Raw genomic sequence first — 60,948 nt, forward strand, 5'->3', positions numbered from 1 at the left:
CTCCATGTGGGGTTCTAACTCACAGTTTCAGAAGTGCTGCTCTGGAACACATTCTTCCATTCCTTCCTCCTTTCTCATGGGTTTACATTTGTCTTGCATGATTCCAAAGTCCTTTCCTTTGTGTGTAAAAGTCTTTCTCCCAGCGGCTTGTAAGACTTTTTGTTTTTAAATTGAATTGGTAAATGTAACTAATACCAGTCTTGGGGGTTGCAGGCTTGGGTTTGTTTTTGTTTTTTTAATCATTATTAAATTTTAATTTATTGAAGAAAACATAGCACAATAAAAGGATGACTGCACATGAAACTGCAGATCTACTATGCACAACTTGTTATTCCTTTTCAATATACAACAAAATTATCATGTACATTTCTTTTTTCTTCCCAAATCCCAAGCCCCTGCCCTAGAGGTGGCTGCCATTAGACATGAAGTATATAAGTATATGTAAAATTATTGTATATATGTAATTTTCATCTAATTTCTAGTTCTTTGCCATCACAAAGAAAACTGCTACTATCACTTTAGAAAACAGAAGTTCTTTTCCTTTTCCCCTAGTTATCTTTTCTCTTTAACCTGGGAATTTTGAAACTTAGCTGTAACATTCCTGTAAGTTTTCTTCCTCGGATCTTTTTTGGGTGCTGATCAGTGGATTCTTTCTATCTCTACTTTACCTCCTTGTTCTAGAACTGCAGGGCAATTTTCCTTAATAACTTCTAGTAATACTTTATTGAGATTCTTTTTTTGACCACAACTTTCAGGTAGCCTGAAAATTCGTTTATTGTCTCTCAATTTGTTCTCCAGATCAATTGTTTTTCTAATGATATGTTTCAGATTCTCTTCTGTTTTGTCTAGTTTTATTACATCTTAGTGTGTTATCACGTCATTAGGGTCATGTCATTCAATCCTACTTGCCAAATTTTACTTTTCAAAGAGTTATTTTCTTCTTTAAGATTTCGTATGCCTTTATCTAATTGGATATATTTCTTTTCATAATTTTGTTGAATTGCTTTTTTTTTCTAATTTTTCCTCATTCTCTTTTTTATTTTATTTTTTTTATTTTTTTTTATTTTTTTTTTGCTTTTTGGCAGGGCAATTGGGGGTTAAGTGACTTGCCCAAGGTCACACAACTAGTACATGTGTCAAGTGTCTGAGGCCGGATTTGAACTCAGGTCCTCCTGACTCCAGGGCCGCTGCTCTACTCACTGCGCCACCTAGCTGCCCCATTCTCTTTTTTATTTTGAAGTCCTTTTTATAATTTTCTTGAATTGTTTTTGTTTTTTCTAACTTTTCCTTATTCTCTTTTATTTGATTTTTGAAATCCTTTTATTTTCTGACTTATGATTTTGTATCTCTCTTCACAATTAACTTTCTTTTTTTCATAATTTTCTTGATTTTCTTTTTTTTCTAATTTTTCCTTGTTCTCTCTTATTTGATTTTTTATCATTTTTTAAGTTCTTCCAAGATTTCTTTATGAGCTTGTGCCCAACTGACATTACTCTTTAGGTTAGGAGTGGCTTCTTTTAACCTCAGTATCCTCTTCTGAATATGACCCAGATCTTTTTGTGAGAAACAAAAGAAGGAATTCTATTTCCACAGGATTAAAACTACTCCCAGCTTTGAGTGATAACAGAATGTGAGTCAGAGGTAACTGGTTCTAATCAGAGCTGTAACCTAGCAGAACCAGGCTTCTGATCAGGTATAAGGTCAGAAGCTTGATGCATATTTAACAAGCTGTTTGAGGGGAGACATATCAAGTAAGAGAATATGAAATGGGCAATTCAGGAAATTGCATCTAGCCAATGAAGAGCAAGGGGGAAATTCGAATTGGGAACAGCATAAAAAGACTTGCATTTATCTGAGCAAACATACTCCATTAGTGAGCTACTCATTTGTTATGAATGTAAAATAAAACGAAAACTTTCCTGGCTTCACAATGAGTGTTGTTCTTTCTGAAGTGAGCGCATTTCTCACAATTATACCCAAGGAGTTACCAATGGTCTAGTTCTTTTTCCTTTGCTTACTCATTTTTATGTTTAATTTGTCTTATTTTGTTTTAGCAGTTTGATATTATTATAATCAAGTTTTAATCCAAATTTGGTGGCTAATGTTGCCCTGGGCCTCAGGTCCTCCTTACTCTTGTTTTCTGAATTCTCTCTGGCAGCTCAGCCTCTAGGATTCCTCTCTTCCTCCACTAAGCCCAAGTCACACTGTCCTGAAAATGTTCTTGCTCCCTGTGGTACCACACTCACCAGACATGCTCACTCACACTCACCCACAGCCACAGCCCAGGATCCTGTGTAGGCAGCACTGCCAGGCATGACTTCTAGATACATTAGGGAGTCTGTCTGTCTTCCCTCAGTCAGCATCTGCTCTTCCTTAGATGAAAGTTTGTGAGGTAGAATTTCTGGAGGTGAAAGTTCTTGAGGCTGTGAGTGAGGTGAAAGTGGAGGGGAAATTTCCGGAGGTCCAGTCTGCTGCTCTCTGGGAATACTGTTTGTTGATTCAGTAGAGTTGGCCTGGGGGTGTCTACACTTCCCTCAGACCAAACCTCAGCCCCTGGAGTCTTCTATGAGGTCCTCTCAAGCTGTCCTCTAACTGCTTTGCCCCATTATTTTTGCTTCTCTATATTCATTTTGTGGTGATTTTCTCTCTGTTTATGGAGGAAATCTAATTAGTTTAAAAAGTTGGACTATTGCTGTAACCTAAGAAATTATAAACTTCCAAGTTTTATCTTTATTTAAAAGGAAGTTCAATTGAAATTGTTTTTGTTATAAGTCAGGAATTTGTGCAGAGGCCCTTTGGGGTTCTCTTGTGATCTCTGTCAGTTCAGGATACATTGTGAACTGTTAAACTGTGGCTTTGTAGACAATGATCGTTTCTTTACAATCCTAAGTTTTGGGCCTTAAAAATTAAAAGGAACTAGACAGAGAACTAGAAAAGAACAGTTCATGCTTTCCTCAAGTAGCTTCCAAAAGTCTAGGGAAGACGCAAAAAGAGGGAGGAGGAAGGGGCCAATTCTTTCATCCTTGTTGAATGCAAATCCAGGTGATCTTTCCCTTGAGTTATCATGCTAATTCTGAGAAGGCTGCAGGAAGGAGACTGATAGCAATTTGGCCCTCACATACCTTATCTATAATCCCTTAGCTTTTACAAATTCGTTTGGGAGGGGAAGAAATACATAGTTTTTATGTGTTTCTTCTTTTCTGCTAAGTCTTCACCTACCATCTCTCATCTGTCCCATTTAAGAGGAATTCTTATGAACAAGTTTTTTTTAAAGGTCCTGGTAAACTCTGTTATTATAATAAAAGCTAATTTAATTGGGTACCCATTACAACATCTTTTTGACTAAAGAATTTTGTGATATCTAGAAATTCAGTAAAAACAAAAAATTTAGTTGTTATAATACTTTGAAAATATAGGAGTGTGATTTTCAAACCAGTATCATCTAAAGATGTATTTATGTAATACAAGGAAAATTAGGAACCCCTGAGAAACCCCTAGCTACTGACAAGCATCCCCAGAAAGAATGGACTCAGATATCTTTGGCATTTAGCAAACCCCCTGGGACTCCATGGCTCCTCCAAGGAATGTCAATAGATAGGACCATCCCACTGAGAGATAACTTGACAGATCCTTCCTGGGAGATATCCCTGGGACTCCCTGACTCCACCAAGGAATGTAAATGAGATTATCCCACTAGTACGATAACCTGACTGAATCTTTTGATCACCCAGGACCTTTGTTCCTGTTTCTTCCCCCACTCTGTACCCCCATATCCTATATAAGCCAAGCCATCACCCCAACACATTTGCCATTGATTTGTGGTGCCATACCCCAATGGCTGCCGGCTAATAAATTCTCCACTTAAAACTTATACTCTGGTGTGTCTCGCTCACTTCTGGTACAACATTTATGTATGTTAATCTGGAGGTTTATGGATTAATTGGTGATGGCACTTTGGGAATATGAATGAATCCAAATGTTTAAAGGTTATTTTGCTTTAAGAAGGGAAAATACTTTAAAATGCTCTGTAAAATCTTTTTGAATGATTTTCAGAAGGCCTGCTGAATTTCCACCTGTAAGCTAATTGGTTGCAGTTCAAACTACTGTGAGGTTTCCAAGTTCTGGGTGAGAACCTTATACTTGGGGAGTTAATGCTTATCTATAGAAGCCTTGGGAGCGTGGTTAAAGCATGTGTTTTATGTACCCAAAGAAAGGCCTATTCAATGTCTTATTCCACATTTTTGAGTAAGGAGGCAGTCTGCATTCCTTATTCATTGCCCCCCCACCCCCTTAGTTTAAATAAGAAGAAAGAGTAATAGTTCTGCCCACCTGTCAGAAGGGAAGGAAGGAGGAGGGGCAACAATTACTGGGATTTGAGTTTTTACTGAAAGAAAGAATGGTAGGGGTCAGAAGGCTCCAAACCTGGCTTTTTAAAGTCAGCAAAAGTGATGGGTTTTTAGAATAAGATTAGGTTTTGAGAATGTGGGTCTTAAGGATACAGTTTTTATTAGTGAAACTTGCCATCTGATGGGAAAGAACCCTCCCTCAGGGGGAGATGATGTGGCAGATCTCTTTAATCAAAAATAAGCCAGTAGTGACAAAAGGGAAGTTATCTGCCAGAATCTGTTACCATTTATGGGGGAAAAATGAAAAAAAAATAGACAAATGCAAATATGTGAAAAATCTTTTTGTTTTTAATCAAATGACTGGTTATATTGGTACTCTTGCATAGCCGAATGAAAGATAATATGGTTTCTAAAGTATTAATGGGAATAATTTGAGGAAAAGAGAAGTTTTATGAGATAATATTGGTTTACAAATGTAAGGTTAAACCATTATCCCATAGACTAAGGCTGGGATTTTAAAGTTATATTGTATCTATGTGAGAAAGAGTTCTTAGATGTTTTAAAGTGATAAGAGCAATTAGGTATTCATACAAATAGTGTAATTAATCACTGGAACTAAATCAGAGACATCTTCAGTTTAGGGAAAAGAATTTCAATGTAAGTCTCTTTAGGAGAGAAATTGTAGAATACTTCTGTATTGATGGGAAAAGTTAAATGTGTATTTATATTCATTCCATCCTCTAAAACATAAAGATAAAGTCATATGGTTCAATTCTTTCAGATCAGGCATAATTAGAGAAGAATAGGAAAATAGAAGAGAAACTGATGCAAATGTGTCAGAGCAATAACTTATGATCTTAATAGGAAGACTTTATGAATAAGGGAGGAAAAGCATACAAGCTATTTAGAGCTAGTTTTAAGGATGTTTCTGAAGCAATGTGAGATTATATTCATTCAATCTTGCCATTCAAAGACAATGGGACTGTTAACTGACAGTTTTTCTGAGCCTAACTCCAGTTGTGAGTACCCAAGATGCCAGCAGCCCTGTGGGAGGGCAGGCATGAGCTGCAGGTATGATTTCTTGGCTAAGTTGAGAGGGCAACTGTTCAGCATGTGCTGAGGTGGGACCCTTTTGACTTGATTCTTTTAACCGAAGCCTGGCAGACAAGGCCTGGCTCAATGCAGCTTGCAGTTTGACATAACTTCTGCCTGGAGTTGATATGAATCTGGGGAAAATATGGTCCCCTTACTCTGAGTCCCTGCTCTCTTGGTGGCAAATTTCTATAATCAGAAGGTTTTGTAAGTACAGTAAAAAAAATCTATTAGAATATTGATTATGGAACATATTAGATTACTATAGGACTGGGAGACATTTTTGCATAGGTCCGTATATGAGTTAGATTTTCTTTCAGTAATGGTATAGAGACAATTAGGTCAAGGGCTTGTGAGAATACTATTTTGCTATTTGGTTAATATCAGGCTTGTCTAAAGCTTTGTTACAATTAGTAATCTTAAAAGAAGAATGGCTTGTGGATTATTCTGTAAATGCCATCAAAGAAACATGGCATGACAAAAAGTTTATGATATTGTATGTACTGTGATAAAAATTGGTTATTTAATGTGTTTATGTATGTACTGGAGTCTGTTAACTCCTTAAGTGAGGTATCATCCTCCTGGTGAGGAAATTAATGACTGAATGTAAAATGTAAGAAACTGGGTTCTGATATGAATTTCTTAAACAGAACAATTGGTCAAGGTTCCAATTTTGAATTTGTAAAATGATTAGGGTTATAAGGATTAGAAATGGTAACTTAAAATTGTGCTAAGGTGACTTTTGTAGGAGAATGGACAGAAAGCTGGTTCCTATAAGAAGACAAGAGGAAGGTGCTGGGATGCTGTGCTGAGAGCAAATGCCAAGGACCAGAAGCAGAAGACTCGATGCTCCCTGCTGGACAGCTATACAGGAAAAGACTTTTTGAATCTTAAAGGGACAACTGCATCATCGTTTTCCTTTGGGTCTCTGTATCTGTATTTACAAAGGGGACTGCCCCGTTTGATTTGTCAATGCATCGGAGATTTTGAGGAATAGAAACCTTAGAAAAGGGTAATGGGGATGCAACTTATATAAGCAATGACGTGTGAAGTCTTCAGATTAGTATAAAGAAGAGGGGGGACTATATGGGGTGGATAATTGTGAAGACTTCACAGGGTATGTCTAATGGAGAGGTTTTGGGATTTGGCCTTGTAATTTTGGGAAGGCATGTCCTTCCCTCTCTCTCTCTCAGATGTTAGAAGATAATGAACTTCCTGTGAGCTATTTGTTCTCTGCTCTGGGAAGGGTCTCTCCTTCCCCTATCCCATTTCTCCTCCTAGACTTTCAGACGCCACCCTGGCAGTTGAGTTCTGATAGGGAAAAACCTGAACGAACCAGATCAATCTTGGTCCTCTGTGTAGTTTTCGCGCCTAGAGTGTAAGCCCGCCTCTCAGCCAATGGTGAGAAGGGATAGAGGTGGGTGGGAATCTTTTTCATTAAGAGTATAAATTAAGGCAGGTTCCCTTTTACCTCGCCTCCTCCCTTATGGAGGTGTGCCCAAGTCTTGCAAGGTTTGTATAATAAATTTACTTTGTTTCTCTTAAAGATGTCTCTCCTATTATTTAAAAATTCTGTCCCATACACTAGCTTCTGCTCTAGGTAACTTCACACTTCTTTGTTCCAATTGCAAAACTGTATTTTAATCTCTGTTTGATCTGTTTCCTGATTTGTAAAGAGAAAATAATAATGATGGTTGTTATGGGATCAAAATGATAATGATTGTAAAATGCTTAGCATAAAGTCTGGTATGTGTTAGATACAACATTATTATTATCTCTCTCTGATTTAATGTAATTGTTAACTTATGAAGTGGTTTTTAAATACCAAAAGTAATAAGCTGAATAATTTCTATATGTGGTAATCTGGAAATGCAATAGATGTCATCTGAAAATTATTGTTTCTGTATTTCTAAACTTGCATTGTGTTCCCAAAAATTCTCTTAGATTGTGAAATTTGAGAAGACCATTGTGTGGTAAGAAATGATATTATAGCAATTTTAATCTGATTTTGATATATGTGAATTGGGTTTTCAAATGGATGTGATAAAATTTGGAACTGTTATATGTGGTTATAACAAGTAAATAATTAATAATACTGATATCTAACCATGAGAACAGACTTACTGTGTGAAAAAGTTTTCTATTATGAGAATATATCTGGTGATTTAAAGTTATAGTTTCAAATGATGAGATGAAAGATTCTCTGTGCATGGATATTTAGAAATGTGTTCACCTAAATTGATAAATGGGGTGTTTCAAGTTTTAAAATGCATAATTATTTTTAGGGCACTGTTACATTTCTAAATTCTGTAATTTGACAAACAGATGTATCAGCAATATTGAAAAATGTGGTAATCTTTTACAATGCTAAGAGTATTGGGCCTTAGAAATTAAAATGTTACCACTAGTGATTAAAATAATTCCTCTTATAATAAGCAAAAGTTAGAGCTTATCAATGTGTGTAAGATTTGATTCCTGAGGTGTCCCTTTCCTCAACCTGTGAGGTTGGTCATTAACCTCTTTGCTTTGTTTAAGCTGGAATAGATTCCAGTACAGACAGTTATGTCAGTAAAAATCACTAATTTATGAGCTATTTTGTCTTATGGTTGAAATGTAAAGAAAGACTGAATAATGGGTTTGAAAGATTTGGAAAGGTAAATAAAGGTTTGATTGGAAATACAAAAGGCAGATAAGAAGGTTTAGGGACAAATAGGAGTTAGCTAAGCCTCTCCTGTCCCAAGAATCCTAGTTTCAAATGGTTTAAGTTGAGAGTGTGAGAAAGTATTCTAGAAGGCCAAAAAGTTATGTAGCTTGATTTGATAATTATTAGCTCAATGAAATTTGGGACAGTCCTATCTGAAGGATATTTATTTGCTATTTAAGATTTTATGGGACTACAATTTAATATTGTTTTAAGCTCTGATTACAGGGATAGGTCACATGAAGCCAGTAGTGGAATGGCAGGCATTACAGACTGAGTATTTTTAAAAGTGGATGTCTATGCCTGGGAAAAAGTCTTGAAGATGACCTTGTACACAACCTAGGTAGGATCTTCCTGACTCTATTTTCCAATTCTGCTATTTCCTTTCTGAAAAGGAAATCCCCACCTGATTACTCCTAAGCCCTGCTTTCAGCACCTGGTGACTATATGATTGGCTATCAGATATGACTCATGCATGGAATCAAACAGAGCTAAGGAAGTTCTTTCCTTCTGTTAAGATATATGACATTGTCCCTCTTTTCTTCATAGCAAATTTATATTATCAAGAAGTTTTGTAAGCACAATGCTAAATCTATTAGGTAATAGATGAATATTGGAATATCTCTGAGTTATTGTAATGGGATGCAGGAATGAATACCTTACAATTTTAACCTATGTTCATGACCAAATAAAGATCAGAAGGATATAGAGATAACATCCTCCAAAAGGAGGAAATGATTAGACAAAGTAATAAGACAAAGATGTAATGTGATAAATGTCTAATTAAATATAAATAGCAAATTTTGAGAAAAAGCAATAGGATCAGATTGATTCCTCTAAGAATTATATACAGATGTGTATGATTGGCTCCAAAAATTTATCAGTCATGGAAATTCAAGCTAATAAGTGAGTTTTGGTAATAAGATCTTAAATTCGGATTTTTGCACAAGGAAATTGTATCTCCTTTATTAAGGTATCTGTCTGATGATTTTAAAAGGAAGATGAGTTCAATTTATGGTTGGACCTTCACACTTCAAAGGACTCTTATACCAGGTACAGAATTTAGGTAAGGTTAGAAACAGTAGATGATATATGAACTGAAATACTCTGAAGTTAAAAAAACAAAAAAGGAGAGCCAAATTTAAGTGATTGTACTAAGTTATATTAAGTCAGAATTGTTTGAGAATTTCTAGATCTGAACCAGAGAAGCAGAATTCTCTTTTACTATCTAGGGACCAGATAACTACAATCAGACATCTGAAAAAGAAAAACATGCTGCTTTAAATGGACATTGGGAATATGTAACTGTGATTTAAAGCTACTTTGTATAAAAATTGTGCAATTAATTGCTGGAATTAAATCGGAAACATTGTAAGTTTTGTTAAGAATGGTTTGTGGATTATTTTGTAAATGCCATCAAAGAGACATGGCATGACTAAAAGTTTATGATGGTATATGTACTGGGATACAAGGAATTTAATGTTAGTCGACGTTGTTAATAATGATTGCATTACTCTGTATGGTTCATGTTTAAGTTTTCTTGGCTATCTAATGTGTTAATGTAAAACATGTGACATGCAATTTTCCCCCTCTATTGTGAACCAAGTGGTTTGGTCTGTACTTAATGTAATTGTGTAGTTTTGTGAATTATGAGAAAAACTTTATTGCAATTGTTCAAACTCAGCCCTGTGTGGCTGGGATACTGAACCATTTATTGCACTGTTTGAACTTAGCCCTGCATGGCTGGGACCTATGTTGTGCTATTTTTCTCTCAATTATCAAATCATATGTGTTCTGGGAGTTCCTGTCAGATCTGACTACTTCTACAGCTGCCAACTTGTGGATATGGACTCCTTCATCCTCCTATCACATCTGAGGATTGCCCCTGCTCCCAAGTGGACATCTGAGCCCATAGGAGACCTTGCCCTCCGGTTTCAAAGAGCCTGAAGGGGACAGCATCAGACACAGGCAACCTTCCCAAGAGCCCGGACAAGAACTAAACGAAGAACTGCTCTTTCGCTTTCTGAGTCCCTTGCATTCCCAAGACTGTTTATTTGTACCTTTGGTGTCTTTAGCTTATTGCCCCTTGCAACTTGCTCCCTCTGCTTGTTTACAATTAGTTTACAATTACTGTCCATCTCTGGGGATGTCCAACCACAGAAAGGAAAAAAAAAACCTGAATCCACCTAGATAAGGATTTTTAGAACTTTACCCCTGAGGAAGATAGAGATTTTTCCATACCTTAATTGGTCTTCAGGTGAAGCTTTCAGCTTACCTTTGACCAAAAGGAGGAAATGTGGAAAATATTATACTATTTTATATCATTTTTAATTTCAACTAGACCCAGAGCCTGAATTAATGAGTAACTGGATGAAGATCCAGGACCTGGGCTTCTTTGTTCTCTCGAAAAGTTTTCTCAGGAAATACCCTTACCACTGTCAACAAGGCCAGATACCTGTTGGCCATTAAGGGATGAGACCCTAAACCCCAGAGAGACTACCTTGCTTAATATTAATTGACCTTTGTCAACATTCTTTCCATTAAGGAAAATCCTCTTCTTGTATCATGGTTAAACATACATGGGGGCCATAAACGTGAGGTAATACAGGTTTGCTAGGTCTGCTAAGATAACGTATATAAGTTTTCTCATTCCTTTGTTCAGACAGCCAGAGCCTATGCTCTGACTCCTTGTACGTACAAGTAAGCTAGCCCAGCTATGCTTTAAGGGAAAATGATAAACAACATGGATTTTTCTATCACCTAGCTCTGTTGTTTCCTTCAACCAAATTTTCAGGTTTGACAGGTGTGAGTTAGGGAACCAGTTAGAGAACAGTTATCCATCAATAAAAGGGCTGCCTCCCCCACATTGAGACTACTATGCTGTGAAGAAGAGTGACTCCAGAGAACCTAGAGAAAAGGGAGATTTAGAAATTCTTGGGAACCTCAAAAAGTGGAAACACAATAAACTCCTCAGTTGTTCAGAAGTCAAACAGTAGCCTAAAGGAAGTGAAAAGTGCAATGTGGATTCCAAAGAACCCCTAAATCATGTGTTTTAAAGAAGAAATCACAATGACAAAAAATGAAATGGTGATTTTATACCCAGGACAGAGAATTGTTCCCAAATATTAGAATGTCTGATAAAGTGGGTCCTATACTTACGATAGAAATAAAGTGAGTCCTATACTCATAATAGAAATAAAAGTAAATGAAATGGAAGACCACCAGATTTCAAGCTCATTGGTCACACACATGCTGTAGATGTAGCAGGTGGGAAATAGAGATGACACTTCCAAGTATCAGGGTATTTGTGGGGATTAGATAATATAATATTAGAGGAAACATAATATTATAATAGAGGAAAACTTACCACTGCAAGGCAACTGCAAGCAACCAGAAGGAGCAGGCTGCAAGGTAGATCAAGGTGGGGTGGGTGAGGAGCATAATAGAAGCCAGTCTTGGGTGTGTAAGGGGCTCAGGTAGGGAGGGAGCTTTGCTTCCTGAAGGCCTGGTCCAGACTCTTGGGAAAGCTGTCTACATCTGATGTCTTTTTCAGGCCCCTTTCAAACTGGAGGGCAAGGTCTCCTATGGGCTCAGATGTCCACTTGGGAGCAGGGTTATCTTTAGTTGTCACAGATGGATCCAGGAGTCCACATCAAAAGTTGGCAGCTATGGGAATAGTCAGACAGACCTGACAGGGGCTCCCAGAAGACATATGAGTTGATAATGGAGAGGAAACAGCACAACATAGGTCCTTGGCTAAAGGCACATGGGAATGGTTCAGTTTCCCAGACACACAGAACTAGGTTCAAACTGTACAACAAAGTTTTTCCCACAATTCACAAAATTGCATAATGACATTAAGACAGATACAGATTAAACTACTCAAATGGCTCATAATAGACTAGTTTCAAGAAGGGAGATTTACATGTCACCAAGAAAACCAAGAAAACTTAAACGTGAACCATACAAATCAATGCAATCATTCTTACCAATGTTGACTAACATCAAGTCTCCTTGTATCCCAATAACCCATTCCTAATGTCTATTCAAGCAGCACGTTTTGAGTCCCAGATGTCTCATGTAGTTATCTGGTCCCTAGATATCTTTTCTTGGATAATATGTTTTATTGTCAGGATGGTTCTAAAAGGGAGTTTTGTTTCTCTGGTTCAGATCTAGAAGTTCCCAGAAATTAGCACAATCCCCTAAATTTGGTTCTCCATTTTTAAAATTTTAGAGAATTTTAGTTTAGTTCAGTTAAGCTAAGTTAGGTTCAGATTCGGATTCAAGCTGGCAATAAAGCGCACTCCCGAGAGAACATGGTTTTTGTTGAAAGACAGGGGAAATACTCTAACAAACACAGTTAACACAACAAAGACAAAGACACAAACAACATAGATTCATCACCTCTTGGGAGAACTCCAGCACTTGATCCTCTCAAAGCTGGGGGGGGGGGGAGGTTCTGGTTTACACAGCCCAGCTCGACCAAGGCCCAAGACGGAAACTGATCCCAGGAAGCTTCCTCTCCATAAGTGAGATCCCACTCATTTGTGGGACTTTTATAGCTTCCTGAACAAGGAGGGCCTACTGCTAACTGTCCCAGATGTTCCCTCCAGAAGGGGTAGCTATTCCCCTCGGGAAGGGAAGATCTTGTCAATCATTTTGTTTTTGAGAACTGGCTAGGTCCTCAAAAAGCAGTTTCAGAATTTCCTGTCATTTGTTCAAGGCCTGTCTCCTAGTGGGAGTGTATTCAACTCTTTTGTTTTGGGCCAGAGAGGAATGTCTGAGAGGTCCATTCTTAAGGTTTATCAGTTGGAGAGGAATGTCTGATTCTTTATTTCAAGCTGGAAAGTCTAAAGATCTTGCAGGAGCTGGAGGATGGGGAGAAGGAAGAAAAGCCTGGCTTACACTATAATATGGAAGATCTTCTATAATGATTTATCATTCAACATATTATTTACCATTTCTTTCTTTACCTAAATCCTGTACCTGGTATGAAAATCCTTTAAAATATGAGAGCCCAACCATAAAATGAACTCTTCTATCTTTCAAAATTATCAGACAGATATTTTAATAAAGGAGAAATAATTTCACTTACTTCTAGCACTATCCTATACAATTTTTGTGTAAAAATCCAAATCTGAGATCTTATTACCAAAACATTCTTAAAGCTTGAATTTCTGTGATAGATAAATTTGGGGAGCCAATCGTGTACATCTATGTATAATTCTTAGATGAATTAGTTTGATCCTATTGCTTTTCTCAAAATATGCTATTCTTTTTAGTTAGACATCTATCACATTACATCTTTGTCTTATTACTTGGTCTAATCATTTCCTCCTGGGGAGGTTGTTATCCCTATATTATGTGTATTTGGCAACGAATATTGGTTAAAATTGTAAATTGCATCCTATCGTATTAACTCAGAGATGTTCCAGGTGCCATCTATTATTTAATAGATTTGGTATTTGTATTTACAGAACTTCTTGATTATAGAAATTTGCTACAAACAAAAAAAGGGACAATGTCATATGTCATAACAGAAGGAAACAACTTCCTTAGCTCTGTTTGATTCCAGGCATGAGTCATATCTGACAGCCAATCTCGTAGTCACTAGATGCTGAAAGCTGGGCTCAGGATTAGTCAAGTGGGGAATTTTCCATTTCAGAAAGGAAATAACACAATCGGGAAATAGTCAGGAAGATCGTACCTAGGCTGCGTCCAAAGTTGTCCTCAAAACTCTTCCCAGGCATAGACATCCACCTTTACAATTCTCAGCCTGCAGTCCATGCTATTCTACTTTTGGCTTCATGACAACTCAGACAACTATCCCTGTAATCAAAGCTGAAAACAATAGTAAATTTCAGTCCCATAAAGTCTTGAATAGCAAGTGCCAATAATCAGGGCTTCAGGTGAGTCGGGCTCTCAAGGATCACACATCCTAGATAATAAGAATTTAATCCCACACTGGCAACAGTAAGATTGATCACAGAAAAATACTACTGCTTCCAGAATCCCTTTAAACAATGGGAACATCTTAAGGTGAGTCTTAAGCAGTTTGCATAAATTTCTGCACATTTTCTAATTCCAGATTAAAAATAATGTTAGATTTCCCATTAAGATAACACAAAAGAGCTCATGAATTACTGCTCTTCACTAACATAATTGTCTGTACTGGAATTCCATTCCTTAAACAAAACAAGAGGCTCCTAACTTGTACCTCAGAGGTTCATGGATTTATGGCCTTGTTTCACAGGCTTGGTCATCCTTCTCTAATGTACTCAGTCTGGAAGAATGAGGCACCTCAGGGTTTGAATCTTTCTTGCTTAGGCCATGGAATGACTACAAACCAGATCAAAACAGCAAGACCTCTTCTGCTTTACAACTCATTACATTAATTTAGCCATAAATTATCTTGCAAATGAAATTTAGAAGACCTTCTAAAAGTCACACGAGATATTTTCTCAAAACATTTATTCTAAAATATTTCCCCTTTTAAAAAAAAGTTTAAAATGTATTATTTTAAGAGGAAACTAAACCTTTCATGGAGGAAAATTAATTGGAAACTTTTGAAGTGATAGCTCTCTTTTCCACCTTAAAGCACAAATAAACCTTTAAAGGTGAAACTAGGTTGGTGTAAAATGTCCTTAAATAACATGAATAAATTCCCAAGGTATTATGACAAACTAAATTTCTAGTTATTACTGAATTCCTGGACATCACAAAGTTCCTTAGTCAAAAAGGTGTTTGTAATGGACAGGAAATTAGTTTTTATAAGCCAAGAGGAACATGCCCAGTTAAGTTAGCCTTATCAGGATAACACAGTTTACCAGGCCTTTGAAAATTTACTCAGCACGTTTTCTTTCCTTTCTCTTCAAATATGTCACTAGAAAATAATTACATTCTGGAATCTCACATAGATAGTGAATGTGGTAGTCCATAAATCTCCAAATTAACATAAATATAAATATATATCCTTGGATGAAGCAGGCTTGCAAATCACACCCCTATATATTTTTCAACAACATAGCTGATAAAATTGTTTTACCAAATCACACAATTTAGAAATGTAACAATACCCCAAACATTATTATCTATTTTAGAATTTGAAACAACCCATTATCAATTTAGGTGAATGCATTTCTAACTCACCTTGCACAGAGAATCATTCATCTCGTCATTAATATGTTGAAACTATACCTTTAAACCACATCATACATTTTCATAAAAACCAAGATTTCAAATGAAATATCTACAGCATTATTATCAGTTAATAACCAAATATACCTCATTAAATATTAACATTTTCAAATGATCTAATTTTATCACATCCTTTTTAAAGACCAATTCATATACAACAAAATCCAGATTAAAAGTTGCTTTAACACCATTTCTACCACACAATGGTCTCTCAAATTTCACAATCTAAGAGAATTTTAGAAATACAATACATTTTAGAAAAACAATAGTAACACAAACAATAAACTTTAGATGACATTGATTGCATTTTCAGATTATCACATGTAGAAATTATTGGTTTTATTACTTTTATTACTTTCGGTATTTAAAAACGACTTCAAAGTTATCAGGAATGGAACAATTAAATTAAATTCGAGAGACAATAATAATGTTGTGTCTAACATATGCCTCTCATCGTGTTAAGCACTTTACAATCATTATGTCATTTTGATCCCATAACAACAACCATCCCATAACAACAGGGCAAACAGAGATAAAATAGCTTGCCAAGAGTTGATACATTTTGCAATTGGAACAGAGAAGTATGGAGTTTACTAAAGGCAAAGACTGGCTTTCCAGAGGTTATAATTGTCGAAGGCAGGGCTTAGGAAATGCTTGCCACAGGCTGGATCCATCCATCTCTCCCTTCCCCCACAGGCATGAGAAAACTCTACTCTTCTTCAGAGAGTGAGAAGAGATATCCACTTGGAGCAGGTGTCTCCAGATGATCCAGGAGTCCACATCCACAAGTTGGCAGCTGTAGGAGTAGTCAGAAAGACCTGATAGGGGCTCTTAGAAGACATGATAATTGAAAGATAACAGCATGACATAGGTCTTCGATTGAAGGCATGTAGAGATGGTTCATTTTCCCAGCCATGCATGGCTAGGTTTAAATAATACAATAAAGTTTTTCTCACAATTCACAAAATTGTATAATTACATTGTCAGGTACAGATGAAACTACTCAGATGGCTCACAATAGACTAGTTTGGAGAAGTGAGATCTACATGTCACCAAGATAATCAAGAAAATTTAAATATGAACCATACAAATCAATGCAATCGTTATTACTAATATTAAGTTCCTTGTGTCCCAGTAACCCATTTCCAATGTCCATTTAAGAATCCCAGATCTCTCATGTAGTTATCTGGTCCCCAGATATCCATTCTTTGACAATAGGTCTTATTCTTAGGACAGTTCTGCAAGGAAATTCTGCTTCTCTGGTTCAGATCTAGATGTTCCCACATAATTCTTACTTAATATAAATTAGTACATTCACTTAAATTTGGTTTTCCATTTTCGAAGCTTCAGAGAATTTCAGTTTATATATCATCTGCTGCTTCTGTCCTTACCTAAATCCTGTACCTGGTATAAGAATCTTTTAAAATGTGAGGGTCCAACCATAAAATGAGCTCTTCTGCCTGGTAAGACTATCACAGATACTTTAATAAAGGAAGAATAATTTCACTTCTGCATGCCATTATCCTAAATAATTTTTGTGTAAAAATCCAAATCTGATATCTTATTGCCAAAACTTGCTTAAAGCTTGAATTTCCATGATATATAAATTTTGGGAGCCAATCATATACATCTGTATATAATTTCTAGAGGAATCAGTCTAATCCTCTTGCTTTTCCCAAAAATTTCTATCCTATTTAGTTAGATATCTATCACATTACATCTTTGTCTTATTACTTGGTCTAATCATTTCCTCCTTAGGAGGATGTTATCCCTATATTATTGTTCTTTGGCCAGGAATATAGGTTAAAAGTATAAACTATTTGTTCTTGCATTCTATCATAGTAACTCAGAGATGTTCCAGTTTCCATCTATTATTTAATAGATTTAGTATTGTGAGTGTAATACTGAAATAGTGAAGCCCCCTCAGCATGGTGCTGAATGGAAATTGAAAGAGTGAAGTCCCCCCACACCCCACTCAGCATGGGAAAAGATCTTGTCTCTCTAACCATTCACCCCACCCCCCCCCCCCCCCCCGCACCCACCCAGACCCCTTCTATACTTTTAGAAACTGCTCTGCTGAGAAAGTAGAGATAAGAAATTACATCAGTAGACAGACAGCTGCAAGGTCCTGTTTTATCTAGCTTTTACTCCCTTTTCCCTGGTCTCATGCCTATCTGTTCTTTGTTCTCTGTTGCTGGGAAACAATTCCGCGTTTAGAATGTGAGCTCCAAGTCCAGCCAATGGGAAGAGAAGCCAGTAGGGAGTGGGGGAACTCTGCATTAGGGTCTATATAACTTGCTTTAAGCTGTATGCAACATACACACATGTGCTGGCATCATCTTGGGTTACACTGAGGTGTGTCCTTTCTCATGAGAAAGTAATAAACACCTTTTCGCCTTTTCTCAAGAGCTGGTTCTGTATATTTTTAATGTGAGTAGTGATCTCTGACCCACACAGTTTCGGTGCATTGGCCAGGAAGCTTCTTTTTGGGAGGGGTCTTTGCATACCAAATCCCAAGGCAGGCACTTGCTGGTGATTGCTGGTGGCTTGGGGCTTTGGTTAGTGAAAACCTCCCTCCTGATTAGATAAAGACCAGAAGAGAAACTATCTCCAGAGGCAAAAAGGAAACTGGAACCAAGCTCTTGATAGTGTTAGGGAAGTTCACCCAGAGGAACAACCAAATTGATCTGGTCATGTAAGTCGTGTGCATGATCCCAGGTAAGTGAGATCCACGAGTCCTCTAGAGGGCAAGACCAGTGAGCAATTCCTGGGCAACCTGGGGTTGGGGTAAGATCAGTGAGCCTTCCTTTTTTTTGTTAGAAAAGGAAAAGCAAGAACTTTTGAACCTCAGCCTGGGGTTGGGGCGAGATCAGTGAGCTTTTAGAAAGCAAAAACTGGTGAGCCTCAGCCTGCTCCCCTTGGCAAGATCGGTGAGCCCCCAGTTTTAGAAAGGGGGGCATGAGAACTTGTGAGCCATGGAAGAAACAACTCAGTCTAAGATGAGTGGGGCAAGATCAGTTAGCTTTCCCTTTTTTTTTTTTTAAGAAAGGGAGAGCAAGAACTCGTGAGCCTCAGCCTGATGGGTGGCAATAACCCTCTAGGGGGTAGACTAGCTAATCGGGAGTTACCAAAGTAGAAAGGGAAAGACAAGAGAAAATTAAAATGCCAGCAATGTCTAATTTGTATAGTGGATTTCTAAGAATCCTTTCTGAGCTCTGTGTCATTTTCTGTCCATTTCTGTTGTGTGTCTGTGTGGAGCGAGTGCGTAATCTGACGCCCTGTAAGGTCCACTATCCCTTTCTTTCTCTCCCTGACTCCAGTCTCTTCAGAGGAATGGGTGGGCAGGAGAGAGAAGGAGAGAGAAAAGCATTTTATTGCTTAAATTATATGATGAAAAAGGCAAATTGAAGAGGGAAATAAGGTATATGCAGTTTTAAAGGGGCTTTAATCAAAGTCCACCAGAAGGGATAAGTGTAAGGAAGGTATAATCTGTTTTAGTAGAGGTTTTGAAAGTAAGGTTTGGAAACTCTTGAAGAGTTGTTGGAAAATATTCTCTTCCTCCCTCCAGCATTCTAACTTTGGCCAAATTGTTGAATGTAGAAGACAGAAAGATAAGGAGGAAAGGAGGGTGAATATTTTCCCCAAAGATCAAAAGGAGGCAAGCTAAATAAGCCTTTAACCATTCCCTGCCTTACCTAAAAGAGAAAAAAATTTGTGTAACAGGACCCAACTGGAAAAAAATTGAATTTATTCTGGTCGTATTTAAAAATATGAAAAGTGTAATGTGTCACTCCTAATTTAATGCTTAAGATAGATTAGAATTTATTGTACTATTTGGCACTAAAATAAGATTGGTAAACAAAAATCTTAAGCATGCAGCTTAGAGTGAAAGGCTGATAGCCTAATTTAAAAACCAATAGATAAAGTTCTGGAGAGATAAAAGGAATTATGTCCATCTTTCAGGCTAGATCCATGGGTGGGCTCTATTAAATCTAATATGGATATTGGCTATGGTAAAGATATTGGTTATTGTGAATTATTATTATTACTGTTCAGTTAATTATCAAACTCCTCTGCATGGAGGGGGAACTGACTATATCTTGTCAGCAATGATTCAAATTCCTTAGGCTTCCTTTTTACCTGGGCCAGAAGAAGTAGTTTGAATACTGGCCCAGCACATTTTAAACTGACCTGATTATAATAGGTGATTCCAATCTGTTTGTAAAACTTTTCCAAGAAAAATGTGAATGTGAATGGGGAACTGAAATATTGAGGAAATATATGAATTTGTGGATGATATTCCTTTATAAAGGGCCAACTTAGAAATGTATATTAGTATAATTTTAAAAGTAAATATTGTTATTTAGCATTAGGAAATTTATTAGCTATATAGCCCCAAGAAAGTTTTATTTACTTTATTTTACTGTTCAGTAAGGAGATGATGGTGGAATTCATTCCTAGGGATGTCACAAAGATCACATGATTATTAAGGTGCTTGGCACAATGCTTGGCATAAAATAAATGCTATCTGAATGTAGACTGTTTTAAGTTGAATATAATTGCCTCATATTTGTTATCTTTATTTGGATTTTCTTAGATGTGAAATTTACGTCAATGATGATGAGATGAATCTGGAAATACATCCAACCCAGATTGGTAATTAATTGGTTTTGGTTTTAAAGTTTAAATAGATGTAATTATTTATGGTATTGTTGTATTTCTCAATTTTCCTTTATTGCATAACTTGGTAAACAACTGTATCATCTGTGTTGTCAAAAAAGCAATTTCTATTATAATCTAAATGTTGTTAGTTGAGAATTGTACTGTAAAAAAATGGTAAAATGAGTTAGGAAACTTTTAAGTCACTCTATTTGACCATGTATTATAATATTTTGAAGTATTGTAATTTAAGAAATCATAAATTACCAAATTCTGTCTTTATTTAAAGGGATTTTCAGTTAAAATTGTTTTGCTTTCATTTAGGAATTTGTGAGCTTGTTAACTAAGCTATTGGGGTTATTGCTTAAATCAAGTATTTACAAAAGTATGTTTAGTTTTCTTTTTTTTCTTCAATTATGTGTAAAAGGTTTGGTGATAAAATTTAAGAATTGTTTAGTACTTAGGAATTAATAATAATATCGGGATAAATTGTAAGCTGTTTCTGAGAAAGGGAAATATTTTTGTGAAGAAATGTTTTGTAAAATCCTTTGCATGATTTTTAGAAGGCTTACTAAATTTCTATTTGTAAGCTAATCTGTTGCAGCAATTTGATATTGATGACAATTATGTCCAAACCTACTAAGAATTTTTTACAAATTTTATTTTTAAGTTTCATTCCCAGGTTTGTTGTGTCTTTGGATTGACCTTGAATACGTGTGCTCAGAGAAACAGCAAAGGATAGCAAACGGGTCCAAGGCTTTTCTATTAACCCCTCTCATCCCAGATCAGATTAAAGACAGATTTATTTTCCCTCACCTGGCAAATGGATGAAAATTTTCAAAAAAGGAATGGGGGGGGGGCGGAATGTAAGTCAGTGGTGTTCCTCCCCAAAGTATTAGACTCAGTGTCACATGTGGCTGACCAGAATGTGTACAGGCAGTGGCAGCTAGTCCCATTCTGGTAGAAGAAAGTAGAAAGTAGAGGAAGAGGCCAAAGGTAGAGAAGCCTGCTAGTCAGTGTCTATACTTAGGGTAAGACAGCCAATCCTTTTATAAATAATTATCATTATTTTTTAATGATCTAGAAATGTATTTGATGTCATTGAAATTTATTACAGTTAAGAGCAGTTTGGTTATTTTGTTGACTGTTGTTTTAATGCTAAAACCAAAAATGGTTAATTGATTACTGTATATAGAAAGAAGGGGATTGTGTAAAGCCTTATTGATTTGGTTCTGGCCATTCAGAACAGTCTTCCTGTATGCATGGGAGTCAAAAGGCAAAGGGCAACAGTATTGACCCCTTCTTGGGGCCCATGTTAATTCTCCTTATTTTGTGAAATTGCCAAGGCCCCTGGAAACTATCTGTATGGGCAAGGTCATCAGCCCCAGGAAAAGAACTTGTTTGATTTGTGTAGGTCCTAAACAATGAACTTAGCTTGCTGAGAAGTTGCAAGTCTATGTACAATAGATATAAAGGATTCTAACAATTGGCTTTTACACCAGGACAAGTTTAAATTTAAGAAGGGAAAGATGTCTAATGGAATCTCTTATACATGTGAGTCCTAGTAAATCTTTATTGCTTATTGCAACTCTATGAAAATAAAAGCAACTGTATCAAGCTCTAAGCTGTGACTAGTGAGACTTGCTGTTTAAGGTGAAAGGTGCTTGGGAACATAACTAATTTGAGTTTGAATTTGAGTATAGTTGCATTAAATCAGTATCTGAAAAACAATGCCACAAGATAAGCTACTCAGAGGGAATGTGATCCTACACTGTTAACAGGTGCAGGTATGCATTTAGGAAAAAAAAAAAAGCTGAGGGGACAATCTCAGCCTCAATCTAGGATGGAATCCTCCTGGCTCAGTTTCCCCATTGTATTCCTTTGGAAAGGAATGTTTCCCACCTGACTATTCCTGAGTCTGGCTATGAGGAGAAACAGATGCTGCAAGATTAGTGACTATCTGAATTTAAACAAAGCTAAGGATGTTTTATACTGTCCTTTCTGGTATGTCACATGTCCCTGCTCTTTTTCCTTCTATAGTAAGTTTCTATGATTAAAGCAAGTAGTCAGTATACAATATGAGTTCTTTTGTGTTATCTTACTGGGAAATCTAATAATATTTTTATCTAGAACTAGAATATATGCAGAAGTTTATGCAAACTACTTAAGACTCACCTTAAGATGTTCCCTTTATTTAAAAGGATTCTAAGAGCAGTAGTATTTTTTCTTGTAATCAGTCTCTTACTATTACCAATGTGAGATTTTATTACAATACCTTTTGACTAGGGAACTTTGTTGCACATGCTCACCACATGTGACTTAGGCTTCCTGTGACGTAAGCAGGTCACATGGGCCTATTAATGGATGGGAAGATCTTCAAGTTTACATTACCATTACAAGGTGGTCCCTATGAAACAGAAAATTGATAGGATTGGCCAATGAGATGGAAAAGGTGGGTGCCCAGCCCATCACTCTGAGTCCGGCTGGAGAGAGCTGGAGGGCAGGACTCTGGGAGGAGGCTGTTCCACCACAGACCCACCTGGGGGCCTGACCCTCCTCCAGTGCCCTGGTGGTCTGCAGACTGGGCAAGGTCCAAGGCTTCCTGTGGAACCCAGGGCTCTTCCTAGGGTGTCAGAGGCAGGCGCTCAGGGCTCTGGGTGCCAGGAGCACTGCTGGGCCATAGGCCAAGGCCGGGCTGGAGCTGAGCCTGGACAGGGCCTGCTCTCCCCCAGCTTTCTCCTGTGCCACAGTCAGGTCTGGTTATTAAAGACTCCAAAGACACCTCGAATAGTGCAGTCCGAGGGGTTTGGGGTTCTGCAGCTACTGTCCTCAGTTTTCTCTGGATGTCAGGGCGGAAGGGTAGATAAAATGCCCCCAAGGACGGCCCCTCCCCCGGGGCACTGGGACCCCGGTTAGTGAACCTCTATGGCTCCGCTGAGCGCCCAGGAGAAGGGCGGGGGCTCCTCCACTGGAGTGGAGTGGGGCGGGGAATCTCCCTGGGGCTATCCCAGCCTCTGTAAAGCCATCTTCACCCTCTAACGGGCGTGATCCCGCTTCTCCCTGTCTGAGTCCCTTTGGTCAGCAGACCAGCCAGGGTCTGCATCAGGGCAGCCGCAGCCCCGCAGGAGCCCAGAGGCGAGGACGAGGCCGATCGCCCCCAACTTCTGGGGTCGGTCCTGGATCCTCGTGCTCTCCTGGGGGTGGAGAGAATCTGAATGTCTCCCCAGATACTCATACTGAAGTGGGGCAGCTCCGAAGCCCTCTACCGGCTGAGTAGGATTTGCACCTGAAAGGCCAAGCTTTGACTTAATCTGGACAGATCATTTCTAGGAAAAGGAACTTGAGGCCATCACTCCCCAGCGGCATCCGCCACTTCCCGTAAAGGAAGTAGTCCTATAAGAACCCACGAATCAGGAACCGAGGCCAATAGGAAGTCCCGCCCCTGGAGGGGGAGGGACTAGAGAGAGCGGGATTCTGGGAAACCGAGTCCGGCTGCGTAAGTCTGAGAAACTAATGAGCAGGCGCGTCCCGTATGCGCAAGGCCTCCTGGGAAATGGAATCCGGAAATGCCGCTAGCATAAACTTGCAGGAAGTGGAGGTTTAGGGGACCAATGGGCAGGCGTTGCTGTCTTGGAAGGGGGCAGGACATCCTGTAGGAGTCTGCTAGCTTCCTGGTACCCAGGAAGGGGCGGGGCAGATGCAGGGGTAAGAGGCTGCGGAGGAGCTTCCTGAGCTCGGTGCCTGAAGGGAGGGTGTCCTCCCGAAGGTCCGGTATGTCTGCGTCCCCTTTCCTGCAGTCACTTGGGGTGGGGGCGCCCACGTCGTTCCCGCAGGTCTGCACCCGGGAGGAGGCTCGGAACTTCCGTCACAGTCCCTTGGGCCCGGGAGCTCCGGCTGTCGCGTGGGGGGGGGGGGGGGGACGGGGACGGGGACGGGGACGGCGGGGCCCTAGTGCCGAGCTCCGGCCCGGGCCGCCCCTTCTGGGCCCTCGGACTGCCCCGGGGCCGGCACAAGGCCCCGAGGTGCGTGTTCTCTGGGTCCTGCAGACCGAACTTGTCCCAGGGGAAGCTGAGGTGGGGTACCGGGACATCGTCCCGTCCTTCCCGCCCGGAATCCCGCGTCGCCCCTGGGGTCCGCTCTCTTGACCAGTGTCCTGGAAGAGAGACAGTGACCGCCAGGAGTTCGGGGCGGCCCCGGTCCACAGGGGATCCTGCGGAGCCTGTGCAGGCTCGACCTAGCGTCGCTGCGAGCCTTCCGAGGGGCTGGAGGGAGAACCCGCCTCCGGGGCGAGGGGAAGCTTGGGGGGCCCCTCGAGGGGGAGGGGAAGCTTGGGGAACCCACTGAGGGGGATCTGCAGTGAATTCACAGACTTGAGTAATCTTCAGGTCAAGGTGGCAGAGGTTTGTTGTTTCTCGGATATAGCGGGCAGAGCCCCTGAGGGAACCTGCCACTTAACCGGAATGATGCTGAAGCTTCTCTAGGAGAAGCTGAGGATCATCGGGCAGTTGTGCTGATAAGGTGATGCGGTACAGCCTGGGTCACTGGCCTCATTCCCCACTGGAAACGGGGGAAGGGGCTTTTCAGGCTGTACTTTCAGTCTCTTCGGTCTGTAGCAGGACAGTGCGGTGAGCTGCCCTCTATAGCTTGGCCTCTGGATTGAATCAGTAGCCGATAATTCTGTGGTTACAAGACAGTTCCAGTTTCTCCATAGGCCAGCTTGTTCTTGTGATGTGGTGTAACATCAGCTAACTTGGGTGTCGTTGATTGAGTTTTACTAGGTGCTAAGCCCCAGGCCTAAAGCCCTGTCTATTAGGTGCTAAGCCTGTGGGGGTGTGAAGCCCTCAGGGTCCTAAGGGGAGGTGCTAACTCCAGAGCCCATAGTAAGAGCTTAAGTCCTGGTCACTCAGATGACGTTTGATGATGGCTAAAGAGTGCATAAAAAGAGAGCACAGAGCTGTTTGCTTAGGGCTCTTGGTGGTGTGCTGATGTGGAGACTCTGGGCAGCTGTAGTTAAGAGCCTTCCAGCTTGTAAACCTGGATGAGCGGACTTTGTTAAACCCTGGTAACTATGAATTGAGATTTGACTCAGACAAGGTCTGTCTGTTGATGTTTGTAATTTGTTTGTATTTCCTCTAAAGTTCAGGGTACTGGTTTTTCCCCTGAACTAAGTTAATGATATTTGTATGCTGAATTAAAGTTAAATTGTTAACTCCTTAATGTTGCTTTTCTTAGTAAAGCAGACCAAAAGAATCTGTGCTTGCAGCATTCTGTGTGTTGGTTGTTGTTGGTTTTACACAGCCACAGTAGCTGCTATCCAGATTGTTGAAACATGGGGAAAGGTCATTTACTCGGACCCACTCGTAAATACTGCTGGGCACAGTGTTCTAGGGCTGGGGAGAAACCTGTCAGGGATGGTGTTCTGAGGCTAGGGAGAAATCTGATCTTGGAATTGGGGTCCAAGCACAAGCAGCCAAGCACCCCATCAAGGGCATCTTCATTTCCAAGCCTGGCCCTCCCTGCTTGCTGCCTCCCACTGTAGGGTAAAGTATAATTTTCAGGCAGTCTGGTGCTAGTTTTATCCTGGCAGTCTGTTTTAACAACCCAGCTGGCAGCTTCTGTGGGGGCATAAGATCCCCCCCACAGCCGGCACCCAGGAGGCTGCCGGGACACTGGGAAAGCACAGTTTCTTTTTATCTGCTTAAACAAGGAAAGCAAAAAGGGGTTGACCAGCTTACTTTAATCCAGCATTCAGTTAGCATACAGACAACATTCATTTAGTTCAGGGGAAAAACACCAGCATTCAGTTAGCATTCAGTTAGTTCAGGGAAGCAAAAAGAGACAAGCATCAAGAGACAGACCAAATACAGATTCACTTACTTCAGGGGAAAAAGCCAGCACCCTGAGGTTCAGAACATTCATTTAGTTCAGGGGGAAAAGAACCAGCACCCAAACCTCAAAACCAAAATACAAACAAATTACAAATATCAACAGACAGACCCAATACCATTCATAGTTACCAACATCTGGGCTCAGCCCGAGGGCAAGGGCTGGCCCAGAGTCACACTCACTCGCCACTGCCCCTGAGCTAACCGGAAAAGGAAAGAGGGCTCTTCAAGCTGTCCTCTCCCCTCTTATAGAGTTTTTGACATCATCAAGCACCACCTGAATGACCAGGGCCGATTGGTTCTTGAGTTGGCCCCTTCCCCTAGGTTAACACCCAATAGGGCGTGGCTCTGGAGTCAACACCTCCCCTCAGCCAGCCCCATGACTCATCACACAGGAAGCTCTCTGCTTCCAGGCATGGTTTCTGGGCTTCCTGCCCCAGAAGAGAAGCCCCAGCACCCAGCAAGGCTCAATGAGGTAAGCTGAGTCATTCAAAGAAAACAAAGGCCATTCTGGTTACACAGTCTTTCTGCTCAAGAGAAGGGGGGAGGGGGAAGGGAAAGGGGTGGAGACATTGGAGAGGAAGAGTTCTCAGAGATGAGCAGCCTCGTGGATGGTGGCCCAGGTGGAGTTTGAGCTCTGGGTGGAGTTTGGAGAATTGGTAGGAGTTTAGGGCAGAGGAGGGGATCATTGCACTGGAGAAGGCATTTCATGTGATGAAGGGCAGGGTGGAGAAGCAGAGTCTCTGAGTCCTAGCCCTGGGTATGATTGGAGGTGATGGGATACTTGTGCTTGAACCCTAATTCTGATAGCCTCTGCTAGGGTGCCTGCACCAGAACTCCAATTCCAAAACACATGTAGTTCTCAAAATATATTCTCTCTCAGGCAGTCTTTCTCTAGCTAAAGGGCAGCATGCCCCAACTTATCTCCGCTTCTTCCTTAGTACACTGAGTCATAACCATATTTACTATTTACTGACCTTTCTAACATGTATCCCAGACAGTATTTGTCTAACAAGATACTACATGAGAAACAATATAGAGACTCCCCTTAGCCCGCATGGGTAGTGAACTCAGCAAGATTTCACAGTAAAAACCACACCCCTAGTAACTCCACTGTAGGCTATTTCCTAGAGAACTCTGAGTAATATGCCTGCACAGTAGATACTAAATGTGCATGTTCCTTTAAAAACCAACCATTCCTTAAGGACACCTTAACCACTCACTAATCACCCCAAACACCTAACTGACATGCTCCCCCTTTACCCCCCTAGAGGCTTCCATAAAAATTCCGCCTGTACCTCTTTATGGTAGCAGGTTCCCTAAGAACCCTTGTCCACTGTAAAGTGTAATAAATCTTTGCCTCCTTGACTTAAAGAATACTTGGGTCCATGAATTCATTCCAGGTGACCTGGGAACTGGTTTGGGATCCTTGCATCCCTGAGTTTCCTCTCTCCCTCAACGGAGGAAAAGGCCCAGCCTCCTGGGGGCCTCAAGGGCTAGACAGGGTGGTCCTCTTGGAATGGGAACACCCTCCCAGGGTGGGCTGCCCAGAACGGTTAAGTCTAAGAGCCAAGAATAATCTGCTTTCCCTAGACTTCAAATCTCTTTCCTTTCTTCCCCTAGATCTGAGATCTCTCTGCCTGCCTTAGGAGCCGAGATCTCTCTCCTTCCCTGGAGCTGAGATTGCTCTGCGTTCTGGAAGCCATCTCTGTGCATGCAGGTCCCAGGTACTTGTAAACCAAAACCCCACCATTTCCTGGTTGTGCTGGCTGCCCATGCAATTCAGTCTCATTCTCCTCTTCTGACCTTATATCCTCCAGGTCTGAGAGGAGCACACCTTCCTCCCAAGCTTGGATACTGAATGAGCTCCTGGCTCCTAAATCTTGTCCAGATTCCTAATCATTTCGAAAACTTCCTGACTCACCCTCCCCATATCTACCATTCGATAGCACTTTTCCAGACTTCAGACTTTGCCCATAGGATTCCAGGAATCCTTATTTCAGCCTTCCTATCAGGACCCAATCTCTAACCTCCTAGTTAGAAATTCCCTTGTCTTGCCTTCAGATCCAGCCCCTTTGGAGATCCAAGAATCCTACCTTCCTACCCAGGCTTGGACACAGTTACTGAAGCTCTCTCCTGGTCCCCCTTATCTGCACTCCTAGCCCTGGGGCTGGTTTCCTGTTCCCAGTTTCCCTTTAGGGATTCCAAGCCTAACCTCTACTGGAGGATCCTAACAGTTCTCCCCAGCTCCTAGTTAGACCTCTGGACACAGTCATCCTGCTTCCCCAGGCTCAGCCTCCCCCTGTAGCCCTTCTGTCTCTCCTGTGTTCCTGACCTCCCTCCATGAGCTACGTTATCTTGCCTCCCAGACCCCACCCCTGCTCCTCTTCCCCAAGCCTCCTGCTCCCCTGCCTCAGGCACCCCACCTGAGGGGGCTGAATTCCAGACTGGATTTTGCCTCCTAGCTTCAGGCTTCCCCTGATGTTCCCCAGTGGCTCCATTCAAGAGCTACCCCCTCCTCAACCTTCTTTAGCTTCCCTCCTAGATCCAAGAGTCAGTCAGTAGTGTAGATAATGTGTGAGTCAGGGAGAGGGGATGCAGGGAGGGCAGAGGACCATGTGGAGGGAGAGCTCTGACTGAGGAGCCATTGAGGCCCTGACTGGTCTTATCCCATCTGGGATCCCAAGCTCCCTTTGCCTCTTGGGTCTCTGTGGGAGAATGGGGAGGGAGGGGCAGAAAAGAAGGAGTAAGAGAGGGAGGAAGTAGTCTTCCTGTTGAGACCATCTTCATTTCCAAGCCTGACCCTCCCTGCTTCCTCCCTCCCTCTGTAGTGTGGAGTCTATCCCCCGAGGGCAGGGACTGAGCCTTTGTGACTCCTGTGGGGCCTCACCCTGTAAATCCCTGCAGACCTGCCTGCTGCCTAGGAGGAGAAGAGCAAGATCTGTCCCCCATTGGTATCCTTGTCCCTGCCCAACTCAGTCTGCAGAGGACCAAGGCATGGCCCCAGCAGGGAGCTTGGAGCCAGAGGGAATGGCCCCTGGGAACAGCAGCCCCCCTCCCCAGGTGAGTGCAGTCTGTTTCACAGACATCAGCCAATGAGGCCGTTGCCATAGACGTAGAGGATGGTCTATGAACCCGGCAAAAGTGAGGAATGATATTGGAAAAAGGGGGTGTGAAAAGAAGAACTCAGAGAGAGAAAGCAAGTACAGGTGGAGGCTGCGTTGAAAAAGAAACATGCACATGTGAAAGGATGTAGAAGTCTTCTGAACATGTAGAGAGGTGAGAAAATTGGGGAACAGGATCAGGGAGGGACTTTTCAGAAGGGTGTGGACTGGGATTTAGGAGGCTCAGGGAGAGGTGGGGGACTTTCGGAGACCTCGTGGGCTGAAATTGGGGGGAAGGAAATGGGGTGCTTTTGGGGGTTTGGGTAAATTGGGGGGCGGGAAGGTGGAGGAAGAAGATAAAGTAAAAGCAATAGGGTAAAAACAGAGGACAGAAAAGAAAAATCATGAATAAAAATGAGATGGAAAGAAATTCACAGACAGCAATTGTGACTTTGAATGTGATTGAGATGTTGACAGCAACTTGCTTAGTGGTGACAAAGACCTGGAAAGTGCAGGGATCCCCATCATTAGTGGAAAGGCTGAATGGGTTGTGGTGCGTGGTTGTGATGGAATGCTACTGTACTGTAAGAAAGGATGAGCTCAGTGGTCTTAGAATGGCCTGGAAAGACTTGCACAAAGTGACTAAGAGCAAAGTGAGCAGAACCAAGAGAACATCATATACAGTAACAGCAGTATTGTGTTCAGAAGGGTTTGAGGAAATGAGTCATTTTGACTATTATAAAGAAACAATTTAAAAATAAAGGACATGTAGCATAGCGCTATCTGCATCCAGAGAAAGAACTGACAAATAGTGGTATGTATGGAATAATTTTATATACATATATGTGTGTGTGTGCATATACAGGGTTGGGGGGGGGGAAGAAATTTCCATGGTAACTATTGTATATTTTGAGGAATACCAAGTTGTACATGGGATAGTTACAGTTTCCTGTGCAATCAGTTTTTTCATTGTTCTTTTACGGAAATGCTTGATTTGCTCCCTGAATTTTAAATAAAATGTGTTTTTTAAAAAGGTAAAACCCAGTTCCTAATCCTAAGGAGCTCACATTCTGGTGGAGATAACATGGAATCAATATGTACATATAAGATCTGTTTGTTATATAAAGTATTGTCGTACATTCATGTGCATGTGTGTGTGTAGACATATGTATGTACATATAATATCTAAATTTGTTCTGTGGCTTCCCCTTCCTCTGATCTACAAGTTCTCTGCTTTGGTCTCTCTGGCCTTTGAATTTAATTAAATCTTCCTATAACTCCATTCAGTATGAAAGAGAATAAAGTCTAGAGTTTACCACGGATATACACATAAGAGATCTAAAAATAATAAATAAAAAAGAAGATATGATTTATATCAGTTCTGATAAAGAAGATATTTCCCATCACCCTCTCTCATGCTCCCCCACACATCTACCTACTTCACAGATAGAACACCAGCTTTCTTCGTGATTCCACAGAGAGATGTATTTCAGAGGAAAATGTGTCAGCTTTACTCATAGTGATCATATAGAAAGTTTTTCTCAAAATTCAATTGGGCTCTTAATAACTGTGGTTTTAGGGGTTGATTTTGATTCTCATAAAAGGTGTGACCTTTGGGCAAATCCCTTCCTTGTGTTTCAGTTTTTTTCTATAAATTAATGACAGTTGGAGTATTAAAATTTGAAGTTTTCCTTCAGCTCTGCATTCTATGTCTTTTATTGATTTAGGGGTTGGTGACATTCAAGGATGTAGCTGTGGACTTCACCCAGGAGGAGTGGGGCCTCTTGGACCATGCTCAGAAGGAGTTGTACAAGGGGGTCATGATGGAGAATGCCTGGAACCTGCTCTCCCTGGGTAAGGATACTTCCTCTGGTAATGCTAAGTCTGCAGTCAAAGGAATATCTTCATGCCCCGGTGTGCAGGGTTTGGCACATTGATCAGTGCTGCCTGGAGTTTCCTATAGTCTGTGCACCGTATGACAGGAATCTAAGGGTTTTCCTGTTGTTCCTGAAACTGTCTCTTACCTCTTCTAGGCAGCTTCAAACTAGTGTGGAAGAATCTCAGACCTGGAACTAATGTCAGGGGTCATTTGGTCTAACCTCCACCGGGACATGAATTGTGTCTGCCAAGTCTCTGAAAGCTACTCAGATGGCTTTTCCTTACAAGCCTGTCCTCTCTGGGATGGGTCTAGTATGTGGAATATTCTTTCTAACCAGCATCAGTTTGTAGCTCCTAACTTGTAATTGTCTCTCATATAGAAAGTTTCTTCTTAATCTTCCTTTCTATTGCCCTCAAATTCTAGCAGAGATGGTAGGAAAGGAAGAAGCATTTGTTTTCACCTACTATTGGCCAGGTGCTTGGCCAAGTGCTTTCTTTACAATATTATGTCATTTTATCCTGATAATAACCTTCCAGGTTAGGTGATATCCTGTTTTGAAAATTGAGAAAACTGAGTTTAATGGAGTGTAAGTGATTTGTCCTTGGGCAGACAGCTACTAACTGAGGATGGATTTAAACTCTGGTATGCCTCACTCTAGGCCCAGGGCTCTCTCCACTGCACCATCAGCTGCCTCTAATTTCTAGAGAATGGAAAGTGTGCAATGGATCTGTCCTTCTATGAGGAAGGTGAACCAAGACTAAATTTTCTGATTCCAACCTGGTTCCCTAATCTTCTCCTTCACCTCTCCCCAAAGCTCAGAAAAGTAATACTATCAGACTATCCTTCAGGAGTCCTGGGAACCACCCTGGGGTCCTTGCTTACATGACCCAGGCATTGCTAGGAATAAAAGACTGGCCTAGAAATAGAATTTGGACCATTTAGGGTTTGTTGAATTTGCCAGGAGGAGGCTGTCACCTGAAGAGGCAAAGATGCCTCATATGAGCAGTACACAAGTTTTCTATAGATTGCAGGGAGTGAGGAAAAGCATATGGAGATGGTGTAAAATGTGGTTGGTCAAGGTTGCCATTTATGGGGCTTGAGGCTGGTCTTGCACAATAATCCTTTTTAGAATTTAATTTTAGGGGCAGCTAGGTGGCGTGGTGAGTAGAGCATGGGCCCTGGAGTCAGGAGGACCTGAGTTCAAATGCAGCCTCAGACACTTGACACGTGTACTAGCTGTGTGACCTTGGGCAAGTCACTTAACCCCAATTGCCCTGCCCCCCCAGAAAAAGAATTTAATTTTAATTTAATTAGTTTATTAATCATTATATTTATATAATTTGTATATTTTATTTTATTTGTTTTGTATTTTTACATACTTATTTTTATTAAATTTCCATAATTAATATAGGTATTAAATATATACAATTTAATTAAAATTCAGTTTTTTAATTAAGTGTTTCTACAACCATGGAACTTGACAGGATGGGGTACAGAGATTTGACTCTTTCTCAGAACAGGTTATACAACAGGATAATGTGGCACATCCTGTTCTGGGTTACTTGCATTACAAACACTAATTGGTGAGAACAGACTAATATGTGTGAACTTAATGGAGTGGATCTCAAAATAGAGCATCTCTGGGTCTGAACACCTTTCCCTAAAGAGAACTAAATGACAAGTTTCTCTCCATGCTCCTCCCTATCTGACTCCCCATGCACAGGGCTGCCAGTTCCCAGAGAAAACGTGATCTCTTATCTGAAGCAAAGGGAAGCCCCAAGGATGTTGGAGCAAGAAGGCCTGGGGAGCTGCTGTCCAGGTGAGTGAGGTGAAAGGAGGTATAGGAGAACTGGGATTACAAGAGGCTGCTTTGTGTTGCAGTGAGGGAAGTGCTAGATTTGAGGGCAGGAAGGCCTGCCTTGGAATTCTTTTTCAGATATTTCTCAGCAGTGGTTTCATGGGATGGTCACTGAATCACAGAACCTCAGTTTCTCCACCTGTAATGAGAGGGATTTGGACTCCATTACTTTTCAGCTCCCTTCCAGGGATCAATCTATGATCCCAAAAGAATTCATTATTTAGGATTTGGGGGTATGAAAGTACAAAAAGGGGTTAGTGTATCCTATGTGAGCTCTTTCCTAGACATCCTTCAAGTCTACAAATACCTAAGGGCCCGCTCTGTTGCAGACCCTATTCAAAGCACTGCACTGTTGCAACAATTAGGCTAGCAGCTGCTGTGGGGGTGAAAGACCAACACAAGCCCAATGACAAGAATGCTGCCAGCACAGGTTCTTTTGATCTGCTTTACTAAAGAAAGCAACGTTAAGGGGTTGACAGTCTTACTTTAGTGCGACATATACATATAAACTCACTTAGTTCATGAGGAAAAGCCAGTAACCTGAACTTCAGAGCAAATACAAACAAGTTACAAATATACGCAACACAAACAGACCAGATCACAATTCATAGTTACCAAGAAACAATCAATATCTGGGTTGACTAGCCAGGTGGCTCTTAGAGCAGCTGCCCAGAGTCTCCACATCAACACTCCTCCAGGATTGAGAGCCTCAAGCAAACAGCTCTGTTCTCTCTTTTTATCCAGTCTTTAGACATCATCAAATGTCATCTGAGTGACCAGCACTTAGGCTCCTACTATTTGCTGTGGTCTTAGGAACTCCCCTTAGGACCCTGTGGGCTTCATACCCACATGGGCTTAGCACCTAGTAATTAGGGGTTTGGGCTTGAGGCCTTGCACCTAGTAAGGCTCAAAGACACTTAATAAATTTAGCATTCTAAAACAGTAAAAAAGTCCCAACTTAATTAATGTTACATGGACAAATAAATCAATGCAAGGGATGTCCCCTGTTTCCATGGAAATCACAGTCTAGTGGGGCAGACTACATGCCAACAAGTATGTAGAAACCTAGTACGGACAGGGTGAATTGGAGGTAGTCAAGAAGGGGAAGGCCCCAAATTTAAGAACTGCCAAAAGCTTACTGTGGGCGGTGGCCTTGAGCTAGAGCTTCAGGGAAGCCAGGGAGAACATTTTGGGCAACAGGGATGGCAAGAAAAACCCAGTGAGTCCAGAGCTGAAAGGTCCTGTCCCCAGAACAGAAAGGAGGCCCAAATGAATGGATTATGATATGGATTATATGGATTATATTATATGGGAGAAGGGGAGGTGACAGGTGAAAGAAGACTGGAAGAGTAGGTGAGGAAGAGGTAATGAAGTGCTTTCACCATCCTAGAGAGGGATGCAGGGGAGCCACTACAGGCTGTTAGTACATGGTGACATGGTGAGGTGAGAGCTGAAGGAAGATGAACTTGATGACTAGATGGAGGATTGACTGGACTGAAGGAAGAATTGAGGCAACTGGACCAACCAGCAGGCTCTAACCCTGTGTCAGGTATGGGGTGACAGGGGTCTGAACCAAGAACGTGACGATATTGAGATATAAAGGGGCCTATGGAATGATGCCACAAAGGTAGAATCGAGAGGACTCTACAAGAGACTGCACATGGGCGTCAGGAGTGTGAGTGTGTGAGCTGATGTGGAGGGCATTTCATTTCTGAGCCTGGACTGTTGGGAGGATGCCTTGGATAGCGTTAGGAATGGAAGAAGATGGGAAGGTTGGAGGAAAGACAATGAGTTTCCTTTTGAATATGCTAGAAGTAGGACCAGGAGAGAGTAATGTCATTAAAATCTAGAGAGGAGAGTATCAAGAAAAGGGGAGATTGACAGTGTTGAAGCCTGCAGAGAAGTCAAGAAGGATTAGGATTAAGAAATGGCCATTAAATTTTAGCGATTTTGAGATTGTTAGTAATTTTCAAAAGATGTATTTCACTTGAACAATAAACTTGGGAGGTAGCGTGCAGACAGTTTTTTTTCTTTTGATTCTTCTAAATACTCAAATTAACTATAAAGACAAAAGAAAGATTCTGTCCACATAGAAAGAACTGATAAATGGAAATATGTCTAGAATAATTTTCATAGATATACCTCTTTGTGTCTAATTGTGGCCATGTTTTAGACAGTGTTGTGGGTAAAAAAGAAAAAGAAAAGAAAGGAAAGAAAGGTTTCAAAGAAAGCCTGGGAAAGGAGTTGGAGACGCCAAATGGAATGGCTCTCTCTAGTTGTTTAGCCATAAAATGGAGGAAAGATATTGGACGATATCTCATGGGCACGCATGGGTCAAGTGAGAGTATTTTAAGGATTTTAGAGAAGTCACTTTTCTTTTTGTAATAGGAAGAAGGTCACTAGTGTGGGATAGGATGAAAATTAGTGAAAAAAGGAGATCCTAGAGGAGGAATATATGGAAGTAGATGAGGGGGTAGAGTGAGATCATTTCCATGTGCATGTAGATTTTCTTTAGCAAGCAGAAAATCATTCCATGTGATATTGGGGTCAAAAAGGAGAAGACATCCGATTTATGTGAGAGGAGGAGGATGAGAAAGCCCTTGATAAATGTCTAGTTTTTTCCAGTGGTTGGGAGTGGGGTGGAAGCAAGCTTTGATGGAGGGTTGGGACTGAGTGAAAAGATTTGGAAGAGCTCCTGTGGTGAGTGGCGCAGGGAGTCAGTCAGGGAGATGGCAAAGGTTTGCCTTGCCCCAGTGAGGGCCCAGCCAAGATTATGTAGCCTAAATTGGTAGTGGATCTGGCAGCCTGGTTTCGTGATTTTCTCCCTGTACATTTAGCAGCACCTGAGGAGGAGAGATGGCTGCTGCCTTATTCAGGAGTCTTCCAAGGCTAAACAATTGCATAAATCATCAGCCCAAGTCCCTTTCTTAATCTCTATGGCTAATCTCTGTCCCCATTCTTGGAGAATCATTGGCCAGGTACATGTAGGTGACCATCACATCAGTTGAGGGAGCTGGGAGTTAGAGACCCAGAGGTGTCTTATAGCAGGAGATCCAGACCCTTCAGGAGCCTAGAAAGAAGCCTCTGTGATCGTCAATGTTAGTTCTAGTCTGGTTCCATCAGGGTTACAACCTAAGATAGCTGCTTAGAGGGGATTGGGTACAAGAAAGGGACAGACACTGGGCTGAGGCCTGAACATGCATTCAGCGACTAGGGGAGAGACCAGAATGGAGGGAGAAGAGGTGGAGGCTGGGATCTGCTATCAGCCCTGCACCCAGCCAGGTAATCAATAAACCTTCTGTTTTAGGCACTGTGCTAAGCCTTGAGTATCCAACAGAAGGCAAAAGACAGTGTCTGCTGTCACAGAGCTCACAGTCTAGTTTACAAACAAACGCTGATACAGGGAAAAGAGTGTTTTGGAATGGGAATACGTTTAATTCAACAAGGAAATAAGGGAATTAAAGGATTGGGGTTAATAATGGTTTAAAAAGGAGAGCAGAACTGGGGAGGAAACAATCAAAATCAAAGGAAAGTAATAGATAGCATTTATACAGTAGCTACTATATGTCATGCACTGTACAAATATTGTCTCATTTTATCCTCAGCATAACCCTAGCAATTAGGTGCTATAATTATGCCCACTTTACAGATTAAAAAAAAACAGCTGAGGCAAACAGAGATCTCATGACTTCCCTAGTGTCACTGAACTAGAAAGTTCCTGAGATGGGATTGGAACTCAGGAATTCTGATTCAAGGCCCACTGCACCACCAGCTGTATTCTGATTTTGTCATGGAGTATGTTGCAAATGCTCACTCATGAATGAGGTAGAAAATGGAAGGTGAATTTGAGAAGTCTCTAGGTGATGGAAATTCATTTTTTAACTCTCCAAGCAATCATGATAAATTGCTATTTACTATTTTAAAATTTTCTTTTTCTATAGTCTCTTGGCAAGTACTGCATTAAATGATAAATGTGCTTGAAGGTCAGTTGCAAGTATTGCTTTATTGTTTGTTTTTTTAAATTAGTGTTTAGATACAAAACAACCTTAGGAAGGATAGAATTTCTTCAGAAGACTTTGTTATTTTTACCCCTGGTAAAGTGGCCATACTTTTCCTGAAATTCTACTGAATGATTAACCCATATTGCCAGCCAATAACTTTGAGAAGCTGCCAGATAGAGCAGAGGTGAAATTCAGCGTTTCAATGAGTAGCATTGTAAGGTCTGTTTTTGTAGCAAGGTGGTGGTGGCCTATGATGTTTTCATGATGGACTCCACTCTGCACGCCTGGTGAGGATGGTTTTCCATAGCTTGCTCTCACTGTTGGAAAAATGCAAACTGAAGTAAGATCTTGATCTGGTGATTTCTGGTTTGATCACACATGATTACAAGGTAGTCCCAGAACGAGAGGATGACTCCAGTGCAGTGAGAGAGCGAGGGTCTTTATATGCCTGTGACCATTTGCACATGAATGTCCAGCCTTCCTCAAAGTTTGGAAATAATATGATGTCAAGTTGAGAAACTGAAAGAATACGTTGCTCTTGGTCAGAAACAGTCAGAACTTGAGGTACTCACTGTGTGATCCCCAAAAGCAGCACTTTCCTGATCACGGTAGTTTGGAATCACTGCAAAAAGACAGCTGTTAAGGTTGAAAAGTACATATCTCTTATCCCAGAAGATAAATATCTTTGTAACCAAATTGGATGATTATTTATGTTTAAGATGCCACTGACAAATTTTTATCTCAGATCCGTTGGACAATGGTCTCGATTCTTCAAGGGGTCTGTGAACCTTTAAATGGGAAAGGGTGCAAGAAGACCAGTAGTGAAGCTTGTGGTCCACTGCTTTACCAATGGATAATAGACTGCAGTTCCTGTTGCAGACACGGGCAATGCCATGCATTTTTTTAAATTGTGTTTTATAAAAGGCTTTTACTTGTATTTTAGTGAACAGAGACATTTAAAGATAATATTTAAAAAGAAATAAGTAATGGCTCTCTCAAAAAATGAATGGTTCAGAACACAATCACTTATGCCTCAGTTAAATACAAAAAAAAAGTGTTGGTATTCTACATGTGACCTGAAATAATGCAACAGAAAACCTAAGATTGAAATTGATCCCCAGTGAAATTACATTATGCTTACAGGTAGGCTAGATCATGAAATAATTTGAGTATTTAGTATATGTGCACCAAATGGCATTGTAGCTATGAAGAAAGGATTGAAGGTGGAGATAATTTGTCTAGTACTCTGGACAGACCAGGCCCATTCACAGGGTTTGGATTGTAGTCTCAGCTGCTGGGATTTGGGTCAAGTTACTCTGCATTCTAAGCTCATGGTCTGAGTTATGAATGAAAGGAGACTGATGGCCCTACCTGTATCACAGGTTTGTTGTGAGGATTCAATGTAAATTCTTGCATGAAGTTCTTTGGAAATTAAATGATCTTTGGAATGTAAGCTAAGTGCATTTTACAGTGATTGTTTCTGCCCTTTTAAGATGTTTTTGTTTGCCTGGGGAGATAGAAAGTAACTGAGTTTTTCTTCTGCCTGTGGAGCAAAGGGGATATAAATGTGTGTGTGTGTGTGTGTGTGTGTGTGCGTGTGTGTGTGTAGGTGTAGTGTCTATATTTGTTTTATTGTTGGCTTTTTTTTTTTTGTCAGAAGGAGAGATCAGCCTGGAAATGAAGGAAATAACTGAAGAGCTAAGCCTTTCTGTGGAAGAAACTCACAAGCAAAGATTCATGAGTTCCCCGGACTTCAGTTGGAAGGAATTGTGTACAACACCTGAGGGTATCCACATTGCAGAGAAATATTACGACTGTAAACAATGTGGAAAGAGTTTTACAAAGAGGAAGTATCTTATTGCACATCAGAGAATCCACACTGCAGAGAAACCTTATAAATGTTGTCAATGTGGAAAGACTTTTAAATGGAAGGATGGTCTTCATCAACATCAGAGGATCCACACTGGAGAGAAACCTTATAAATGCAATCAGTGTGGAAAGGCTTTTACATGGAAGCTCAGTCTTGTTAAACATGAGAGTATCCACACTGGAGAGAAACCTTATGAGTGTCATGAATGTGGAAAGGCTTTTATACAGAGGGCTTATCTTACTATACATCAAAGAGGACACACTGGAGAGAAACCTTACAAATGTAATCAATGTGAAAAGGCTTTTAGAGAGAAGAAATCTCTTATTGCACATCAGAGAATCCACACTGGAGAGAAACTGTATGTATGTAATCAGTGTGGAAAGACTTATATACAGAAGGACAGTCTTGTTGAACATCAGAGAATCCACACAGGAGAGAAACCTTATGCATGTAATCAATGTGGAAAGACTTTCAGATGTAGGAGGAGTATTGGTGAACATCACAGAACCCACAATGAAGAGAAACCATATGAGTGTCATCAATGTGGAAAGACTTTTAGGGAAAGAAGAGGTCTTGCTCTGCATCAGACATTCCACACTGGAGAGAAACCTTATGAATGCAGTCAATGTGGAAAAGCTTTTACACGGAGAGATGGTTTTATTGTTCATCAGAGAATCCACACTGGAGAGAAACCTTATGAATGTAATCTATGTGGAAAGGCTTTTAAATGGTGTGCCAGTCTTATTCTACATCAGAGAATCCACACTGGAGAGAAACTTTATGAATGTACCCAATGCAGAAAGGCTTTTACACAGAGAGCCCATCTTACCAAACATCAGAGAATCCACACTGGCGAGAAACCTTATGAATGTACTGAATGTGGAAAGGCTTTTACACAGAAGTCCTCTCTTACTGTACATCAGAGAATCCACACTGGAGAGAAACCATATGAATGTACCCAGTGTAAGAAGGCTTTTACACAGAGGAACAGCCTCACCCAACATCAGAGAGTACACACTGGAGAGAAACCTTAAGAATGTAATCATTCTGGTAAAGCGTTCTGGCTAAAGTCAGTCCTGGTTTCCCATCAGAGAGTTCATGGGAGATAGAGGAATCTTCTAACCAACCTCAATGAGGAAAGGCATTGAAATGGAGTACAGAGTTTCTTAGCAGAAAATTCACTCTGGGTACAAGCTGTCTATGGAATCAATTGTGGGAAGGTTTTCAGCCAGAGGTCATCGCTTTATCCTCTCATCAGAGGATTTATAATTGAAAAGAAACCTTATGACTGTACTCAAAGCGGACATGCCTTTCTCCCAAACATGGAGGTCACTGGTGAAGGTTAAATTTTGTGTCTGACTATGACAGAAAGGTGAGATAAGGAAAATAATTCATGCCGACCCTCCAGGTGGCAAAAACAAAAAGGAGGCAGTAGGCTGATAAACTGCAGAACTATGTCAGAGAATCCATCTGGATGTTCTCAGAATTAGAATGTCTTCAGAATAAAGAAAAGCCCTCATGTCAACATTATGTCAACTGGGAAACAATCTTTGGTGAAGGGAAGGATTCAAATTTGTTTAATCAGGGGTGTGAAAATTAGGACACTTTAGGGAATTTTGTGTTCTCCTACAGGCTGCCTACATGCATGTAATCAGCCTATATTGAGGCCACTGCATGTAACAGTCAAGAAACTTCTCATTAAATTGAAATTGTTTCTGCCTCCTGATTTGGTGACCCAACAATCATGATGATGAGGCAGGGATTCCCCTGATGGACTTGAGGCAGAACAGATCCATTGTATGAACAAAGCAGATGTTCCTAGACAAGCAAGAGGCCTTGCAATTTCTATCTACAAAGCTTCCCATGATTGCTCCTTCTCTGCCAACCTGGAAATGAAATCTAAAGGAACTCAGTTCCATATTAGAGACATCTGGACTGCTTGTCACATGCTCTATAGAAGTCAGTGAAGGGCTCAGGTCCTGATGATAGCATCCTCTCGGAGTGATGCTTTCCAGTGCAGAGACCAACAGACTGGACATGAGGGAGCAATTCAAGAGGCATTATGAGAAGTCTCTATATTCTCATCAAGGCAAGTCAGAAGACTCTTGGCTTTGCCAGAAAAGGCAAGTACTGATATGAAGAAAGGTTTCTGATGAAATTCATTTGGATGCTAATGAGGACCCAGGGCCACTTCTTCCCTTGTCACTAAATTTATCAGAGAATCTTGAATTGGAAAGTCCTTCAAAAGCCATCTAGGTCAGACTCATACCTGCATAGGCATCACTTTGAAAAAATTTCTGCTCGAAGACCAGCTAAGAAGGCAGCCCATTGTTAGGGCACTGTTCATCACATAAAGCTGAAATCTGCCTTTTGTGGGTTACAATCATTGGTTCTAGGTCTTCCCTCTGGGGTCAAGAGAACAAGTGGAATTCATCGTAGACATGATAGCATTTCAGGTATTTGAAGAGCATTTCATGTTGCCCACCAAGTTTTCTTCTGGATAAATTGACTCAGTCCTTTCAACTCATTTGGCATGGTCTTTAATCCATCATATTCATAGTCCTTCTTTGGATGTATTCCAACTAGTGAATGCATCTTGTTGATTATCTCCAGTTTATCATAAATAATAAAAATCAGTATGTTTGTCCATATTTATTTGTCTCGAGATAGCTGCCAAAAGTACAACCAAACAAGTATAAATTACTTTGTAGAATGTTATAATTGTATAATTTGTTTTTGCTAACAATGGTGGAACCACAACCTTGGCCTCCTAAAATCTCTCAGTTGTGTTTATGTTTATGGATTAGTTAGAAATGGGGGGATATCATGACCTTCTTGACCTATGTTGTACCACTAGACTGATAACTCTGGAGGAGTGAGGTTGATGACTTTTCACAGCTCTGCCTCACTTAAATCCAACCCACTCGCAAACAAAGACCAACAACAACAATCTGTGGTTAAAGCAGCACATGAGTTCAAAAGTTCGGTGTTCCTCTCTCAGTTAAATGCAGAAGTTCAGTTTTCCTATCAGTCACTTTTAATTGAAAAATTCTGAACTAAGTTTATAATTCCAGTGCTCTCTTAAAACAAGTTACCTCAAAAGGAATTATCTCAGCACCAGCTGCAAATCATTTCATATCAAGGAAACTTGTTATTTTCTATACTTTAAGCATTCTGATTCCATTCCAGGCCATCTGTTGGAATCCCTGCCAGCCAGGATGATGCCATTCCTGGAAATACTGTCTCTAGGTGTTTTTGTAGAGTTAGAGGAAATTTTTTATCTATCATTGGTTATTTCTGAAAGATCCAGGTGGACAGTATAAGCATTTTCAAGATGAAAAGAGGGGCTGTTCCCAGGCCACATTTCAGACTTTCAACCAAGTAATCACATTGTCCCTGCCTCCATAATGCTGTCAGTCCTTTAACCTTTTATATTGTTTTTCCCACCTACCAACTTCATTTCTTTGTTCTATTTTTTTCTTAAATATGTATTTTTTTACTGAAAAAAGTCATTTATAAATTAAGATTCAAAAAATGGACGGACACAGGAGTAAATAAGACAATGGCAAAGAACTACTTTTGTGAAAAGTGTGTGGTCTGGTTTTTTTTATTCTTTAAATATCTTTAAATTTCAGTGTAAAAATGTATCCATGGCACCTCTTAAAAAGGTAAAGTCAAGTTCAAAAAACCTAGTGAAGGACAAAATTGCCTCTCCTCCTCCAGGACTTTGAGCTCCATTGGGAAGCCATTGGCCCTCTTCATGTTAACAAATAAATTTCTGGTACTCAGAGCTTTGTATCTCAGTTGACTTGATTTTCCTTGTGGAAATTAATTCTTGTGGTCTAGAGGCCACCAATACAATCTGTCTTGAAGAAAGGCTTTAGCTTGTAGAATCTATCTGTTTTGCAGAAAATAACAGCAAGACGAGACCTGGGTTCAAGGTAAATTTAAGTGTGGATTTATTGGCCAAGCGTGCGACTACCTGGAGTATACACTCAAATCAGGGGGCCCTGAACTGGGGCACTTACATGCTTGTAAAGGCAAAAACCACAATGACACAATTAGGGAGGATCACTAGTGAAGGCAATGACTTACAGAAGCAAAGATCAGCCATTGGTTGGGCTTATCAGTTCAGAGCTAATTTGGGAATATGGTTAGATTCAGTGGTTCGAGGACCATCCTGTGACTCAGGGTGGTTCACTTCCTAGAATGGGTGGCCCTCAGGGGCATGACTGTCCTGTGACACAGGGTGGTCCGTTTCTTAGAATGGGTGGAATTTCCCAGGAAGTAACCCCTACTTGATCTTTGGTCTGGGGGGGCGGGGCTAGCTTGGTCAGCAGAATAGCTGCACCATAACCCAGGGTGTGGGGCTACTTGGTAACAGGGGGGTCCTCCCAAAATAAACCCACACCTTACCCTAACAACTGATCCTTGCACATAATGCTGATATAGAGAGTACATACAGAATGCTGAATCATGAGGAAGTGGGAGTCAGGGGACTAGCCTTGGGCAATACCCAGAGTTATGTCTTAAGCATTTTCAAGCCATTTCAGGGTATAGGGCAGAGACAAAGACAAGAACATAAAGGCGATTAATGGTGGGGCTTCAATTTCGGTGTAACATATCCATGGAACCCATAGTCATCAGATTAGACCTGATTATCTTGAGGCCATCATGTAGTCTTGACTAATTTATTGTTCAGTCATTTCAGTCACATCTGACTCTGTGATCCCATTTTGGGAAGGTTCTTGGCAAGCATCTTGGAGTGGTTTGTCATTTCCTTTTACAATTCATTTTATAGATGAGGAAAACCGAGGCAAACAGGGTTAAGTGAATTGGCCAGGTTCAGATACCTCCCAAGTGTCTTTGGATGGATTTGAACTCATGAAGTTGAGTCTTCCTGATTCCAAGCCCAGTGCTCTGTGCACAATGGCATCAATTAGGCTTTAAGCTGATAGAACATTTGTTTTTGTTGAGCCATTTAGTAATCCAATTCTTTGTGACCCCATGATCATAACAGGCCAGGGCCATTTATCCTCCACTATCTCTCCGAGTCTCTCCATGTTCATGTTCAATTTTTCTGTGACGTTATCCATCTCATCCTCTGCTTTCCCCTTCTCCCTCTATGTTTCCCAGCATCAGTGTCTTTCCTAATGAATCCCGTGTTCTCTTTATGTAGCCAAACTATTTGAGCTTCAGTGTTTGACACTCCAGTAAATAGCTTGAATTAATTTCTTTTGGTACTGCCTGATGTCACCTTTTTGCTGTCCAAGGGACTCTCAAAAGTCTTCTGTAGTAACACAATTTAATTTGTTGATTCTGTGGTGCTCACCTTTCTTTATACTACTGACAGCCGTGCTGCTGGAAGACCCATAACTTCTACTATGGACTTTAGTTGGCAAGGTGATGTCCCTGCTTTTTAGGATGCTGTTCAGATTTGCCATAGCTTTTCTTTGAAGGAGGAGGCATCTTTCAGTTTCGTGGCTGCAGTCACCATCTCCAGTGGTCTTTCAACCCAAGGATATCAACTCTGACACTGCTTCCATTTCTTCTCCCTCTGGTTTCCAGGAGGTAATGGGACCAGTTGCCAAGATCTTAGTATACAGGCTTGAAGCGGGAATAACATACATACTCAATTTGGTATAGAAAACTATGGTACTGTTACACCAACCCACGCAGAGAACAAGACACGTCACAGAGTATAAGTTTTAATTGGAGAATTTATTAGCCAGCGGCCGTCTGGGGCACAAGCAACCCAAATCAGAGTGGCCCCGAACAGAGCTCAAGGGGAGACATTTATACTGAACATATTAATGGTTGAGTAAGCAAAAGGGTACAAAAGCCAAGGTGCAGTGGTTAATTATTTCTTGAAATTTATGGGTCATGTTACAAGGTCCGGGGGAACAGGAACAAAGACCCTGACAGGTGTTTTTGGTGGGATAATTCTATTTATAGACATTTCTTGGAACAACCACGGGACCCCAGGGACATTTGTCAAATGTTTACTGGTAAGTTCCAAGTCCATTCTCCCTTTTGCAATCTGGGGGGTTTTATCAGGAGCTGAGGGGCAGGGGTCTTCTGTCAAGGGCTGGTAGTCAGCAATAACTGGTTTCTCAAGTATCACAGTACCCTACAATAAAGTAGAGGGGAAGGGGATAAAAGAAGGGAGGTATGATAGAATGGAGGCCCAATTAGGGGAGAGGGTAATCAGAAGCAAACACTTCTGAGGAGGGACAGGGTGAAAAAGAATAGAAATAAACAGGTGGGGATGGGATAGGATGGAGGGAAATAACAATTAGTCTTTCACAACATGAATATTATGTGTTTTTCATGACTACATATGTATACCCTATACCAAATTGCTTGCCTTCTCAATGAAGGGGGGCTGGGAGGTTGGAAGGGAAAGGAATTTGGAACTCAAAGTTTTAAAAATAAATGTTAATTTTCTTTACATGTGACTGGTGAAATAAGATACCCACTCAATGTTGTATAGAAATCTATATTACCCTACAGGAAAATAGAAGAGGAGGGGAATAAAAGGGGGGAGGGATAAAAGAAGGGAGGGAAGATTGGTGGAGAGGGGTAATCAGAAGCAAAACATTTTTTGAGGGTAGATAGGGTGAAAGAAAACAGAATAAATGGAGGTAGAGGAAATAGGATTGAAGGAAACAGAGTTACAAATATTTATTGTGAAAAAAATTGAAGCAAGTTTCTCTGTAAAAGGGTTCATTTCTCTGACAAACAGAACTGTGTCAATTTTATAAAAATAAGAGCCATTCCCCAATTGATAAATTAAAAGGTAGGATCAGTTTTCAGAGGAAGTAATTAAAGCTGCCTGTAAACATATGAAAAAATAATTCCAACTCACTGTTGATTGGAGAAATGCAAATTAAAACAATTCTGAGGTACTACCTCATTCCTAATAGATTGGCTAATAAGATAGGAAAGGTAAACGACAAGCATTGGAAGAGAAGTGGGAAAAATGAGACATTAATGCACTCTTGTCAGAGTTGTGAACTAATTAAACGATTCTATGAAGCAATTTGGAACTATGCCCAAAGGGCTATAAAACTCTTTGACTTAGCAATATCACTACTGGATCTGTATCTCAAAACAGATAAAAACAAAAAAGAAAAAGACCTATATGAACAAAAATATAGCATCTTCTTTCTAGGGTTAAAGAATTAGAAATTGAGGGGATGCCTATCAATTGGGAAACAGCTTTACAAATTGTAGTATATGGATGTAATGGAATACTATTGTGCTATAAGAAATGATAAACAGACTTCAGAAAAACCTAAAAAGACTTCTATGAACTTATGCTGAGTGAAGTGAGCAGAACCAGAAGACCATTGTACAGAACAACAGCCATTACATTCATATACCACTACTTTTTTTTTTTGGAAGGGGGAAGGCGGAGCAATTGGGGTTAAGTGACTTGCCCAAGGTCACATAGCCAGTAAGTGTGTCAAATGTCTGAGGCCAGATTTGAACTCAAGTCCTCCTGACTCCAGGGTCAGTGCTCTGCTCACTACAACACCTAGCTGCCCCTCATATACCACTACTTGTTCATTCCCTGATTGATGGGCACCCCCTCAATTTCCAGTTCTTGGTCACCACAAAAAGAGCTGCTACAAATATTCTTGTACATATGAGTCCTTTCCCCATTTGTATGATCTCTTTGGGATACAGCTCTAGAAGTGGTTATTGCTGGGTCAAAGATATGCATATTTTATAGCCCTTTGGGCATAGTTCCAAATTGCTCTCCAGAATAGTTGAATCAGTTCACAACTCTACCGACAATGAATTAGTATCCCAGTTTTCCCACATCTTCAACATTTATCATTTTCCTTTTTTCTCATGTTAGCCAATCTGATAAGTGTGATGCCTCAGAGTTGTTTTGATTTGAATTTCTCTAATGAACAGTGATTTAGAACATTTTTTTTCATATGACTATAGATAACTGTAATTTCTTCCTCTGAAAACTGGCTGTTTAAATGCTTTGATCATTTATCAGTTGGGGAATGACTGTATTGTAAATTTGACTCAATTCTCTCTATATATCTAGAAATAAGGCCTTTATCAGAGACACTAGTTGTAAAAATCTTTTTCCCAGTTTTCTGATTCCCTCCTAATCTTGGTTGTGTTGGCTTTGCTGTGCAAAAGCTGTTTAATTTAATGTAATAAAAAATTATCCATTTTGCATTTAATAATGTTCTCCATCTCTTTGTTTGGTCACAGATTCCTCCATTGTCCATAAATCTGACAGATAACCTATTCCTTGCTCCCCTAATTTGTTTTTACCTAAATTGTGTACCTATTTATACTTTATTTTGTTATGTGGTGTCAGATGTTGGTCTATGCCCAGTTTCTGCCATACTGTTTTCCAGTATTGCCAGCAGTTTTTGTCAGATAGTGAGTTCTTATGCTAGAAGCTGGGGTCTTTTGGTTTATCAATCAGTAGATTACTATAATCATTGACTATTGTGTCTTGTGTACCTAACCTATTGTAACCGCAATTTAGATTTGAAGATCTTTCCCACTCACTAATGGGCCATGTGACCTGCTTATGTCACAGGAAACCTAAGTCACGTGTGGTGGGAGGAGCTTGCTGAGAGGAAAAGGAAGTGATGTCACGGGAAATGCAGAGAGAGCAGTTGTGGCAGTTAAGGACAATTAAGGCTGAGGGATAGAGAGTATACCTGTTGTGGAAAATATTATACTATTTTATATCATTTCTAATTCTCAACCAGACCCAGAGCCTGAATTAATGAGTAACTGGATGAAGATCCAGGACCTGGGCTTCTTTGTTCTCTCTAAAAGTTTGCTCAGGCAATACCCTTACCTCTGTCAACAAGGCCGGATCATTAAGGACATTACCCTAACCCCAAGAGAGATTACCTTGCTTAATATTCTGCAGGTATATACTGTGTTATGGAATGTAATGAGACACAGAGACGCTGGGCTGTAGTTTCAACTGACTTTTGTCAACATCCTTTACAACTCTATTCCATTAAGGAAAATCCTCTTGTTGTATCATGGTTAAACATACATGGGGGTCATAAAAATGAGGTCATACAGGCTTGCTAGCTCTGCTAAAATAACGTATATAAGTTTTCTCATTGCTTTGTTCAGGCAGCCAGAGTTTATACTCTGACTCCTTGTACGTACAAGTAAGCTAGCTCCGCTATGCTTTAAGGGAAAATAATAAACAACGTGGATTTTTCTATCACCTAGCTCTGTTGTTTCCTTCAACCAAATTTTCAGGTTTAACAGTTATGGTGCCGTGACTTTCGGATGGAAATGATGGAGACGGAACAAGCAGCCCAACCTTGCCAACGCTTTTGGGCGCCACAGGATTAATTTTTCCTGGAATTTTGGCCTTGACAAGGTGGGGTAAGTTGTCTCTCTTCCCAGCTTCCAAAAAGAACTCCCACAAAATTGGTTGAAGTCTGAAAATTCCCTTTAAGCTAGCTCTGGGGGCAGGGATCAGATCTGCAGGCAAACGCACATAGATCCCCTGGAAACATTGATTGATCTAGAAAATTAACTATGGATCAGTCAGGAACTAGAATTAGAAGTCCAACCGTTCCTCCACTCCCTCCCTTCCTTCCCTTGGAGGCCCAGATCCAGGGAAAGAAAAACTGCACTTTGCTTTTTCCCTCCCCTTCTGCCTCCCAGGAAGGGCTCTATGATCCTGAGGGAGGTAACTCTGTTCTGCTACCATTGCCTCCTCTCTCTCTTCCCTCCCCGCCCCTTTCCCCCTTCCCTTAAGGGCTCTGTTTTTGCCTTCTGCCCTATTCCTGCTTCCTTCCCTTGAAGGCTCTGATTATGGGGAGGATAAATGCATTTTATCCTTACTCCTCGCCTTCCTTTACCTGTCCTAGTCCTCCTCCATCTCCCCTTTCCCCCTTCCTAAGGGATAGGATATGGAGAGTCAGAAAAATCAGGAACGCCAAGGCTTCCCCAAAGACCATGGGGTGCTAATAGCTAACTCATGAAATCTTCTAATTCTCTGTTGTTTGAACTCTGAGCTCAGTCTGTATTTGTTCTGTATTTGTTTTGTTAACTGTCTGTGTGAGAGCGTGTGCTGTGAAATGTGTATACTTTGGTAAAATCTGAAACGCAGGTAGCCAGAGAATTCTAAGGCTGCAGTTAGGGAAACAGAGACTCTATTTCCTTTTTCAATGTTTGGCCTGGCCAGCCGAACTTGAAGAAAAAAATAGAGCTGAAACATTTTAGCATATTCTGGGATTGATTATTCATTAAAAGTTTGGAAATTGGTTAGTTGGATTTTGGGACAGAACTCCTGAGACTGTAGAATCCCTCCAGGAGCTCACTCTTGCTAAAACACCCTCCCAATGCTGATCACTTAGGTGAAGTTTACTTGAGTTACAATCATTGAGATCTTTCACCATTGTCTTGTCTCTGGCCAAGCCAGAGTTTATACTCTGACTCCTTGTACGTACAAGTAAGCTAGCTCCGCTATGCTTTAAGGGAAAATAGTAAACAACATGGATTTTTCTATCACCTAGCTCTGTTGTTTCCTTCAACCAAATTTTCAGGTTTAACACTGTGATAGTTGCACTGTGAGTTTTTGGGAAGGCCCCAGCAGGGGGATGGAGAGGTTTTGGCATGGCCAGGCTCCATACTGTGATATTATGCATCGAATTCTTTGCTGCTGTGATGGATTGGGCAGATAGCTTACGAGATATGGTCCTCTGGTGTCTGAATAAATGGTTTACTTCTATGTAGAGAGTTTCCTATATTTTGCAATACAGAACCGCATAGGCATTTTGACAACTATCATCTATATTGTTATTGTCGCCTTGCTGATACACCTTCCACTGACCTACCCCTTTATTTCTTAGCCAGTACCAAGTAGTTTTGATGATTGCCGCTTTATAATACAATTTAACATCTGGTATGGCTGGGTCACCTTCCCTAGCATTTCTTTTCATTAATTCCCTTGATGTTCTGAACCTTTTGTTCTACATGATTTTTGCTATTATATTTCCTAGCTCCATAAAATAAATTTTTGGTAGTATGATTCATATGTCACTGAATAAGTAAATTAATTTAGGTAGAATTGTCATTTTTACTGATGTTTTTCCAGCTATTTAGATCTGACTTTATTTGTGTGAAAAGTGTTTTGTAATTGTGCTCATATAGTTCCTGGGTTTGTTTTTGCAGGCAGACTCCCAAGTATCGTATAGTGTCTGCAGTAACTTTAAATGGAATTTCTCTTTCTATCTCTTGCTGTTGGGCTTTGTTAGTAATATTGAGAAAGGCAGATGATTTATATGTATTTATTTATTATCCTGCAACTTTGCTAAAGTTGTTTATTATTTCAAGTACTTTTTCACTTGATTCTTTAGGATTCTCTAGGTGTACTATCACATCATCTGCAAAGAGGGATAGCTCTGTTTCTTTGCCTATTCTAATTCCTTCACTTTAGTCTCTTCTCTTATTGCTGAAGCTAGCATTTCTAGTACCATATTGAATAACAGAGGTGATAATGGACATCCTTGTTTAACCCTTGTTCTTATTTGAAATGCCTCCAGCTTATTCCCATTGCATCTGCCAAGTTGTCAGTGTAAGCAGTAAGTTGCTCTTGCTCTCCCTTCCTGAACTTGAAAAACCCAGAAAATGCTGCCCCTGGAAGAATCCTTGAACAGTGGAGCCAGCAAAAAGACGGGGAGCACCATGTGTCTGTGATCGTGTATGATGTTCTCCTGCTTCTGTTTTCCTCACTCAGCATCCAGGTTATAATGAAGCACAATAATGTTCCATTACATTCATATTTTGCAACTTTTTCAGCCATTCTCCAATTGACGGGCATCCCCTTGATTTCCAATTCTTTGCCCCCACATGAAGAGCTGCTATAAATATTTTTGTACATACTGGTCCATTTCATTTTACCCGTAATTTAGCTCCCAGTCTTATATTATCACTAGAACCAAAGCCTTCAGTTCTTCTGCTAGTTATTTTGGAAGGAGGGTCAGTTTTCACAAGGGCTCTTGTTTTACAAGGAATAATAATCACTTAAACTATTCTATCATTTTTACAAAACTGTATGGGTTCTTCACCTAAGTTTTTGAATGTCACAATAATTTCTCCTTGAGAATTTAGAATCTTTTACTCCAGCCAATACATGTGTTCCTCATTCTGGTAATCCTGATTTAGGTAATATCTGTCCAAAATGATTTTTAGCCATTCTCAGACATACTCCAGTAGAGATTTTTCTTATTTCTTTTCTATACAACCAAAAGTCCGCTAAACAATGTAAATCATCATATCTTGCTGAACCAGGTGTTCATGGATACAGTGCTGGGACATCTTCCCTCACAGTCCAATACTCAATATTTGGGATCTTATGTGTTTGTTGTTTTCTGATTTGCAGATTTGGGGTCATCATTCTGGCTAGAGGTGTACTTCCTCCTAATGGTCTATTATTCAAATTCCATAAAGCAGTGAACAAATTATCCTAACAATGTTGATATGAATTATTAGAAATTAACTTCCTTAACTGTTCTTTCAATAATCCATTCATTCTTTCAATTAACCCAGATGCTTGTGGATAATATGGAATATGATATATCCATTCTATATTGTTTAATATACAATATTTCTTCATTTCATTACCTTGGAAATGGGACCCATTATCACTTTGAATCTGCCCTGAGGTTCCATAATATAGACTTGTGATAGCTAGAGTTTTACAGGTCTTCTGAGTTATATTCTTTTGGGGGGGTGTATTAGGAGGGCAGAGTTTATAATCTCAAAGAGGATCATAAACATGTCTGAAAGGTTCGGAACCACCGGATATAAGAAACTCTCAAAGTAGAAGGCAGAAGAATCAAAACACATATTTAGGCTCCACAGTAACCAACCCATGAACCAGCAACCCCATTTTGATATATTGATCAAAAGCTTCCAGGCCCAATAAGTATGCCTTGAAAGAGTAACCAGGAGGCTACAGAGAAGCATGATTGCGTAAAGCAAAATCATGCTTCCCCCTCTATGGTAAAAAGATTACCCACTGGCCTGAAGTCTTTGTTCAGCTTCCTCCCGTAGGTCAGCTCTGCTACTGGCAGCTCCTGCTTCAGCTGTGGCTGTGGCTGTAGCTCTGGCTATAGCTATAGCAGCCTCTGGCTCCAACGGGAGCTGCTTTTAACCATCCAGCTTCTGCGGGGGTGTAAGGTACGCCGGGGAAAGCACAGGTTCTTTCAATCTGCTTAAGCAAGGTGAAGGGGTTGACCAGGAAAGCACAGGTTCTTTCCATCAGCTTAAGCAAGGGAAGCAAGGTGAAGGGGCCGACAAGCTTACTCCAGTCCAACATACAAACAGCATTCAGTTCAGGGGAAAAAGCCAAACTAGTCAAGGGCACTTGTTGACTAAGTGCTAAGGAGCCCATTTTTGGTTGCCAATACACTCCACCCCTTGTTATAGGATACATAATCTAATCAGCCATGTATCCTAGAACATACATTGTGATCCAATTACAAAGGAAACTAAAACATATCATTCATTATAAAGCAAAACATATCATTTGGTGACATTCCTAAATATTGGTTTACGATTCAAATGTGATCCACCCCTAGGTCCCAGCAAGATAATCTCTTCAATCAATCATCCCCAAAATAATTATTAATAATTCAAATGTCCACCCCTAGATCCTTGTATCCATTACATAGGATCAATAATATCATAACAATAAAACAACATAGCAAGGATAACACAAAATAAGTAAACAGAACACTCATCATTATTCCCAACCCCCATGAATGATTGGGGCTCAAAATCTTGGGGTAAGGGGTGAAGATCTCATTTTCCATAGCTTCTTCATGCTGAAATTGGATGTAGAGATGGCCCTGCCCCAAAAAGTCCCATTCCAGAGGTCAGTTCTTTAACGAGCTGGCAGGAATTCCAAGAATGCTATGTGCTTAGGCAGTCACTGGAAAGTGCAGGGTACTTAAGCCTAAAGGAGACAGAACTAGCAACAAAATTAACCAAAACAAAGGACAAAAAGAGTAGACAAGTATGGACTATTATCCTTCAAATAAAATCATCTCAAGTTTGGTTGAGATTTCAGTTATGCAAAGATCCAACATCAGAGCCAAACTCAGGTGGGAAATGTTTCTTTTCAAAAGGAACATAATGAGGAAGCCAAGAGGATCCCACCCTAGATAGAGACTAAGATTGTCCTCTCAGCCTTTCCCCAGATGTACAAGGAAACACAATGGGAAAATTAAACTAAGAGGATCCCATCCTAGATAGAGACTAGGATTGTCCTCCCAGCCTTTCCCCAAATGTACAAGTTTTCATCTGTTAATCACACAAGGTCACCTTCACTCTGAGTGGCTTGTGGGTTTGCAGGAGCAGTTCTTATTTCCCTATCTCTCCTGTTATCAAGTCCTTTATCTCTATACATTCTGTATAATTCATTGGTTGGAATGCCATCTATCATTTCGAAACCTACCCCTGCTCTCAATAGAGCAGTAAACATTTCTTTCCTTGTTACTCTCCTTTGGCGCCAAGTTTGCTGGTTATTCACCCTTCTCTCTCGAGGAGATCTATCCCTTCCCCAGTCACCTAAGTCATGTAACTGTAAAATCTTATTTATCACTGTTGTAAGACGGCTCCCTACTTCTCCAAGTAATAAATTCAAAATTAGTTGTTTATAAGCAGGGGGAGCTGTCCTAATTATTAAATTCCTATGAGGCAGTCCCATTGGATCATTTAATATTTGTCTACGGTTCCTATCATAATGGCAGTCTTCATCACCTCCTCCTTTAGTCTCATGATACAATCTCTAAGTGAATACCAGGGTCTGTGCTCAGTGGGCCACATAGAATCAGTAGCATATCTCTTATTGCATCCCACAGCGGCTAACGCCAACAGAGTAGTCCTGCTATCACCATCTCCTTGCTGATGATGTTCCCTAAAAGCTTGTTGAACTAGAGGATCATGGCTGATACCTATGAATCTCATGCAGTCTGTCCTATCTACTGATATTCCACTGGCCCCTTGATCACTGAGTCTTACCATCCAAGATATTAATGGTTCTCCTATTCTTTGGCTGAATCTACTCAAAATATCTGTGACCTCTTGCGGTGAGAAATCTTCCTGAATTTCCCTTGTAACTGAATCTTCACCTCGGGTTTCTGTCTTCCTCCTTTGTATGGGTCGAGCCCTTGTCTGATCATTTAACCATCTCCTATTCTCTGTGTGAGGGACATCCTGAACCCCAGTAGTGTTTTGTGCCTCAGCCCCTAACGTTGTCTCGTTTTCCCCCCACTCACTTCCTCTGCCACCATGGCTAGGACGAAGCAGGCAGTCAGGCTCTTTCTGGGCTGGGTTGGAATGCACTCTTGGCTTATTTGGTCTCCTGTTGCTCCTAGCCACATTAATAGAAAAGTTCTCATTTGAGTCAGTTTGGTCTCCTGCTATCTGAGATTCCCCTTCTTCCTGTGGGGTAGGAGTGCCCCTATGTCTTTCACTTAATCTCAGTCTTTTGTATACTAGCCGGTAGGCTGATAACACTATCCAGTTTTGCCTAGATAGTGATGCCCCTGACTGAATCCCAACTTCTTGTAAACACTTTTCCAAATCCCTAGGATCTCCTCTCCGTAGCCTTGGTTCCCAGTTTTCACAGGGTCCAGCTTTTTTAGCCAATTCTTTTGCTAGAGAGGAATAAAATGGATCCTCCCATCCTGGGATATTCATCTCTTCCTCTGAAATTGTTCTGCTTCTAAATAGAGATCTTATACCTAGCGATCCCATCCTCGTCGCCAAATGTATTAGGAGGGCAGAGTTTATAATCTCAAAGAGGATCATAAACATGTCTGAAAGGTTCGGAACCACCGGATATAAGAAACTCTCAAAGTAGAAGGCAGAAGAATCAAAACACATATTTAGGCTCCACAGTAACCAACCCATGAACCAGCAACCCCATTTTGATATATTGATCAAAAGCTTCCAGGCCCAATAAGTATGCCTTGAAAGAGTAACCAGGAGGCTACAGAGAAGCATGATTGCGTAAAGCAAAATCATGCTTCCCCCTCTATGGTAAAAAGATTACCCACTGGCCTGAAGTCTTTGTTCAGCTTCCTCCCGTAGGTCAGCTCTGCTACTGGCAGCTCCTGCTTCAGCTGTGGCTGTGGCTGTGACTGTGGCTGTGGCTGCGGCTGTGGCTGTGGCTGTGGCTGTAGCAGCCTCTGGCTCCAACGGGAGCTGCTTTTAACCATCCAGCTTCTGTGGGGGTGTAAGGTACGCCGGGGAAAGCACAGGTTCTTTCAATCTGCTTAAGCAAGGTGAAGGGGTTGACCAGGAAAGCACAGGTTCTTTCCATCAGCTTAAGCAAGGGAAGCAAGGTGAAGGGGCCGACAAGCTTACTCCAGTCCAACATACAAACAGCATTCAGTTCAGGGGAAAAAGCCAAACTAGTCAAGGGCACTTGTTGACTAAGTGCTAAGGAGCCCATTTTTGGTTGCCAATACAGGGGGGGAGGGGAAGGCAGGGAAATTGGTGTTAAGTGACTTACCCAAAGTCACACAGCTAGTAAATATGTGAAGTGTGTGATAATTGTCAATATGCCCATCTGATTCTGTATCACAAAATATGAGACTCTCCATATAGAAGGTAGAAGTATACCATTTATTCAGACACCAGAGAATCAGATTCCAACACCAATAAGCCCAATCCATCACAGCAGCAAAGGATTCAATAGACAACCTCACAGTAGGGAGCCAAGACATCCCACAACCTTCCCACCCCCTGCGGCAGCCTTGCTACCTACAATAACTCACAACACAGCTAGCACATTTGCTCTCTCCCTCAGTTCTAACTGCTCTCTCCACATTTCCTGTGACACACTTTCCTTTTCTTCTCAGCAAGCTCCTGCTACCACATGTGATTTAGGCTTCCTGTTACGTAAGCAGGTCACATGGCCTACTAATGGGTGGGAAAGATCTTCAAATCTAAATTGTCTTTACAGGTGGTAATAGGAGTTCCATGTTTAAACTTATCAGGGTTTCCATATATAAGGGAGGCCTCCACCGCAATATCTATTAATGCCTTAGTAACAGTATTTGATCCATTTTTCCAATATATAGTTGGATTAATCTAGGGTCTGTAATCCCATCTGTGTATTTCTTTAATCTGAACTGGGGCTCAGTCTATTTCCTAATCTCCTGGAATATATGACACATTTGGATACAAGGGTCAAGGAGGATCTGGGGCAGTTCTTAGTTCTCTATTGAGCTCCTTTTCTTGGTATATTTTGTATAGCTCATTATTTGGAATACCATCTATTCTTTCAAAATCTTCCTCTGCTGGCAATAGAGCAGTAAACAATTCTTTTCTCGTCCATCTATTCTGATTTTGAATCCGCTGGCTATTTACTCTTCTCTCTAGAGGGAATTTATCTTTTTCCCCAGTCCCCTAAGTCACTTAACTGAGAAATCTTATCTAGCACCTCAAAGCCTTATCTCCCTAATGAGTAGTGGCAGAACTAGGTAGGAGGAGCAGTCTTCACTATTACATTTCTATGAGAAACTCCTAAGGGGCATCATAGTATGCATCTGCATTTCCCATCATAATAGTCTATTACCTCCTCCTTTAACTTTCTCATACAGTCCCTGAGTGAATACCGGGCGCTATCTGCACCGAGCCACATGGAGTCAGTGGGATGCTCTCTGTTACATCCTCCTGCTGCTAAAGCTAACAGAGTAATCATCTTGTTATCTCCTTGCAGATGGTAATCCCTAAAAGCTTGCTATACAAAGGGATTCTGACTAGTACCTATGAATTTCAAGCAATCCGCACTATCTACCCACACTCCTGCAGCTCTTTCATCACTGATTCTCACCATCCAAGATATTAATGATTCCCCCATTCTTTGGGTTGTAAGAAATGGGAAGAGGAGTTTTGTTTCCACAGAACTAAAGGTGTACTTCCCTCTCCTCCCCCACCCCAGCTTTAGCAAAAACCAGGCCTCAAGGTCGGTCAGGTGAGAGGTCAGAGGCTTGTACCTATGTGAATGCTTTTTGAGAAGGCAGTCTGGGGAATTAGAGAGGCCAAACCCACTTGAACCAGTTCAAGCTTATCTAGGGTCTGGTCTTGGTCAAGAATCCAGGCCTACTGATTTGCATAATTTGCATATGTTAAAGAGGGAAAGTAGGGGAAGTAAAAGAATATAGTTTAATCCTAAACTAAGACAAGGAAAACCTAATTAACTTCACTTTTGCTTCTGTATTCTTATTATCCTATTTATATAAACTGTATAACCTAGGAAAACTATGTAAAAAACAAAGATTGTAAACTAACCATGACTTTAGCAGGAGTGGAGGGAATGGTTACCCCTGCTCCTGCAGCTGTATCAGTGTGAGTGTTCCAGTGAGCACTGCACCCGCTCTCTCAAGGAGTGTAATAAAATGCCTTTCTCTGCCCACTCTGGTCTTGAGTTCTTTGGGTGAGAATGGGCAAATCACATGGAGCTTCCTAAGGTCAAGTGAAGGGAAGCAATAGGCAGTGGAAGCTCGCAGGGCTTACTCCTGGATCTTGCCTTGGGGTGTCCTGTGATCCCCACTGTGGTGTTAAGAGGGCTACCACTCCAGATTCCCTTGGGGAACCCTGTGGTCTGCACAGCCTTCTTAAGGGGACATCACTTGGGACTTCCGGCCCTGTCTCGGGAGCCTTGTGATCTTACTGCTGTCCTAAGGGGCCGTCACTTGGGTCCTCCTTAGGGTCTGACTCCTAGGAGGCCCTGTGATCCCCACAGATTAAGGCGGGGCTACCACTTGGTCTTCCTCTGGGAGTCCTGTGGTCTGTACAGCCTTCCCTAGGGATTATCACAGGGTTCTTCCTCAGGACTTTGGCCCTACCTAGGAAGTCCAATGGCCCCCAAAGCTGCGTGTTCTCACAATTTGGGGAAGTCCAGTGATCCCCAAAACCATGTTTGTCACAGGGTGAACTGACTGAAGATAATCTGTGACCTCCTGCTGAGTGAAGCCTTCAAATACTTCTCTCAATACTGTATTGTTGCCTTGGGTCTCCTGCTTCCTGTATAGTACTGGGTGTGTGTCTGCCTGAGGAGTTTCATCTAATATTGTTTCATTTTCTGCCCACACTCTCCCGGCAGCTGTTGCCAGGGCAATTAGGCTCTCCCTTTGCTAAGGTTGCATGCACCTTCAACCTTTTTGCCCTTAGTTTTTTCTTAACTAAATTAACAGCAAAATCCTCATTCAAACCAGCAGACTCCCAAACAGTAATCTGTTCTTCTGCCACCTGAGATCCGCTCTCTTGCTGGAGCACACAAAGATTCTCCTGCAAACTAGCCAATTTTCTTTCCATCTGAGTTTTCTCCTGTAACAGTTTGTCTTTGCTTTTATATATAATATGTTGACCTATTAGTAAAATCCAACCTCTTTTAGACATACAAGCCAATTCGCTCCCTGCTTTAATTTTAGGTCCTTGCAAATATCTTCTGTAGGCTCTGTTCCCAGTTTTCACAGGGTCCTGTGCCTTTAGCCCATTCCCTTGCTGGGGAGGCATAAAGTAAATCCTCCCATCCTGGGATATCTATTTATTCCTCTAAAGCCCTTCTGCCTCCAAATGGAGATTTTATACCTTGTGATCCTCTTTGTGATGACATGTATTGCCAAGGCAATATTCACAATGGTTGCTATTATTATGAGTATGCCAGCATGGTTCTGAATCGCAAAATATAAAAGACTCTCCATATAGAAGACAGAAGCAGGTTTATTCATACACCAGGAAGCCAAATCCCAACGCCAGAAAGCCCAATCTGTCAACAGCAGCAAAGAAGTTAATACACATTATCACTGCAGGGAGTACCACCATTCCAAAGCCTTCCCCCTCTGCTGGGGCCTTCCCACAAACACTCAGAAATCCTAGCTGACTCATTGCCTGTGTCCATTCCCAGCTGGGGTAGTTCTTGTGCTTGAGATTGGCAACCCTCCTACCTCACTCATGGGTTTGTCACCTTTCAGTAACCCTCAAGCTGGCTTAGCCAGAGGTGGTTTACGAAGTGTGGCTGCTGGGCATGCTACAGCTTCTTGGGGCCACAAGGGAGAATTGGGTGACAGGCGGACACCCAAGAAGTGTGAAAATGACTCAGCAAGGCCTCACACCAGAGGTGCTAGTCCTCCTTAAACAGCCATGTAGCTGAAAAGCAAGAGGCATGGGGCTAAAGATACCCTAGCAGGTCAAACGTGAGCCAGAAGGCCAGGGTCCCTGGGTCAGAGAGCAGGAGGAAGAGGAAGAGCAGTAAGGTATAAGAAGACTGGAAAGGAGGGTGGGGCTGGTTATATGTACCTACTGTCCACCAGGTACCTTGTGTATTTTAGCTCATTAGCTTCTGCTGCCAAAATTGTCAGGGTCCTTGTTAGTGAAATTCTGAATAAGGCACGTGGAAACACACATGCACATGGAAAGAAACACATGCACACACAAATGCATACACAAACATGCATGCACACAGAGACACAGATACAGATCTTGATTCTCTCCTCCTGAGGTGTGAGACTGGCCCAGAGACTGGGGTATGATCATGTAGGGCCCTTAGGTAGAAAAAGGTAGAGAAAGAATGAATTTTTTTAAAAAGTGTTCAAAGTATTAAAGTGATCAAAGGCCCTCAGCATTTGGAGTCAAACCAAGAAAACAATATCTTCTTTTTGAGTCAGTTGTTTAATTAGCATTTGTTAAGCTCCTAGTGGGCAGCTAGGTGGCCTAGTGGATAGAGTCCTGGGCCTAAAACTCTTGCAGAGTTCAGATTAGTCCTCAGATGCTTCCTACTTGGGTGATCCAGGCGAAATCACTCAACTTTGTTTGCCTCAGCTTTCTCATTTATAAAATGAGCTGGAGAAGGAAATGCAAATCATTCCAGTATCTTTGCCAAGAAAACCCCAGATGAGGTCAGGTAGAGCTGGACAGGGCCAAAACTACTGAAGGAATGCAGGGCTTGTGAAGGAGAGGCTGGCTGGGTACTGAGGTCCTGACTTAGGGTGAGATTGGAGGAAAGGGCTCATCCTGGGGCCTCTGGGGCTGGGGACTTGGGGGCCTCTTGGGACTAGGAGGAGCCTCCCTAAGTGTGCTGGCTGGAAGAAGAGCTGAGGTCACTCTGCCTTCCGTGGAGAGGAGATCCTTTTGCCTTCTTCCCTAGACCTGGGATCTTTCAGCCTTCCAGAAGCCAGGTCTGTGGGTGCAGGTCCCAGCTATGAGTGAACCAGGGTCCTACAAAGGTCCTGGCCTCTGCTGGCTGCTTTTGCCACAGGGTCTCATCCTCCTCATCTGAACTTGTGGCAAGTGTCCTCCAGCTCCACCAGGACCATGCCCCACTCCTGGCCTGACTTCTGTTGGAACTCCCTGCCCTTAACTCTTCTCCAGACTCCAGATCATTTACAAATGTCTGGATCACTCTCCCCAGATGGACTATTGGGTCACACTTTCCCTAACTTTAGTCTTGCCCATAGAGACCCAGAAGTCTTATTTTCAGCCTTCCCATTAGGACCCACATGTCCTGTCTCCCTGTCTCTAGCTCCTGCCTTCAGATGGTCCCTGTGAGGATCCCCCAGTTCTGCCTGCCCTGATGACCCCACTTTGGACACAGTTACCAAAGCCCTCTCCTGGTCCCCCTTATCTGCACCCATGGCTCTGGGGCTGGTTCCCTATAAGATCCCAGGCCTGTGCCTCCATGTGTCTCCTTTCCCTTTAGGGATTCCAAGTCTAAGCTCTACCAGAGGATCCCAGCAGTCCTCCCCAGCTCCTAGATAGACCTCAGGACACAGTCATCCTGCTTCCCCAGGCTCAGCATCCCCCTGGAGCCCTTCTGTCACTCCAGTGTCCCTGACCTCCCTCCATGAGCTGTATTAGGTTGTTATGGCTCTCAGACCCTACTCCTGCTCCCCTTCCCCAGGCCTCCTGCTTCCCTGTCTCAGGCCCCATGTCCTGTCTCCCTGTCTCTAACTCCTGCCTTCAGATGGCCCCTGTAAGGATCCCCCAGCTCTTCCTGCCCACTAGACAATGTGTCTATTTGTTGGGGAGAGGATGATTTGGAGGGAGAGCTCTGACTCCTAGGTCACTGAGGCTATGACTGGTCTCACCCCAACTGTGATACCAAACCCTTTCTGCTTCTTGGGTCTCCATTGCTTTCCCTAAGAGGACCAATGACCTGAGGAGGGTGATGTCTTGACTTGCAAGTGAATTGGATTTGAGTGGGGCAGAGCTGTACAAAGTCATCAACTTCGCTCTCTCCCCCAGAGTCCTTCATAGTCTAGAGACAAGACACAGGTCAGGACAACTGGTGATGGCCCTCAAGGCAGTGGGATACCT

The 60,948-nt window shown here is 41.3% G+C and overlaps 1 protein-coding gene across 1 annotated transcript; it reads left to right on the forward strand.

Moving 5' to 3' along the window:
• Positions 1-23,675: 23,675 nt before the first annotated feature.
• Positions 23,676-42,165, forward strand: LOC118845031 (zinc finger protein OZF-like). Its single transcript, XM_036753060.1, has 6 exons — positions 23,676-23,766; positions 27,504-27,607; positions 28,712-28,943; positions 30,712-30,838; positions 32,587-32,682; positions 38,380-42,165. The coding sequence occupies exons 3-6, from the start codon at positions 28,878-28,880 to the stop codon at positions 39,624-39,626; spliced, it is 1,536 nt and encodes a 511-aa protein (XP_036608955.1). The 5' UTR covers positions 23,676-23,766; positions 27,504-27,607; positions 28,712-28,877; the 3' UTR covers positions 39,627-42,165.
• Positions 42,166-60,948: the final 18,783 nt, after the last annotated feature.

Source organism: Trichosurus vulpecula, chromosome 1 (genome assembly GCF_011100635.1).
Source record: "Trichosurus vulpecula isolate mTriVul1 chromosome 1, mTriVul1.pri, whole genome shotgun sequence".
Taxonomy (NCBI): domain Eukaryota; kingdom Metazoa; phylum Chordata; class Mammalia; order Diprotodontia; family Phalangeridae; genus Trichosurus; species Trichosurus vulpecula.

Coding starts and splice junctions, on each gene's coding strand:
- LOC118845031 (XM_036753060.1), top strand. CDS start 28,878: ATGGCCCCAGCAGGGAGCTTGGAGCCAGAGGGAATGGCCCCTGGGAAC. Junction 28,944..30,711: donor ACAGCAGCCCCCCTCCCCAG/GTGAGTGCAGTC, acceptor TTATTGATTTAG/GGGTTGGTGACATTCAAGGA. Junction 32,683..38,379: donor CCTGGGGAGCTGCTGTCCAG/GTGAGTGAGGTG, acceptor TTTTTTTGTCAG/AAGGAGAGATCAGCCTGGAA.